The sequence below is a fragment of the Cucurbita moschata genome, unplaced genomic scaffold (genome assembly GCF_002738365.1).
Source record: "Cucurbita moschata cultivar Rifu unplaced genomic scaffold, Cmos_1.0 Cmo_Scf00026, whole genome shotgun sequence".
Classification (NCBI taxonomy): Eukaryota; Viridiplantae; Streptophyta; class Magnoliopsida; order Cucurbitales; family Cucurbitaceae; genus Cucurbita; species Cucurbita moschata.
Window position 1 is genome coordinate 1,521,689 of NW_019268542.1, and position 72,089 is coordinate 1,593,777.

Consider the following 72,089-nt stretch of genomic DNA (forward strand, 5'->3'; position numbering starts at 1 on the left):
CTCTAATGAACAATTGGTTTGTGATCCAACCACCAAACCGAATCCCTCTCGAGCCAATGAGAGGGTGGGATCCCTTGTTCAAGACCTGGAGTCAGTACTTAAGGGAACAACCTCTCTACTATCCCTAAAAGCGGGTAGGAGCGAATTCTATCTTGCACCCTATGTCCCTAGCTATTCACCCAATCTTACCCTTGAAATGGGAGGCTTATTCGGGCCACTCTCACCCATACAAATCTAAGGATAATTCTAAATAAACAAGAGTTCATAGTTAGCTCAGGATTAAGGTCGAGTTACATAGGTCATCGAGTGAAAAAATAAATCTCAACAGTAAAAGACATTATAAAGTGAGTTATTTTCTTCATGGTCCGATCTTATACAATACTCATTGCAGGACGCCCCCACTCACATGTCTCCACATGTACAATTTAGTGATCACATTGTTTATATCATATACAAAATTGAGGCGCATCCATAGTGTCTCCAAGATAAGGTACTCAGCCTTATCCCTGTACCATCGATCATTTTGACCATATACTTGAACTTGATCCATTCTTATGTCTCTACATATAGTTTAAGTAATCATACTATAGCCAGAGTATTCTTAGTTTATTGGATTTAGATTAATGATCATAAAATTCAATTGTATTACAACCTCTTTTATATGGATTTGCAGGAGTTAATTTACAAAGTTCAGGATGTTTTGGGCTACATCCAGGATTAAGGTTGCCTTTCAAATGGTCGTAACCGATGTATTGTGTTGCATTTGTTATCTCAATCATGTCAATGCTAACAAAGAGAACCACAATTAAAATAATCATGGTTCCCTTCGACATGATGATTATCGATAACAAAAACTAATACAAAAATGAATTTTGGAATGACTTGATGGGAGATATATAGAGTTGATTTATATACACACAATTAGTTATTTTTAGTTTTTTATTTTTATTCCTTCAAAATCTAACCCAACAAAAACACGTTTAAATTGTATGGTTAAACAAACTTTTAGGTTCAACAAAATGACAACATTATTTTATTTCTTCAATATCAAAACAAGAACTTATTTCCATTTTTAGTAAATTCTTTTCTAAAAAAGAAACTGAAAATAAACAGAGTCTAAAGATACCATATTGACATTAAAATGAGATTGATGTGAATAATTTTTTGATATCCATGTAGAGATCTAGTGATACAATATTTTTTAAAACAATAAAATATAGTCAAGAAATACGAGAGCAATACATGATTCAAACCTATTTCAAATCTGATACTCATCTTCTGGATGCTTTGATACTGTCTGGCTCAAAGTCATGTAAGTTTACAAACAGTAGCATGTAGAAGTATAAAAATTCTAACTAACACTCTAAAAACGCTATCGTAGTCCTTCTACAATGTTTTTCATACCTCATGAGAGTCCATGTTATCAAAGTCTGGAACTTTTTATCACGCGGGTTTTGGGCCTCGGGTCACAGATGGGGCTGAACGAAATATAACGGATCCTTTATTCTTCGCCCGATTCCTTGCGCGATTCTCTAGCGACATTTCTCTCTCCTCTGTTTGTCATTTTCGATGCCGATTTTTGTCCTTTTTTTCCTCTCTATTTGCCTTCCTTCCTTCCTTTCGCGGAGTTTTGCGGCGTAAAAGTGCCAATAATCACATATCTACGAACGTTTAGGAAACCTAAAATCTCAACTTCGTTTACTAACGACGACGCATATGAAAAGGGCACAAAACATAAGTTTGTTGAAGTCGGATACTAGCTAAATCAATCAACTTTTCATCTTACTAAGTTTAGTCTTAAATTCTTGGGCTAAATTAGTCATATGATATTCTTATAGACATTTTTCTTGGAAGTCCTAGTTTATTCCAGTATTTCTTCAAAAAATATTCAAATAGTTACTTAATTGCTCGGAGACTTAAGAAATTGGTTACCTGTGAGAATATTTGTTAAAACCGATCGTACCTAAATCGTGGTGAAAGTTCTCTATTTATAATCATTTAAATAATGAAATAAACAAATAAATTAAAAAGGATACAATATATTTGCCTACAATAAAAGGCAAATATGATAAGCGGTAATAGGAGGCAAATATGATAAGCTGTATTAGGAGGCAAATATCTAGATATTTGACTACAATAAAGGATTAAATATGGTACCTATGATAAACCATAATAGAAGGCTAAATATCCTTAAAACCCTGCAAGCTGAGCGCCGAATTTGAATGAACGTGAAACTTAGATCCAAAAAATTCAAAGAGAGATCGAGAAAAACTTTTTGTGAAGATGTTAGTAACATGGTTTGGAGAAGACGTCTGGTTGGGCAGCATAGTATTTTTTTTTTGTCATCGAAAACGGCAGAGGGTTCAACAAGGTTTAACGGGCTGCAAGGATGTTAACTTGACAGAATATGATTAACCCACCAAGTAGGAGAGAAAAACCCAAAGGAAGAAGGAGAAGAGAGAGGGGGTCGTTGGAAGGGTCTTGGTCAATTGAACGAATGAAAGAAAGATAGCCTTGCAGCTAGTACACATTCCTTGACGAACGAATATAATACATGGAGTCTTTCGTTCTTTGAGAGCACGTGATTCGATTCTAATTTAGAGTAGGATTCCTGATTCCACTCCGAAAGAGATGTGACTTCCCATCCTGCTGGGCTTTATCCGTTCGCTGAGCACAACAGAATACAGAGGAATGTCAATCATTGAAAATTTGAATGAAAGAAAGATAGCCTTGCAGCAGCCGGAGACATTTGACTACAACGAAAAATGAAAGACCAAAGGGCGTAAAGCCAAGTCTCGACTAAGACCTCGGATGGGATATTCTGAGGTTTAGTGATGGGATATTTTTTTCCAGGAGTACAAGTTGTTGATCTACCTGACTCCGCTGATCCTTGAGGGGTGGTTGGGCAAAGCCTAATGATCCGAACCCTTTCTTGAGGAATCTGGAGAAGAAGCTTTTGCGGAATATAACTAACTCTTAAGAAGGCAGTGGCAATCTCTTTTTTTAATAAATAGCTGCAGGGCTCGCCGACTGACCTTTCTTTCTTTATCGGTCCTTCTATCCTATCGAGTATGAAGAAAATGGGTACACCCCAACTTAAACCAGGCTTTCCACTAAATAGAAAAAGAAGTCATACAGAAGAACTAATGGATCGAACTCATCCTTGGTTGAAAGATATCGGCCTTAGCATTGCGAAACGAATGTTCTATTTTGAGTTGAAGCTTTTGAGTTGAAGCACCTTATTAATTCAACTAACTGTCCTTTCAAGCAAGAGTTGGTTTAGATCAATGAATGAGAAGGAAGAGAGTGAATAGGGCACGGGAAATTCAGTCATCCAGATTCGGAGCGAGAAGCAGGCATTCAGGCTGTGAGGCAATGAAATTGTTAGCTTTCATTCATTCAATCAGCTTGGTTCTTGGCTTTGCCATTTCCTCTCTCAAGCACTACTTGAAATGAAAGTGCAAGATCAAATACTGATTTAAAACCTCGCTGTCGCCGAGTCAATTCTTATCGCCAAATCCGCAGCAAGCTCATGCTTGAGTCATGGGACATTCCTTTCTTCAGTTGAAGCAAGTCATTTTGCTTTCTTTCCTTCTCTGTCAGCGGCTAACTAGAAAAGTACGCATTCAGCTGTGGTGGACTAGGACGACTCTTTTCATTGGTTTGGCATTGAGTAAGCGCGGCACTTAGAAAAGAGAATCCCGGAAGACGAAGATTTCATTCTCATAATCTGATTTTATTCTCTCTTTAGAAAGAGTGACCTGGCTTCGATTCAAAAGCTGTAGCTTGTTCGGAAAAGAAAAGAAAGAGGTTGTAGCCCACCCAATACTTGCTTACTGAGAGACCTTGTTCAAAGGATAAAAGGAAGAAGAGGTTGATCACCTCTTTAAAAGGAGATTCACTAGTAGACTCAGACTGATACAAGGAAGAGTTGTACTTAGACTCTAACTCGGTTTCAGACTCGGACTCTGGTTCTGACTCTAGATGCATGGGTCTGGACTCTTCCGCGAGGTACCAATTCTGGAGTGGAAGACCGAATCAACCCTATTGGCTCAATTTCCCATCTTCAAAGACAAACATTATCAAAGAGAGATGCATCCATGTTCTCTTCCCAATCCTTTTTCATCAGCTGGATCAGCTCACAGTCTTCTAGCTTGAGGCTGGTATCGAAGAAGATTTCAACCTCCAGCATTCATTCTCTTTTAAGTAGTAGGGGCAGGCTCTTTCGGTGTATTATATACAAAGAAAAAAAGAGAGGGGTAGAGCCAAGGCACTTGAGTTTGCCTACGCGTTCTAGTGGCTATCCAAGTTGGTTTCTTCATCAAACTTGTTGATTTGACATCCATGAAACTCTAGATTCAATCTTCATGAATTATAAGCCAATGCCAATGTATACAGAGTTTGAAGAGGAAAACTTATTTACCATTCGAATTTCAAAATATTTGAAGTTTTCTTCTCTTATTCACGACCATTTCAAAATAAAGATTTTTGTAATAGATTTGAAATTAATAACAGAAACTTAAAGTTATATAGTATGTACTAATAACAAAAAAAAAAAAAAATTGAAGTTACACTAGATGAGTTTGTAAAGAAATTTACCTTACGAATGTCATGACTTGAAATATACTATAAATTATATGGAATTAATATTAATATTCTTAAGAATTATGAACTTAATATTAATTTTCTTTAAAATAACATCTCTCTGAATAAAAATTTGAATAAAACAATAATTTAGTTTATTACACAATTCAGTTTAAACTAGGTTCTCCGTTACGATCCATTGCTGGGCTATTCGATGCATTATCGTCTACAACAACTTTTTCATCATTATCGCCGGAATCACCTCCTCTACAACGTTCAATTGTATTACAACCTCTTCCATATGGATTTGCAGGAGTTAATTTACAAAGTTCAAGATGTTTTGGGCTACATCCAGAATTAAGGTTGCCTTTCAAAGGGTCGTAACCGATGTATTGTGTTGCATTTGTTATCTCAATGATGTCAATGCTAATAAAGAGAACCACAATTAAAATAATCATGGTTCCCTTCAACATGATGATTATCGATAACAAAAACTAATACAAAAATAAATTTTGGAATGACTTGATTGGAGATATGGGAGATGTATTTATATATGCACAATTAGTTATTTTTAGTTTTTTATTTTTATCCCCTCAAAATCTAACCCAACAAATTTTTCCATTCAACTAAATAACAACCTTATTTTATTTCTTCAATATCGAACACAAGAACTTATTTCCATTTTTAGTAAATTCTTTTCTAAAAAAGAAACTCAAAATAAATGCGATCATTATCAAGAGTCTAAAGATTCCTTATTGACGTTAAAATGAGATTGATGTGAATAATTTTTTGATATCTATGTAGAGATCCAGTGATACAATATTTTTTTAAACAGTAAAATATAGTAAAAAAATTATAAGAGCCAATACATGACTCAAACCTATTTCAAATCCGATACTCATATTCTTGATTCTTTGATACTGTCTCGCTGCTAAAAGTCATGTAAGTTTAGAAACAATTGCACGAACGAGTATAAAAATTCTAATTAACACTCCAAAAAATATTAGATACAATATCTTACTAAAAACGCTATCGTAGTCATTCTACAATGTTTTTCATACATCGTAACAGTCCATGTTATTAAAAGTCTAGAACTTTTTATCACGCGGGTTTTGGACGACCCATATATGACGGATCATTTATTCTTCGCCTGATTACTTGCGCCATTCTCTTGCGACATTTCTCTCTCTTCTATATGTCATTTTCTATATATATTTTTAAGTCGAAAAAAACAGCATTTGTAACTTTTTTATTGGTTTAAGTGATACAACCGACTTACTTTAAGAGAATAAATTATTTTAAAAAAACAAAAGTTAAAATAATCTTAACATGTTACGATTTAGAAAATTTGTATATAAAACAAAAATGATCATTCTATGAACCATCTAGGAAAGCAAATTTAGTATTCATACTCATTTTCAATATTTATTTAATTAATTTAAATTTAGTTTAGTTAAATTTAATTTTGATGAAGAAAATTAGCTGGTTTGTTTGAAAAGTTTAAGGGAAGACTTAAGATTTTCTGCACAGAGGAGGCGTGTTTTGGTATGTGGAGACTGTCTAATATTTTTTCAATTTCCACGATATATAATTTCTTTCAAACAACATCTAACTATTTTTTTATTTTTTTTATATTTTATTTTAGTATATTTTTAGTTTTTAATTTATAAAAAGTATTGATAAAGAGCTAAAGAAAAGTCAATGGCCCACATCTAGTGTAGTGGTATCATAGTACCCTCCCGAAGGTATTAATCGAGGCTTTATGACATAAATCCCAACATCATAGACTCCCCCACGGTACTAATCATGGTTCGATTTTGTGAATGTGCATTTTCTTAAGCTTTCTTGTAGATCAATTGTCTAATTTCTTAGATGCAATCAAGAGATAATAGTAGTGAAGAGGCTTAGACTTATGGGCCTTATAGGGCTAGATTGACCAAGCCATAGAATTGGCTAACTTTGTGGTCTAACTAAAACACACAATACTTCCCACCTGGAAGTGCAATGTAGTGTAGTGGTATCATAGTACCCTCCTACGGTACTGACCGAGGTTCTATTCCACAGATGTTCATTTTTCAAGCTTACTTCCCACTGACTACTTTATGAGTACTGACTGGGGTTCGATCTTGTAGGTCAATCTTCTAATAGTAGTGAAGTGATAGGGCTAGATTAACCATGCCAAACTTACTTTATGGTCCAACTAAAACATACATTACTTCTGATGTGCGCATCTAGTGTGTAGTGGGTACCCTCCAATGGTACTGACCGGGGTTCGATTCCCCAGGTGTGCATTTTTCAAGCTTACTTGTAGGTCAATCGTCTAATGACTTAAGATGAAATAAAGAGATTAGAAATAAGTGGCTAAGTTAAGCCTCCTATAATAGTAGTGAAAAGGCTTAGGGCTAGATCAACAAAGCAAAGCATTGGCTAACTTTATGGTCGTGCACATTTTGTTGTTGTGAATGTATAAAAAGGAAATCATATTTAGTTTTAAATATACTTTAAGATTACCTGTTCAACCGAGCTCAATCTAAACTTCTACTCACAAATTTAAGTAACCTTGTATCGAACTATTACTGTGTAATTTATTACTAAAACTAAAAAATATACCTACAAAATGTTTGTTCTACTAGTAATACATTTGATTAATTGTTTGACTAAAACAATGCCACCATTATCCAAACCAAAGAATTTGATTCAAAGCTATCTCCTAGCAAAGGAATGTGAAATTAGTCTTTGTTGTAAAATTCGGCTATATCAATATGAATAGCGTTCAACCACAACTATAAATATCGAACTTCAACTATTCATGAACAAAGTTTGGTGAAATTATCAATCAAAGGTGTTCCTAAATGAGGTGTGAAGAACTGTTTCTTCAAATCTAGTTCCAATTAAAAATGTCAATGAAGAAGAATTGCAAAAAGTCGGAAGGTTTGCAATGAAAGTGTATAACAAGAATGGTGAACGTCTCATTAACTTGCGTGTGGTGAATGGTTTGTCTTATACGATCAATGGAGGTAGAATAAGAATTTTTATTATTGTGATAGAAGCTATAAATGACGATTATATTCCTTGGTCATATAATGCAAAGGTAGAGTACTATGTGTTTAACCCTATGATGCCCCAACTCTTATCATTTTCTAATATATTTCTCAAATATATTTCTCAAAAGCAAATTTAGTATTCATACTTATTTTCAATGTTTATTTAATTAATTTAAATTTAGTTTAGCTAAATTTAATTTTGGTAAACAGAATTAGTTGGTTTGCCCGAGAGATTAAGAGTGAAGACTTAAGATCTTCTGCACACAAGTTGCGCATGGGTTTGAACCCCATAGCCAGCATTATAGAGATATATAAGTGATTGACATCATCTACTAATATTTTTATGTTGTCTAATGACTTTTATGAACTAAAGTGATTCGAAATAAGTGGCTATAAGTGCACCTTGAAGGGACAATAGTGAAGAGACTTATATTTATGGGCTAGATTATCCAAGACATAGAATTGCTAACTTTATGGTCAAACTAAACACAACTAGTGTAGTGCTATCATGGTACCCTCCTATGGTGTTGATCGGGGTTCGATTCCCTAGATGTGCATTTTTCAAGCTTACTTGTTGGTCAATATAAAGAGATTAGAAATTAGTATAAAAGTGCACCTAGAAGAAATCCCTAGTGGGTGTCTTACCTCGTAATAATAGTAAAGAGGCGTGCTACATTGACCAAGCCATAGAATTGGCTAAAACTTTATGGTTGGTCAAGATAAAGAGATTAGAAATTAGTAGAAAAGTGCACCTAGAAGAAATCCCTGTGGGTGTCTTACCTCGTAATAGTAGTAAAGAGGCGTGCTACATTGACCAAGCCATAGAATTGGCTAAAACTTTATGGTCCAATTAAAAGACAAAGTAGGCGTGCACATTTAGTGTAGTGGTATCATAGTACCCTCCCACAGTACTGACCGGGGTTTGATTCCCCGAATGTCAATCTCCCTCCAAGATGTGCATATTTAGTGTAGTGGTATCATAGTACCCTCGGGGTTTGATTTCCTGAATGTGCATTTTTCAAGAAAAGTGCACCTACAAAACCCCTAATGGTGGGGGTGTCTCCTAGTGAAGAGGCAGGCTAGATTGACCAAGATTGGTTAACTTTATGGTCCAACTCAAAGACAGAGTACTTCCCTAGGATGTGCACATCTAGTGTAGTGGTATCATAGTTAAATTTCTCGAATGTGCTTTTTTCAAGCTTACTTGTAGGTCAACCTTCTAATCCCTTTTATGAAATAAAGAGATTAGAAATTAGTCGAAAGTGCACCTAGGAGAAGAGAACCCCTGAAGAGTGCACCTAGAAGAATCCCTAATCGGACAGTAGTGAAGAGACTTAGATTTATGGGCTAGATTAACCATACATAGCCACATACTCTTACTAGTTGAGTTATTTCAACCTTCGATTGTTAAAAAAAAAATTAATGTAACGCATGCTAATAACTTACAAAAAGAATAATGACGTTTTTCCAAATAAATCTTGCTAGACACATACAACTATTAATTACATAGATGTTAGGTAGCTAAACCTAAATTACCTTGTTTCTATAATTACAAAGAGTGATCTAGATGTTCATTTTTCTAAAGGATGTAGCTCCCAACGGAACATGTCTGGATGTAAACATATCTGACACATGTCTTTATACCAGACTCACCCTAAAATGAAGGGGTTGTGCTTGATTGTGTGTCTAAGTAGAGGTCCTACAAAATTAGGCATAAATCTAGCAGATCTACCTTAATTAAGTAACTTGGTTAGCTAGCAGGTAATGATTTCATTTTATTTTCATATCTATAAATTGATTTCTGTATTTGGAAAATATAGCCCCACCATTTAGGCTTAAAATGATTGTGAAGAGTTGGAAAATAGAGCAAAGTCATAAATACACTAGTTTGAGAGAAAGAAGAAACGAGTTTCGAAGACAAGTTCCAAGAGGGCCAAGTAGGGCCCAAGGCTATAACCTTTGAAGTAAGGATTTTGATATGATTTTTAACATGCTACTTGGTAGTTAAGTTCGTTTATATGAAAGATGAAAGCTCACCAAATTTGGTGTCAATCGGATAATCAACGAACGCTGCACGGAGACGTCTAACTGCTCGCCAAAATGACGTCTACTCGAGAAAGATTGGATATGCTCAAAATGTACTATAGGGGAAGGAATGGTACCAGTTCTCCACAACCCCTCGGCCCTGTGGCCTAAGCGAGCCACATTGTGGCACATACATGTGTCATAGTGAAGACAAGCATTGTTGAGGAATGGGCCGACAATCTCCACTCTACAATCTTCTTCTGTCATTTGACCAAGGCTAATAATATTTTTCTTTAAACTTGGGATGTAATACACATTGGTCAATAGATGTTGATTGTCGTTCTTACATTAGAACAAGTTAGATCCTTTGTTGGATTGATACAATTGGTCTGTCACAAAGCTTCACATTTTCAATGAACTTCTCATCAAGCTCCTTGAATTTTTCTCGATCTCTGGTCAAGTGGTTGCTCTCTTCGTTGTCTAGGTATCACATATTGGTCTCGACTTAGTCTTCTCCATCTATGAAGGGGTTCGCCATAACCTTCTCTTCATTGAGCATCAACAGTTTGGACATTTTCTCGGCCAACATCAATCTGGGCTTTTCATCATCTGTCAACATGTAGTTTGCCTCCACATCGTGCTTCTTGTTGTACCACTCTGTCACATAATGCCCGTATTTTCCATAGGAGTAACACTTGATCATACTCTTGTCCTTTCAGGTGTTGGCATTGTAATGGATTTGTAAGGTATTGTCACGACCTCCTCTACCACTACGTCCACGGTCATGTCTGCGACCACCTCCATAATCTCTGTTTTCCTTGGTATGGCTTCCACGTCCCCTCGTACCTAAAAAAGAAGAGTCATCTACATCTTTCTTTTTCGTTCGTGCGAATCACTCCTCATTTGTGAGTAAGTGGTATTTCTCCTCCTCTTTGTTTTTGTTGGAACAAAGTCTCCATCTGGACCTTAAGACGACCAATGACCTCTTCAACCAACATGTTCTTGAGGTCACGAAACTTCTCGATGGACTTAACAATCTACATGAATCTTGGGGGAACAGCTCGAAGGAATTTCTTGATGACGAAGATCTCCCCCACCACGTCGTCTAATGAATGGATGCCACTGACGATCGTTGTCAACTTTATGGAAAACTCGTCTATTGACTCACCGTCCTTCATGTAGATAGCCTCGAGCTCACTCTTCAAGATCTGCACCTGTGCTTCCTTGACACGTTCAACACCCACATGCATTATTTGCAGCGTCTCCCACGCTGCCTTAGTCGAGTCCTTCTCAACCAACATGAGAAGGACGTCCTTCGAGACTGCTTGGTTGATGGTAGCAAGAGTCATCCTATCCTTACATTCTTCAACATCACTATGCTCGATTACATCCCACCATGAACTTTTTTGTGGATTGATGCTCGAGTTTGTGGAAGAAACTCTGAGGTAATTCAGATACCGGAAGTTCATGAACGAAAGTCCTGAACGTCGACAACGAGGTAAGTAGCCATCTTGGACTTTTTTTAAGAAATACTTGTAGAAATCACTTGGATTTCCATATGAACCCTAAAAAAACTATGAATTAAGGATAAAAACGAAATAAAATCTCAAAGAACCGTGAGTTAAGGCCCTAAACAGATCAAATTGCTCGAGATTTAGGTAACGTCAAAATAACCCACTAGATGAACTTCGCTGCCTATGAAATATTTAATTCTAAGCATGTTTCAGCAGGTTGAGGTTGTATATGAAATTTTGATGGTCAATGGATAAGGATAAGTAGGTAAACCAAGAAATAGTACACAATGACCATAATGCCCCTAAGGATATTTACCTACCGTTCATGACTTAGATGACCTCCAAATGCTATGAAACTCTGAAGTAGATCTTATTTTATGATTTTTCATGATGTGGTGAAGTTTGGAAGCCATTGGGACACGTTAAGTAGCAAAACCAAGAATTAGAGGTAAAATGACCAAAATTCCACTAGGACTATTCATGATAATTCAAGGTCTATACGTACTCCAAATGATTTGCTACTTTTTAAAAGGTTTATGCTGAAGGACATGTAGATATGTTTGAGATTTTAAGTTGATTGGACCAAGTCTGAAACCTAAACCAAGCTATGACTCAAGAAATGCCTAAAGGAAAAAACTCAAGACTCAAGACCCTTCTAGAACACTCTAAGGATATCACTATGAATCTATGACTTTCTATAATAACTCATGCTAGTTATTATGATGGGTTCATATGATTAGGAACGCTGGTTACAACTCATACCTCAAGGAATCAAGAATCTTAGAAACCTACAAGATTGAGAACTAAGAACAATACCATACAAGCTCTACAACTATCAAAGTAAAAAGAATGCTAGGTACCACTTAAGGACAAGGAGTCAAAGTCCTAAGACTCAGAAACTCAAGACTGATAGGTAATACTCTAATCATGTCCAAAGTGAGCCATGATCTCTGACCACGGGGTGCTTTTAGAGGCCCAAGTTTTCCTCTTCTAGATGGGATGCCTTACACCATGTTTCCTTTACAGGATGTCATGTTTGGCTTAATTTCCCACGTCTAGATGAGATGTCCTGCACCATGTTATGGGTACCCAAAAATTTGCAGGATGTCATGTTCATGTATGCACCGACCACATGACCTTTATGGTCTATCATCGGGAGTAGTCTTGGGCCACGATGGAATAAGAAGAGAGTAAGTACCTTAGCCAAGAATCAAGAACCTCCTAAGACCTCACGATACAACATGCTCATGACTTAGACTACGCTGCTTGGAACGCATGAACCCTTGAGCGTAGGTATTTAGACTGTATCATAGGGCAAGCCTAGGTATTTAGACTATATCATAGGGCAAGCCCTTTATGCAGGATTAGACTACATCGCTTGGAACGTAAGAAGCCTTGGATGTAGGTTTTCAAACTATGCCGCTTGGAATGCATGAAGCCTTGGGTATAGATTTTCAGACCGTATCGAAGGGAAATCCCTAAGATGCGGGTTCAGACTACGTCGCTTGGAATGCATAAAGCCTTGGACATAGGTTAAGACTGTGTCGCCGTGAACACATGAAGCCTTGTGCACAAGTTGTCAGGTGCATGGCTTGTGTAGTAAATCCTAGGAGGAGGGTCTTGGGAAAAGAACCAATAACATAACAAGAACCTAGAAAGTACCAAGAACCAGAGAAATATGAAGGACTAGACATGGATCAAGATATTAGTTCTAAGGACAAGAACAAAAAATCATAGTACTAAGGCCCTTAAAGGATAGCCAAGGTTTCAGAATCCAACGACCAAGGTCCTCAGAATAGATCATGATAAGAACCCCAAGTCAAGAACAAGAACTAAGGGGCCTAAGTATTTATAACAAGAACAAGAACAAAAACAAGACAAGAAAGAGTGTGATACCCTAACATATCAAGGACTCGATTAAGAGCCTACAACTAGGTTGCTTACTGAGTGTGATACCCTAGCATATCAAGAAAGAGTGTGATATCCTTAATCTCCCTTTTTTTTTCAAGTAATAAGTTGCTGGTCGAGGTCGATAGGGGACTCTGGAGAAGGTGCCATAGACAAGCCTCACCCGTTATCCTCAACCCTTTTGTTTTAAATTTTTTTGTCCGTTCCTTTATTTTTTTTTAACCATTATGCCGTACTTTAAATTACTAATGTGTGCACACTATTTTATTATAATATAAATTATGGTTTAAAATTTAATTGTTTTATTTTGAGAAATATTTACCCGTCCTTTTTGGAGTCATCGAGTCAGTCCGATCCTTACAAATCTATCCCAGTTGCTGGTGTTGCTGGAGGTGGCGTAGTTGTTGGTACAACTTGAGGCGGTATAACTTGAGGCGGTGCAGTTGGTTTCGTCCTAGTGACTAAACCTTCCCGAAGTAGGCTCTCTTCACCCCTACCTCTTCCTCTTCCTCTGATAGGTGGTTGTCGTCTTCCTCTTCTACGTCCTCTAGGTGGCATGGTTCTAGAAACGAAGATAACATCATAGGCTAGTCTAAAGGATCTGTTACTTAGAGTTTTGATACTAACGGTAACGACCCTTGATTTCTAATTAATCTAAAGTTGCTACTGTATTCATATCATAAACATGTTAAGCAAAAATACTTCACTTAAAACTTTATCATAAAAACATAGTTATGGACTTGCATGTTTTTTAGGTCTTTAAATATAGTAACAAAAATTGAAATAACATAAAGTAGAAATGCTTTATACTAACGTATATGCTACAAAATTAAGCGCATATTAACTTATTCTAATCTATAGTCTATGAAATTTAAATTGCAAACTAACCTATGCATGTGTCACGGTATTTTGAGTTGCCACTATCAGCCATACACAGGAGCCTTGCCTTTACCTAGAAAAATAGCAGTAGTACATGACTTGAGTATTTTAAGCCATACACAGGAGCCTTGCCTTAACCTTGAAAAATAATGGTACCACATGACTTGAGTATTTTAAGAAATACTCAATAAGCGACGTCATTACTAGGGTTAGATGCAAACACATACCATCATAACCATCATAAGTGAGACCTATCATATCAGTTTTGGAAAACTAATACAAAAATAAGTTTTGGAATGACTTGATCGAGATGCATTTATATATACATAATTAGTTATTTTTAGTTTTTTATTTTTATACCTTCAAAATTTAACCCAACAAAAATTAGTTTTAATGGTATGGTTAAACAAGTTTTTAGGTTCAACAAAATGACAGCCTTATTTTATTTCACATCCAAGAACTTGTTTCATTTTTAGTAAATTCTTTTCAATCAAAAGAGTTTAAAGATACTATATTGACATTAAAATGAGATTGATGTGAATAATTTTTTTGATATCTATGTAGAGAATTAGTGAAACAATATTTTTTAAAACAATAAAATATAGTCAAGAATTAAGAGAGCCAATACATGACTCAAACCTATTTCAAATCCGATACTCATATTCGGGATGCTTTGATACGCTCTCGCTAAAAGTCATGTAAGTTTAGATACAATAGCATGAAGGAGTATAATAATTCTAACTAACACGTAAAAAATTATTAGATACAATAATTTACTAAAAACGCGATCGTAATCATTCTACAATGTTTTTCATACGTCGTGACCATCCATGTTTTTATCACGCGGGTTTTGGGCCTCGGGTAACAGATGGGGCCAACCCAAATATGACAGATCCTTTATTCTTCACCCGATTCCTTGCGAGATTTGTCATTTTCGATGCTGATTTTTGTCCTTTTTTTGCCTCAATGTTTGCCTTCCTTCCTTCCTTTTCCGGAGTTTTACAGCTAAAAAGTGCCTATAATCACATATCTATGAACATTTAGGAAACCTAAAATCTTGACCTCGTTTACTGACGACGACGTGTATGAAAAGGACACAAAACGTACCTTAAGTTGATGTGCAGTCGTCGAGAATCTCTTTAACAGTATAATTCAAGTGTTTTGAAGTCGGTTTGATCATCTTAAATTTGTTATCCTGATCACTTAATAACTAGGCTTTTCTTATTTTCATTTTTTTTCGTTCACGGTTGTGATTCAAAATTTAAAAATGTTCTCTTACTCACTTAAATATTTGAGTGTTACAACTTTTGTCCTAATCCTTCACACCTTCTCATTTATACTCAAAACCAAATTTTTTTTTTATTTTTTTTATTTTAATTTTTTTTTTTTGAACTAGTTCACTTTTAAGTTTATTATTTTTAAAAACAACCATTTTATCATTTAATATCACTTAAGGAACTGTATTTAACTTTTGTTAATTAAATAATTATAAATTCTTTAGAATTAATGGAGCTCGAAAAAATTGATGTGTTAGTAGTTTTTGTGTTTTCAGAAAAAAAAAAAAAAAACAGCATTCAAACATATAACTTTTCGTAGGTTTTAAGTGATACAACTAACTTAGTTTAAGAGAATAAATTATTTTCAAAAAATAAAAGTTAAAATAATCTTAACATGTTACGATTTAGAAAATTTGTGTATAAGACAAAAATTATCATTCTATGAACCTTCGAGGAAAGCAAATTTAGTATTCATACTAATTTTCAATATTTATTTAATTAATTTAAATTTAGTTTAGCTAAATTTAATTTTGATGAAGGAAATTAGCTGGTTTGCCCGAGAGGTTAAGGGGGGAGACTTAAGATCTTCTGCACAAAAGTGCGCATGGGTTCGAACCTCATAGCCAGCATTATAACAAAACAAGTTGAAAATGCGTGTTTTGGTATGTGGAGACTGTCTAATATTTTTTCAGTTTCTACGCACTATAATTGCTTTGAAAAAACATATAACTATTTATTGATTTTTTTTATTTTATTTTAGTAGTATTAATGTAATATCTTTAGTCTTTAATTTATAAAAAGTATTGATAAAGAGCCACATCTAGTGTAGTGGTATCATAGTACCCTCCTGTGGTACTTACTGGGGTTTCATTCTCCGAATGTGCATTTTTCAAGCTAACCTCTAATGACTTAGATGAAATAAATGTTAGAAATATGTGGCTAAGTGCACTGAAACGAACCCCTAATGGTTGACTTACCCTCCTATAAGAACAGTGAAGAGACTTATGGACTTGATAGGGCTAGATTGTCCAAGCCATAGAATTGGCTAACTTTATGGTCCAACTAATACACATCAAACGTCGTACCTGGATGTGCAAATCTAGTGTAGTGGTATCATAGTACCCTCCCATGGTACTGACCGGGGTCAATCTTCTAATGACTTACAGAAAAACCCCTAATGGGTGACGGGGTCAATCTTCTAATGACTTACAGAAGAACCCCTAATGGGTGACTTACTCTTGTAATAGTTGTGAAGAGGCTTAGACTTATGGGTTGTCTTCTAATGACTTACAGAAGAACCCCTAATGGGTGACGGGGTCAATCTTCTAATGACTTACAGAAGAATCCCTAATGGGTGACTTACTCTTGTAATAGTTGTGAAGGGGCTTAGACTTATGGGTTGTAATAGTTGTGAAGTAGGAGGTCAATCTTCTAATGACTTAAAGAAGACCCCCTAATCGGTGACTTACTCTTGTAATAGTTGTGAAGAAGTTTAGACTTATGGGCTTGATAGGACTAGATTGACCAAGCCATAAAATTGGCTAACTTTATGGTGCAACTTAAACACACAGTACTTCCCCACATCTAGTGTAGTCATATCATAGTACCCTCCCACAGTATTGAATCGACTAATTTTATGGTCCAACTAAAACACACCTACTTCTCGTGCAAATCTAGTCTAGTGGTATTATAGTACCCTCCCACGGTACTGAGGGGTTGGGTTCCACGGATGTGCATTTTTCAAGCTTACTTGTAGGTGAATCGTACCTCTAATAGGTGCATTTTTCAAGCCCCTAACAAGTGCAATTTTTAAGCTTACTTGTAGGTGAATTGAACCCCTAATAGGCGACTGTAATAGTAGTGAAGAGACTTAGATTTATGGGTTAAATTGGCCAAGACATAGAATTGATAACTTTATGGTCCAACTAAGCACACATACTTCCCTCCTGGATGTGCACATCTAGTGTAGTGGTATCATAGTACCCTCCCACGATACTGATCGGGCTTCGATTCCCCTAAATGGCTAAACTTATGGTCTAGATTGACATAGACATAAAATTGGCTAACTTTATGGTCAAACTGAAAGACATAGTACTTCCCTTCTAGATGTGCACATCTAGTGTAGTGGTATCATAGTACCCTCGAACGATACTGATAGGGCTTCAATTCCCCTAAATTGCTTAGTGCACCTAAAAGAACCCCTAACGAGTGACTTACTCCTTAGACTCATCGGCCTAATAGGGCTAGGTTGACCAAGCCTTGACTAACTTGGTCCAACTAAAACACACAATACTTCTCAACTGGATGTCCACATCTAGTGTAGTGGTATCATAGTACCTTCTCACGATATTGACCGAGAAATTTCCCCAGAGAACCCTTAATGGGTGACTTACTCTCCTGTAATAGTAGTGAAGAGGATAAGACTTATGGGCCTGATATGGCTAGATTGACTACCATAGAATTGACTAACTTAGTGGACCAACACACAATACTTCCCTCCTTGATGAGCACATTTAGTGTCGTGGTATCATATTACTCTCCCACAGTACTAACCGAGGTTCGATTTATTGGATGTGCATTTTTCAATCTTACTTGAAGGTCAATCGACTAATGACTTTTATAAAATAAAGAGATTACAAATAAGTGGCTAACGACACCTAGAAGAAACTATAATGGGTGACTTATGGGTCTTATAGGGAATTGGCTAACTTTATGGTCAAACTAAAACACACAGTACTTCCCTCTTAGATGTGCACATCTAGTGTAGTGGTATCGTAGTACCCTCCCACGGTATTAACCGGGATTGGATTCCCCTGTGCATTTTTCAAGCTTACTTGTAGGTAAATCTTCTAATAACTTAGATGAAATAAAGAGATCCTCTAATGACTTTGATGAAATGAAGAGATTAGAAATAAGTGGCTAAGTGCAATTAGAAGAACCCGAGTGACTTACTCTCTTGTAATAGTAGATAAGAGGCCTAGACTTATGGTACTGATAGGGCTAGATTGACCAAGCTATAGAATATTCTAACTTTATGGTCCAACTAAATCAGACACTACTTCCCACCTGGATGTGCACATCTAGTGTAGTTGCGTCATATGAAGGGAATGAATTCTTCATCCACGTAACGGAAGCATTGAAAACCGTTTTGATTTTTATTATGTATTAAAACAAAAGAATTAAATATGAGTATAAGAGACTGAGGTTTCCTTATTTAGATTTACACGTTTTAATTAGTTAATATACACAGGTTTTATGAGAGATTTTTAAATAAAAGCCTGAGGTTTCCTTATTTAGATTTACGCGTTTTAATTAGTTAATTAAATATCTTCCTTTGATGACAAACAACACGTCGAATGGATTAACAATTTAGTAGGTGGCTATTCTCAAGGAAATGGCACATATTTAGTTGGCCACTCTCCCGTTATTTAAATAGGTGAATCTATCGACAATAAAAAATGACTCATTTTAAGCAAAAGTCAAAATTGCAATTCTCTCTCTTATTTTTCGCATTTTTATTTTCTTCCAACAACTCCCGTCAAACGATTTCTTCTCATCGAAAAGGATTTGACTTGCCGATTATCCTTGCTGATTGTCGAAAAACAACATAAAATACATTTTATTGGCAATGGTGAGAGTATGAGAAAAGAAATCACAAACAGTCTCACCTTCCTTCATATGAAGGGTCTCAAAGTCCTTGCGCAGAGCCTGTAGTTGTGCTCGTTTCACTATTGTATTTCCTTGAAATTTTTCTTCACTGAATCCCAAATTCCTTTCGAAGTTTCTTTATCCAAAATAGTCTCCAAAATTTAGTGATTGATGGCATGGAAAAGGTAGTTCTTAGCTCTTAAGTCTTTCAATTTTTGATCTACTACCTCCTTCTATTTATATGAGTAATCAGCATCATCTACTACCTCCTTCTATTCATATGAGTAATCAGCATTATCTGCCATAGCAGAAATCCTAGACTCAACTACTTGCCAATATTCTATAGAGCGAAGAAAGTTCTCAATTAACATGCTCTAATGATCGTAGTGACCAACAAATTTTGGTATTGCTTGTCGAACAAAGCTACCTTCAGTAGTCATCTCTAATGATCGTAGTGACCAACAAATTTTGGTATTGCTTGTCGAACAAAGCTACCTTCAGTAGTCATCTTTAAATGCAGCTGAAAGAGTCAAGGTTCTGATACCAAATGATAAATTTAATGAAGATAAGAAAGAGACAAGGCTCTGATACCAAATGTTAAATTTAATGAAGATAAGTTTGCTGAAGGAAGAAAATTTTGTACTTTATCATGTGAAGAATGACTATCTTTATAGCCAATACAATGCTTAACAGAAGATAAAAATAAAATCCTAACAGAGAGCAGAATATCATGTCAAAACAAAGAATTTAGCTTAAGATCATATCGATGATCTAAAATAAAAAATAGCAACTTAATCCTTATCAACAAACCGCCTAAGGAATATAGACTGATATGATAGGTCCGGCTCATGATTGTATGTGCTTGCATCTAACCCTAATAACGAGGTCAATTATTGAGTATTTCTTAAAATGCTCAAGTCATGTGCTACCATTATTTTTCTAGGTAAAGGCAAGGCTCCCGTGTATGGCTGATAGTGGCAATTCGGAATACCATAACACATGCATAGGTTAGTTTGCAATTTAAGTTTCATAGACTATAGGTTAGAATAAGTTAATAGGCACTTAATTTTGTAGCATACAGGTTAGTATAAAGCATTTCTACGTTATGTTATTTCAATTTTTGTTACTATATTTAAAGACCTTCTAAAAAATATGCAAGTCCATGACTATGTTTTTATGATAAAGTTTTAAGTGAAGTATTTCTGCATAACATGTTTATGATATGAATACAGTGCCGACTTTAGATTAATTAGAAATCAAGGGTTATTACCATTGGTATCAAAACTCAAGTAACAGATCCTTTAGACTAGCCAATGATATAGGTGTGGCATGTTCCATGATCAAACCGTTAATGCCCTGTCACCGTCAATGTGTATGCCATGCATAAGAAAAAGAAATATTTTAAATGACACTTAGTGTGATTGTTTCTTAGTATTAATTGTAATATAGAATTGAATTTAATGAGTCATAATTATGTCATTGATTGTAGCATTATAGTTGACTTAATATCGCAATTATATACTTGCTATGATGTGTGATTATAATACTGTGCCATATGATGTTATCTTGATTTCTAGAACCATGCCACCTAGAGGATGCAGAAGAGGAAGATGAGGAAGACGACAACCACCTAATAGAGGAATAGGAAGAGGTTGGGGTGAAGAGAGCCTACTTCGGGATTGTCGGCCCATTCCTCAACAATACTCAACTTCACTATGACACATGTATGTCCCACAGTGTAGCTCGCTTAGGCCACAGGGCCCAGGGGTTGTGAAGAAATGGTACCATTCCTTCCCATATAGTACATTTTTAGAATATCCAATCTTTTTCGAGTAGACGTCATTTTGGCTAGCAGTTATACGTCTCCGTGAAGCGTCCGTTGATATAAAGACATGTGTCAGATATGGATACATCAAAACACATTCCTTTGGGAGCTACATCTTTTATTATAACGAACATCTAGATCACTCTTGTAATTATAGAAACAAAGTAATTTAGGTTTAGCTACCTAACATCTATATGTAATGAATAGTTGTATGTGTCTAGCAAGATCTATTTGGGAAAAAAAATTCAAGAATGTCATTATTCTTTTTGTAAGTTATTAGTATACGTTACATTAATTTTTTTTTAACAATCAAAGGCTGATATAACTCAACTAGTTAGAATATGTGGTTGTTAACCACAAGCTTGAACGTTACTTTCAACTTTTGACAATTCTAACCTCAACGTTGTAGAGGTAGAGAAAACTCGTAGAGCATGTATGGACCTCCAAGTTTATGTCAATAATAAATCTTGAAACTCAATCATAACCTCGAAAAATTACACACAACAATGAATCTACTTAATCTCGCTCTCATTTGAATCACAAAGAAACTATACATACAAAGATGCTATTATTTGAAACCTACTTGTAGAACTCTCATCAAATCTTATATCTTATTCAACCTTATCATGGTTGTGTTCTATGTGAGTCTAGAGATAGCTAGTTTCATCCTTGGGTAATCTAATCCTATTAGTTTAATTGAACCTCATCCCTCCTACTCAAATGGTGTAATTCACCCCCTCAAAGTTAGTTGGAGTTCTAGATGCACTCAGTTAATTGATCTCTAATCTTGAAACTCTAACAATAAATTCTTAGCATACAAAATAATTCAAAGGCGTGAACATGCACTCCAAAAAATAAAATTTGGAAAATTCTTCTAATAACATTCATATCTACGTGATAGAGTCATTTATATTTTACCAAAAGTCTCAACTTCAATTAGAGCAACAAGATTCAAAATCAGAGTCGCAGGAGTCCTTAGACGTGGATTATCTCATAGTCATTTTTCTTGGAAGTTTTAGTTTATTCCTACAAGTATTTCTTCAAAAAATATTCAAATAGTTACTTAATTGCTCGGACTTGTTTGGGAACTTGGTTCCCTGTGAGAATATTTGCTAAAACCACCCCACCTAAATGGCACTATGACGGAAAATTTTGAGAAAATTTTGGATTTGTTATTCGAAAAATTGTTGGTTCGTTCTTGAAATTTTGAATTTGTTATCCAAATTGCCCAAAGAAGTGGAGAACACCTAATTATACGGCTAAAAAATTAAAATTTAATATGAATTATAGAGTTACGAAAATGGAATAAAATGTAGACAGAATCTTAATTTTAGAGCTCGAGAATCTGCGATGTGTGTTACAAACGTGCTCAATCAAAGCATGCCATTCCATCATGTCACCTACAAATAGGTCTTAGGGACATGTTAGGGACAACGTTGAGCTTCCTACAATGTTCTTTGTGAGTTTTAGACTTTTGGTTACCATTTATCTTGAAATTCCATAAAATCAACCCCCTCTCAAAATTTTCAACTTTTAAAACTATCTTTTCTATTCTTTAGAACTATTTTTTCAATTATCAAACTATAAAGCTTATTTTTCTAATTTAATTTTTTAAATATTTTTTATTATTATTATTTTTTTTCTTCCCAACATTGTGATTGAAAATTTAAAAATATTCTTTTATTCACTGTTTCAACTCCATGTCCTAATCCTTCACTCCTTTCTTCTTTCTACATATCCTTCTTTCTATGCTAGCTCTTGTGACATTTTTTTCTCCTCTTTTTGTCGTTTTCGATGTCGATTTCTGTTCTTTTTCTTCCTCCCTGTTTGTCTTCCTTTCTTCCTTTTCCAGAGTTTTGTGGCTTAAATGTGTCTATAATCACAAATCTATGAACATTTCGAAAACCCAAAATCTTGACCTCGTTTACCGACGACATATGAAAAGGGCACAAAATGTACCTTAGGTTGATGTGCAGTCGTCGAGGATCTCTTTAATTGTATAACTCGGTTATTTTGACGTCGGGTTGATCGTCTTGTGTCTCTGAAAAAATTCAGATCTCTCTCTCTCCCTATGTTTCTTTTCTTTCTCTTTTCTCTTCTCTGCAGGTATTTTGGGTCGCGTGGCGATGGCTGAAGGTCAAGGGAAGCGTCACTGGTACACTAAGCTCACTTGTAGCTCGAAGTTTTCCTAGAAAGAATCCATTTAATATGACTTAAGTCGGAGTTACCTCATTCCTAACCAAGCTTAATATGACTTTAGTTCATTGCTAAAGTAAAATTTAGTTCATCTATTGTGGAGGAGGTGCTTTTCTCATTGCTAGCAAAATTAATATTATTATATTTAATAGTTAAAATTTTAAATTACACTATAATTGATGCGTTTGTAAAGAAATTTATCGTATGAATGTCATGACTTGAAATATACTATAAATTATATGGAATTAATATTAATATTCTTAAAAATATATAGATATCACCTCTCTTAATGAATAAAAATTTGAATAAAAGAATAATAATTTAGTTTATTACACAATTCAATTTAAACTAGGTTCTCCATTAGGAGCTATTGCTGGGCTACTCGATACATTATCGCCTACAATAACTTTTTCATCATTATCGCTGGAATCACCTCCTCTACAAGGTTCAATTGTATTACAACCTCTTTCATATGGATTTGCAGGAGTTAATTTACAAAGTTCAGGATGTCTTGGGCTACATCCAGACATAGAGAAGCTGTTATTTGAGCCTATATTCCCACCAATGTGATCCCTATTACTCTCTATCTATTAGTGTACTTTAGGAAGCTGGTGAGTACCCGATCAGATAGAATTGAAATGTCTACATTCCAGAATACACGACTAAATAGACACATTTAATAAACCTGAAGCATTGGGGGTGTCGAAAGACTTGTAATGGAACGAACGCAATAGCACAATTAGCATTTTTAAGAAAAGCACTCGAACAGTCTTTTTCTTGCTAGGTTGGGGGGACAGCTAGTTTGGGAACAGTGAGATTAGCTATGAGGGTAGGTGAATCAGTCACGATAGAGGGAATTTCTCTCTCATTGATGCGGCAAAGACTTTTTGTCAAGACGATAAAAGAAAGAAAGGGAGAATTAAACCAAAATGCGCATCTTTAATAGCTTTTTCTCTTTCATGCTTCTGGTTTCATAGACCGTGTAGTTCCTTGTATTATCGGATTTGATACCTAGGGTTGAGGTTTAAACACCAATTCCACAGGGAAAGAAAGGGTTTGGTATCTAAGTCAAAAGGCCTGATTTTCCTGGAATCCTACCAAGAGTCAGTTTATAATAAACCAAGGGAAGTTCCTTATATATATAGGAAGAAAAGATTGATTCAAACAAAAGAGACCCGGATCCATTACTTGAAATTACGACAAAAATGGTGACTCCAATAACGACCGGTTTGCGGTGTCCGTCCTTTCTAGTTTGACTATTAAAGATTCATTCACCATTTAGCCAAAGATGCACATCCTTAAGAGTAATTAATTGCTCAAAGCCTTACAAACTCGATTATCCCACTGTAGAGTAGAGTAGGAGGTTGTCACCGCCTTTTGCCTAATAAATAGCGGTTCAATTACACCACAACTGAAAGAGAAGGACTCGACCCTCTTCTCGTCGAGTTGCTTTGCCCCTCTCCTCCCTTTTCTTTTCTCGTCTCGCTTCTTCGCCCCATAGTACATTCCGTACAGAAGTTTCGGCTAGATTAGGCACAAAATCGGCTATGTGGACCACCAGGCCTTGCAAAAGCGAGGGTACTCTACTGGCCGGGCATGCGAGACGACGTTGCTGAGTATGTGAAGACGTGCCTGTCAACAGGACAAGGTTGAGCGGGACAGACTCCTGAGTTGGAGTCGTAGCCTGTACCACAAAGACCATGGGAAAGTGTCTCCATAGATTTTCTCGCTACTCTGCCAAACAAAGGGAGTATGGGTCTTGATCGTGGTGGACTCACAAACAAAAAGAAAGATGCAAATCTCTTGCAACGAGACCATCTATATTGCTTATAAATAGACAAGACTCGCTCAGATCTTTTTCCATAATATCCTCATTGCATGGAATGCCACACTCAATTCTCAGCGACAGGGGACCCGATCTTCATTAGCTATTTCTGGCAGGAGCTCTTTCGTTTACACAAGGGACAGAATTGAAGATGAGTACAGCTTTCTTTCCCCGAGGTGGTTCACCGGTGCTTAGAGAAAGAACTACTACCTGGGATGCTTTACAAGCGATAGACCAAGGGAAGGGAATGGGTACGTTGGTTACTATGGGCAGAATAGTGGTACAATACCACTCTTATCATTCGGCAACCAAAGAAAGACCGCGTAGTATATGGGCGCCCACGACCTCACATTTCGTCTTCGTCCTATACTCATGAGTCCAACAAAGTCAAGTCCATCAAGTTGATTGCGAGCTAGGGATTGTGTTTTGCTACTTTGAAAGGATAATTAGCATGGAGCTCAGGCCCAGACAAGAAGCAGATAAATATCGATCGAAACGAGAATTTTCTGTGGGACATGGAAGAGTGAAAGGCTGTCCGTGCCCTGAAAGAGAAAAAGATCACCATCACCAGCATATATATATCTTACCGGTGATGCGAAGGAGAAAGAACGAACCGGAGGGACGGCCGTCAATCGAAAGCTCAAACAAGGAAGTGAAGGTTCCTCCCATGCAATGGGGCATGGCTCGCTCCTGACTCATTGAAGAAGGGGCACAGTCAGAGATTCTGTGAAGGACCCTAAAGCAAGTGAATTTGTCCTAACCAAAGAAAGTAGATCTATCGATTAGGTTCATCTCATAAAGATGTTACTTTTCACTCCTAAATTCAAGCACAAAACTAAAGGACAATAACATCACTCCTAGCGCAAAAGAGTAGCCGCTGGCCTATGCTGCTATTTTCTTTCCTATAGAGCTTGGACCCACGCACAAACTCCTATCGAAAAGCTAGTAAGTAGCCTTTTTTTCTTTCTATAGCTTCAAAGCCAAAGAGGAAGTTTCTTCTGATTGGAAGGTTTCCGCTGTAGCAGTAAAGAAGAAGAAGGAAATTTATGCTGCTAAAGAGTTGTTTCAATACTAAAGGAGTGAACTATCAAGGTTATAGAAAGAAGTGCATCACAAGTTTATAGAAAATGAAAGAAATGCTAAAGGGTTTGAATAGTATATGGACCGCCTGCTTACTCCCATCTCCTCTTATGTCCAAGAAAATAATGATCTCATCTCGAGAAATTTCGCATTGATCAGGGCTGAGAATCTCCACTTTCTTCAACCGCCCCTGTTCCACTAGTAGAGATAATCAAAGTTCAGGTTCTGACTCTTCCCTTCAGCCAATTTCCGACCGCTTTCCCACCTTAATATCAAGGAAGCCAACCCAGTATCATGAACGCAGAGCGCCGACTGTAACAACCGTGATGCTGTTGCGGAACAGAAAGACAAAAAGAAATGAAGTTCAATATCTTTTTCTCAACGGTGAGGTTTGGAACCCCGTCACTTTACACCTAGTGGGAGTCATTGAATAGCATAGCTCTGATCCATTGAAGAAAAAAGAAATGAATCGAATAGGAACTCTCATTGACCTACTTCACTCAGTGGTTAGAGTCTGATATACGGCATCGGTTCATGATCCAATAGATAGTAGGGAGAGGTTCTTGCTACAAGACCAAGACTTGGAAGAACAGGCAGGCATTTCCATCCATTTCTATAGAGCAAAGGAAAGGGGAAGAGAAAGAGAAAGAATGAAGAGAGAGGATCAGAGAAAGAGAAAGAAGGAATCTTGAGGATTGACTGATAGTTAACTCTCATTGATTCTTCGATAGTCTTTCCTTCTACTGAAACATTACCTCGACCCTAAATACCTCTCTTTTATCCCAAAAAATAGGGTAAAGATAGACTTTTATACCTAAAAATACGGGAAAGATAGACTGATTTCTTGTTTTTTTCGTGTTTACAGTTGAGTTACCGAGGGAAATAGGGGTCAAGATACACTTTTATACCCTAAAATACGGGAAAGATGGAATTTCTTTTCTTTCAGCTTCAGCTATTAAGGGAAAAAGTGAAATACCCCAAAAATATGGGAAAGATAGAATTAATTAACTTTCAGCTTCAGCTATTAAGGGAAAAAGCTATGACAAGGTTTGACCCCTATGCTGGATAGAATTTATTTGATTTCCTATGCTTTCCTTAGGGAAAAAGATCTTACGAACTTTGACAGTTATATTGGATACAAAAGATTTGATTGTTGGTCTTTACAGGTTCAGGTTCATTCGCTGATCTTGATCTTCTCCTTTCTTTCACTGTAAACTCGGAGAAGGTTCCGGTTCAGGTTCCGGAGTTAAGTTCGTTCCCTCTCATTCATCGATAGTCTTTACTGTTTCAATAGGGTAAAGCATCAATTTTAATCAAAAAAATAGGGGAGAGATAGAATTAATTAATTATTGGTCCTTAAAGGATGACGAATCGGAGAATAAAGGTTCAAGTTTAGGTTCCGGTTCTGAGAGTCAAAGAGGAATAGTCCTGGTTTTCGGTTGAGTCTTTCAAGAAGGTCAGGTAATATCGGTGAAGGAAGAAGACGAGTTGGAGAGGCGAATGAGCTCAGCTGCTTTACCGACAGGGAAAGGAGTTCACTTTCATTAATCTTTCGGTTGAGTCTTTCAAAGTTGCGTCTGAATGTATGTATTCTTCCCTTTATTCTATCACTGTAAAAGATCAATACTCAACTAGGCTTCTCTCCTTCCGCTCGGCTTCTCTCCTTCGGTCTCTTTTCTGTTCTTTGCTTTCTCCTCTTTATTTCTTCTTTCACTCGGTAACTAGGCTTTGCTTTCTTTGATTACTTCATTCCCTGCCTGATGAATTCTCCTTCTGCTGGGCTTCTCTCCTTCTACTGGGCTTCTCTCCTTCGTCTCTCGTGCTCTTTCCCTTCCCTCGTTATTCCCCGTACCGTAATTAGTATTCATCTTGATTTGCTCCTGTGTGTGGGAATCCCTTGTTTTTCGTCGAGATTGGATTGGGGTTCCCTGTCTGCTAAGTCTCTAAGTGAGAGTGGGGCCAATCCTTGCTTCACTTCCCTCTGATTTTGTGGTTCTTTTCTTTTCCTCTATTGACAAGATAGCTTTACATCTTCTGACTAATTTAGTCACTTGTTCATCTGTCGTATTCAGCGTATATTCAGTCTGATTTGGCTTGGAAAGTAGTCTTTCGTTCGTAAGCGGGAGCGTACGTCTTCGCCCCCCTTCCTTGTTTGGGCAGGTTCGCGGATCAATGTTTTTTCCCGCCTCGACCGTCAGCAGCTGGGTTTCCCCCCAAATCAAAAGCAAAATGGTCTGCCTCCCGGGTCTCGTCAAGCAATTCTACGACGCGAGCAAATCCGGCGTCGCCAAACGAGTGTCAGATTTTCCCTCATCCATGTGAATGAATAAAATGTGACCCAATTCCTTTGACCGGTCGTTTTTCGGGCAGTATGTTCAGTCAAAATCAGAGAAGTGAGTCGCGAGCGAAGCGAAAAGTGCTTTCTTTCTTCCTTTTCCTCTCCCTGTCCCCAAAGGCATCGGAGTCGCAACCCAAGGGCAAATACTGAAACTCCTTTCATAGAACGCGTAGTTCCTAGGACAAAATCCTGTTCCCTAAGCTCTGACAAGAATTTCCAAGCGAGAAGAGAATAACAAGGCTGGAATTCTTCACTCTCTATGAGTCTATAGAATGAAGAACTTAGAAACTCTATACCTCCCAGAAATTCTTTCCTCAATTCCTTTCTTCCTGAGCGCTGTAACTTGAGGAGACTGCTCGTGTATAAAAGAATTTGATCAGTGATTGGCCACTAGATGAAGAATCTCTCCCAAATGTTCTCTTTAGTGATTCACCGGCCACTAGATCCAAAATAAGAAAATGCCTGATGTCCACGCTAAAATGGAAGTTTTTCGCCTTTCTTGACAGCTTGCTTGATCGATACCCCAACTACTACGTGATCGAGACCCAAATGAGCATTCTTTAGAAATTCCAGCAGGATTTTGGACTCATTCCACACTGAGCCTGCCGCTTTCTGGGTCTTCACAGAAGGCCAAGAAATTGAAATCAAATAAATGCCAATTATCTAAGAACTTAGTGACGTTTCGGGGATGAAATCTGGCCATAGGATTGATGAACAAATATTGGACCGGAAAGCATCAGTTACCTCGTTCGTGCTCCCTTCCCACTGGCATCTTCGGTGGATGTCCCTCTATCTCCAAATTGAGCTTCTCTTTCGGGTAGACCCTCTTTCTACGATTCTCATTTGATTGAAAGATTTTTTGTTTGATTGCTGGAACGTCCGGGGCCCACTTCAGAGTCTTCGGGGATTTCTCTTTCTCTTCCCAGCACAATTAGCGTTTTTTCGTAATCATTGATTCTGGTGTGCGAGTCCGTATCGCCAGTGGATGTTCTTCTTTCTTCCTTTCTCATGACGACTAGTAAGAGGCAAATAACCAATTTCACTTCGAATTCCGCACGATAGAAGTATTGGATTGATCTTCTTTCTCTTTTTTAAAGATTCTCCCGTCTCAATCATTCAAAAAGAATATCTCTGGCAAAAAGGAAATTCGTCAAAGAGAGAGTCAAAAGCAGATTCAAGCAAGCGACCAACCAATTCCAACGATTGCAGCCAAGTTATGGCAACCAACGGAGAGAAAGCCATTGCGAGAAAGCTCGTCCATCTTTTTGGGCAAAGGGGAATTCTTCAATCTGTCGTGATTCTGTACTGACCAACATCAGCTAGCCCAATCTTCGGTCAAAAAGCCTCTTGCTCAACAAAATGTCTTCTGCTACGACGTCATTCCTTGTTGCTTGAATCAGTTTCCCCTTTATTCTTTTTTCTGGGACAAAGGAAACCTCCTTTAGTCTCGGCCGAAACTATCGAGGGTTCAAAAAGCTTTTCAGCTCCCTCTCGGTCCCAGTCTTCGGAGCAAAGGCAGCCACTTCGCGGAGCTTGTTCAAAGTCTGCCACGAGCTTCACGAAATTCCCCTCTCCTCTGTCTCACTCAAGTGAATGGGTAGAGAGAATATGCAAAAAAGAAAGGCTGAGAAAGTCTGAATTTTCCACGGAAGCCGGCTCCTTCTCAGTCTCGATGCTTTGAGGTGACTACGAAAAATAACTGCTCAATCAAGACTTGAGTCAAGCACGAAAGCCAGAATCTTTCATCAAATAGATTCCTATTCTCAGACCTAAGAAAATGATGATAATTTCTCTCCTTTGTCTCGCAGCTTCGCCCCTTTCTTTCACTCTGAGCTCATTCACCTGATTGAACAAGGTCAAAGAAAAAGATCAATACTCACGATTAGATTAATTATCCTGAACCTCTACAACTCGTTCTCACTCACTGCTTGCTTCGCCGACTTTCACGCTCCACGAAACAAACTGTCAAGCATTCTTCTTTATTAACCTTTTCTTCCCTCTCTCCTATTTCTTCTTTCACTCGGTAATAGGTTATAGGGTTTTGATTGAAGGAATTGACTCTCCTTCTTTACACTCGGTAAATAGGGGAAGGGAGTCTTGTATTCCGGTCAGGTCATATCGGTTCCGGTTTTTGCTTTCTTCTTCTTTCCTTCCTACCTGTTCAGTCTCACCTTTTCTTTCATCTTTCGTCTTTCTCTCTCTTTTTCTTTTACCTCGTTGAATCCGGTTGGTCAGGTAATAAGGGTTCTGGTTCAGTAGCAAAGAGACCTACAGAAGGGAATGAGTGAGGTAATCTCACTTGACTTTACCCCGATCGAAACTGATTTCGAGCACGTCTGGTCAAAGTCTATCTTGTCTTTACCACGCCTTGGCTAACAATGAATTTGATTGAGTTTTTCTCGGTTCCTCAATTTGCTTTCTCCCTCATAGAGGAGTAAGGTGGTATACTCTATTTATCCGCTTATTGTAACTCCTTCTAATGACCTATGGATTCTGTTATCATTTCTAGTTGGACGAGATTAATCCAATTTAAGGAACTCTTTCCATTTAGGGCTTGGAGCAGATTCAGCCTTCCTTCTTTCTTCTCGGTCCGCTTCTTTGGCTCCTGATCTTGAGCTCGCTTTTCTTGTCCTCAGGGCTTTTCTTCTTCTTGGAGTCCTTGCCTTTTCGAGACTTTAGGCCCTTGCCCTTTCTTTCTTTGCCTGGTCTCGACTCCCCCTGGCTAAGTACTTTCAATCTAGCAGGCTAGCTGCCTGTTCTGCCCCTCCCCTCAGTCTTGGCCATTTTGGCATAGGTTGTAGCCTTTTTGCTTCAGGCTCATCAACATGTCGAACCACAACCGTCACCCTCCATTCTGCCTTCAACTCGTCCTCAAAATGGATCTAATTGCACTTCACGTTCCGCATTTTTTACGTCTTTTGGTCTGCCTAACCAGCGCATCTCTCTCCAGAGAAGCAACCCGCTCGCTCGAAATCTGTCCCTTCTCTTTGTTGTGTAACAAGGCGTCCACACGATTACGAGTCTGCTCCCAACCTCTTCAAGGACACTAGCCTACGGTTTTTTCCCACTAGCCATGGCTTGGCCGAACCTTTGGCTCTGATACCCCTTGTCATGGCGCTAAGTCCTTCAAGCCCCCAAACTGGGGCACCCTGCTAACCTAACGGTCCGCTGTAGCAGAGTAAGCTGAAAAAGCCCTTTCGAGATTCTAGCCTCAACGCCCTGCAATCTTTCTAAAGCGGTAACGCCTTGACTTTCTCTTTGGAAATGCAAATGAAAGAGTCAGGCTCTCTCGTGGCTTTCGCGCTGCTCAATCCCTTGCTTTGTTCTCGAGTCAGGGGCCTTTGTTTCTGCCTTCATTTTGTCGTGCTGCTATGATGTAACGTGCAGTCGTCCCGAGGCAGCAGGATGTATGGTATAGGGCTCCCTCTTTTCTCTCCCAACAAGTCCTTGATAGATTTCGAGTCAGGAATAGAGCTGTCTGTGGCTTATTCGGCGCTATATCACAATTCATTCATTTTCTCCGCTGTTCTCGAAAGGTGGCATGGGACATCTATCGGCGGCGGGAGAGTCTGACATCCGAGCGAGAGGTCAGACCAATCCAATTCATCCTGGCCCGATCCGAACGGATCTTGTTGAATGAACTGATCCATTGTAGTATGCCCAATTAGTTGATTTTTGCCTACTTGGACCCGCCTTCCTTTGACGACTCCTAAGATATAGTGGAAACATTTTGTTATGGTGTAGAGTGGGGAGTGAAAAGACGAATGCAACGGAGAACGACCGCATGAATCGGAATCCACAACGAGAAAGACAGACGACCGAGAAAGAAAGGCTCCACGTTCTCCAAGTGGTTGATCTTAGCGTGCTAGCCGCAGCTGAATTTCATACATATAGTGATAATGCTTTCTTTCTCTTTCTTAACGCTCTGCTCCCCATTGTATAGTAAGGGTCAGGGTATAGTATAGTATAAGGGAACTCAGGTTGCGCGGCTTTCTCTTATCTTATAGGGGTCTATTTTCTCTGACTTGACTCAGCTTGACCTACTTGACTCAGCGGTTAGAGTATCGCTTTCATACGGCGAGAGTCATTGGTTCAAATCCAATAGTAGGTAAAACCGGCCCAAACCCCAGCTTTTGCCAGCATGAGAGCAAGCACAGACTGCATCAAGGAAGGTGAATGACCAAAGCATCGGTTGCTTCCACGCCTTCTTCGACCGCCTTGACGCCTTAATATCAAGGAACCACCCCCCTCTTCTCTTCTTCTCTTCATGTATGTGGGCTATCCCGAATAGACGAACAGGAACAAGCAAAGGCACGAGAGAGAGAGTGGATACTCAACTCACCTCTTCCACAATTAGGTGAAGACCAGGGGAGGGGGGCCGGAAACCCCAACGTTCAACCTTTCACCGCGCCACACGATTCTTTCGCCAAGCGCTCTCTCAGACGTTTCCACTCCTGCTCCCGCAAGCAAAGAGGTTTCATTCAAGATACCAGGCGACAAAATGAAAGTGAACAGCCCCGAGCAAATCTTCGTTAGAGCGTACCCTTTGTTTCGACTCTTTCTCTCTGACAAAGGCAAAAGAATATCTGATTTGTCTTCTATGGACCCCTTGGACCTCCGACCAATTAGGTTATGATGCATGCGTGCACATTCACTTCTCAAAAGTGGGTTCCAAACCTGGGTGGCACTATCTAACTCAATCCATGAGAGGTCGTTGGGTGTCTTTTTTTGATTGAAGAATAGTCGACTTTAAGGAAGGGGATTTTGTCGAGATAAGGACTTGCGTCGAGTAGTCGGAAGGTCTCAAACTCACAGAAGACAAGTGAAAAGTATCTCGAGGTTTCGCCGCTTTGAAACATTTGATAAATCTCGCTAAAATCGTTTTCTCTCAAAACTCGGGAGGTTCTGCCAGACAGAAAGAGTTTGGGATTCAATCGTTTGGTCTTTTGAAGTTCCTTGAGAACCTGATTGAAGAAAACCCGCATTTTGTAATACACGTAGATCTGCAGATCCAGTCTTTGAAGTTATTCGTTTGTGTTTCGATTCCACAGTTCAGACGGAGGGAGACGTTGTTGAGTATGTGGCTTGACTTACTCCAAGGTGACTCAAGTCTTGATTGAGCAGTCAGTTTTGTAGTCACGGGTCCTGCTTTAGCACCATTTCCCATTATTCCCTGTAGAGGGCGGTTTGTGACCTTACAATTTTCTAGGGGGTCGTGAGAGATAGCAAAATGATGCATCCATTTCTAGGCTAATTGTCTTGTGGATGCTATCCATGAGGTAGTTAGACACGCCACGCCCCTTGCTTGGGTGATTGGGTCTTTTAAAAGGACTCCGCAGCGCACAAAGAAATTCAGGGAAAGCATGTAGTTTTTCTGAGGTTGGGTTTTGAGATGAGAGTAGGATACACACAAGAAATCCGTTGTCTAGAGAGAGTAGAGTGATCTCAAAGAGTATTTTCATATTTGACTTTAGATATTTCTATCAATATAGATACCGTTTTTCGAATCAAATCAAACTCTCTTTCTCTCTCTCTCATTTACTGCCACTCAACAACAGCAGGTCTCAGCTCTGCACATTCCTATCAATTTGTTTTGTTTGTTCTTTCTTTCAGCTAAAGATGGTTATCATCTGGTATGAGAGTCCAGGTTATGCGGATATGGTAGCGATACAATCTTCTGGATCTATAGTTGCTGATATGATTACTGCATTAACGCATACGATTGTCAAGGATCGCAAAATGGAATGGAACCTTTAAATGTATATGTTTGGAAGATGAGAATGCAGTTGCTTCTCAAAGAACAGGATCCTTTTTTTCATTCTTGAGAAAAGAGAGGCAGATCTGGCGCTAATGGCTTCTTCAATCAAGTGAGTGATGATGTTGTTGTAGCCAAACAACAAAAGAAGGCATATGAACAGCATCGATAGTTGTAGACAAGAAAGAAAAAGTTCTTCGAAGCTGTGCTAATGGTGGTCAAGGATAAGGTACTCGTTTCAGTGGGAGACATTGAGTCTGCATGAGAAAGATGGGAGATTCCCCTGTACCTCTGACGGGGAATGTATGAGTCAGTGACAATGGTCAATTCTTCGGCAACGGTTTTTTCCAAGCAAGATGCTTGAGGGGACGAGCGTGTATCAGCACTTAGACAAGATGAAGAAGATTCTCAAAGAATTTCTCGGAGAGTCTACCCTATACAAAAGAGTGATCAGTGACCGGGAAGTCCGCTTCAGTCATTTGAGTCTTTGACAACCACTCTCTCCTGTGAAACTCCTCCTTGTTCTATTTCTATGATTGATCCTCCCATTTTCTTTAGGCTCCGGCTGAAAAGAGATTTGAACAGCAGTTTGAAAAGACTAATGCTGCGCAAAAGAATATGTTTCAAAACAAAGAATAAGCACAAAGTGAGAAGACATGAAAAACATGGATAGAGTGTTGGTCTTGCAAGAAGAAAGGTCACTTGAGTTTTGAGTGCCGGGCAAAGGGAAACAAAAAGAAAGCCATGATGATCAGAACAAAGGGAGTCTTGGTCACTACGTTGGCCCTGTTTGCCAACATTTCTAGATAGTTGGTGGATCGGGTCCTCGCATCAGATTTTCTTCCGAACGGCAGAATATGAGCAATGGCACTTCGACTGTAATCAGAGGCTGAGGGAATGTGTAATTGCTGTTGGAAAACTGAAAGTCAGAAAGAAGACATTGATATTTTCTTTTTTGGATCTGAAAAGAACCTACTCTCGATGATCAGAGCCTTGACTTTGTTATTAGTAAAGCGCGGGATCTAGCAGCTAAAAAGCTTGACTTGACTTTCTTATTATTCAATCAAAGGGGAAAGGCTTTTTTATAGATGTTGGTTGAAGAGGTAAGGCAGGGGCTGCTTCTTAGCGCTCTAGGAAATGAGATTCCGACCAAGAACAAAAGCCCGAGGTAGAGTGTCGGTCATCATGGCAGCCTACCAAGAGTAGGGGCAGCTTGGCACCGGGAGATATAGGCGTAGCGCAGGGCAGTCTCGACGAGATAAGAATTCCTTTTTTGAGTATACTTTGTTTGGGTTAGGCGAAGTTCAGAGGTAGAGCGAGATACCTCCATGCCGAGAAAGTAATACAGCGGATGAAAGAGAGAGACAAATTGGTTGTCAAGCTCCTTGATGAAATCGAATCAAAGAGAAGAATCAATCATTCCCGGTTAGAATGTGTAACGTATAAAAGAAGGATGAGGCAACGACCATGACGTCGACAAAGAAAATCTCAGAATCCCCACGGTTCCACTGTAGCCGGAACCCTTTATCCAAAATCAAGCAGTGAGAAACAAGCTAAATTTCTTCAATCAGGGCCCCCTTCTTAGCTCTTGGTGCCTGCTTTAGCCAATCGAAGCATATAGATCCGTAAATAGCTTTCTTGAGCTTGCATACCTAAGAGTGAGTTAGTTATAGGATTCCTAGGAGAAGGCCTGTAGTTAGAGGAGGCTAAATAGAAAGAGATTCTTGCGGATCCCCGCTTCCCCTATGTTGTTGAAAGGCATTCTTCACATCAAGTTGATTGAAATCAGGCAGGGCATTTTGATTGCAGCCAAGGCAAGGATAACACGAATGGTGTTTTAGCGGGCAAATCTTTCCCCTATCTTTTCAGGGGGTCGACTCAAGGGAAGGAATCCTTTAGCTAGCTTTGTATCTCTAACGCGAGCCATATGCTTTATGCTTGATCTTGTAAATCTACTTGCAGCCAATGGCTTGTTTCCGGCAATAAGACTCAGTCTTCTTTTTTTCCTTCTTCCTGCATAGCATCTCTCCAGCAAGAATGATTTCAGGCTGAAGCAAATGATTCAGGTGAATGAGAAGATTGAACTGAGATGAGGTAAGCTCTCTTGGGAAAAACTCTTTCTAAAGACTAACTGCAACGGGAAAGGTCGAGAGGATCAACGAACCAGAGAGAGGGATTCAGAATCTGAGGAAGCGACTGGAAGGGAAGCAACTGGTCACGACTGCTGATCTTCTAGAGTAGTCCTAGCCTGGGCAACATAATGGTTTCGCAGTCGAGAAGAAAGATGTTGTGCCGGGTGACTGGAATCCTCTGAGGTCAACAGAACAGGCTGACAATCGGCAGAAGATGCTGAGCAAAGCTGCTGGCCTGAAGTTCAGAGTGGATCCGTAACATCAACTGCAGAATAATGAGGTGAGAGTTGATGAACAGGAGAAGGCCGCAATACATCTCCATCACCATTCTCCCACGGGGCTGGCTGATTAATTAGGTTAAAGAAAATATGAGGCGACCTCATTAAAGAGAACATGAAAGGATAATCAGAGAATCTCTTGGATTTCACGTCATAGCATCTATACCCGGACTGAGCATATCCAAGAAAGAAAGAAGCGGTGGCCTTGGGGACAATTTGGCTCTTAACTGCGCAGGAATATGAACAAAAGAAAAGACGTGTGTGTATGCATCCACTCGAAAATGCTTGCAGGATGGTACTGCCTCAGTCAGAAGTTCGTGAGGTGCCGCTGCTGCCTACCTATTACCTCTCGATTCACCCCCCAAAAAAAGTAGAGAGATGTCCCGTCCCTTCTTTATGCACATCCATATAAATAGCCAGACACAAAGGTGTACAATCTGGTAGGTAATAATGGGTGGGTGGGTTCTTCTTGTTTATTCACTGATTGTTCTCTTACTTGCTCTAGTGGCTGGCAAACGCCAACCGAGAGGGGAGAACAAATGGCTCAGGAATCGACTGGTTACGAGCGGACTCATGGAGCTGCTGCTTGGATTATCGTATCAGTAGAAGAAGAGGATTTAGCTTTCTTAGCTTAGGAAATGACTGAACTTTAAAGACCGACGCTGGGAGGAAGTCACTTGTTTGGTCTTGCGGTGCACTCACTCCCGTTACGAGAATGAAATGAGGCCCCAACTCGACTCGAGACCAAGACTCCTTACAACTCGCACCAGGTTGGTCTAGTAATTAGGGGTCGGCCTGAGATTGATTGAAAAGGCAGCCCAGCCGCCCTCGCCTACCTACTCGTGCTCGTAGCTCGATCGGAGACGAGTGTGGTCCGGCGGAAAAACATAAGTCGTCCCTCTCTGATACGTGAATTGCTCAGTAGTGCTTCGCCACTACCGTAGCTGGCGGAAATAGCTTAATGGTAGAGCATAGCCTTGCCAAGGTTGAGGTTGAGGGTTCAAGTCCCTCCTTCCGCTCAAGGCTTCGTCGTTTAGTGGTAACGAGTAGAGTGCATAAGCACCCTTAGAATTAGATAGAAAGAGGGGCGAGACCCCTTGGTTGGATAGGGTTACAATCAACCTAATAAGAAGAAAGGGGCTTCCCTTTTGTTTTAGCGCGCAGTGTACTAGTGAATAGGAAAAGCAGATTGAGATTACTAATGACGGATAGAGGTTGAGTCTCGAACATCTTCGGTGCCTCGCCCTTGTCTCCTTCGCCTACGACTGCGAGGAATGCTCATCCTATCGATTCAGAGGCATAGGTACTCCCTCTCTCCCACAACACACTCGTCGAGATGAAAGAAACCTCCCGCCATAGAGAAGAGATATCGACGTCTGGCTCGATCACCCTTCCCTTTCACCTGAAGTAACTAGTCGAGAGAGATTAACTCGCACCACATACATTTTCTAACCTTCGAACCGAAACCCCCTCGGAATTCCAGAACCTAAACAACTCCGTTGAGAGCTCCGTGACCGGGTAAAGGGAAGGTCTACCAATGATTGATAGATAGGCCAGCCATTCCCACCCTATCCGTCTCTTTATACCTCATTACACTAATTAGTTGTTACTGATTCATTCAAGGAAGGCATAGAACCCCACCCACTTCTTTGTCTTATTAGCGCAGGTGTTCGTCAACGATGAAAGCCGCTGAACTTCAGACTCGAGTTGAGAAAGAGAAGAGGGATAGGCCTTGGAGAGATAGGAGAGCTTGATGGGACTAGGGAAGATGGCTGGATTATATATAGAATAGAGCTGGGGTCGGATCGAAGGGTTGTCCATTGGGATTGGGCATGGACGAGCACTGGGCCAGCATTGATGACAAAATGACAAAGAGAGAAACTTCTCCCCATCATTAACCGGTCTAGGATTAAAGTCAAGATCAGGTCCAAGATTCGAGTCAAATCGACCTTACCTCTCATCTCAGGGTGAGGCAAGGAATTCCATCAAATGTTCGTTGTTCAATATCTCGCTCAAGAAGTTGGACTAGCAGTAGCAGTAGCAGCTCCGCCGACCCAGAGTGGATTCTAGGAGAAGGGAAGGGCGGGCAGAGCCTTGCAGTAGCAGGGGTTTCGTTGCTGCAACAGGTTCAAACAGGACTGAAGCGAGGAGGAATTCCAGACTCCGATCTGACTGACTGGGGATTCAGGCAGGCTAGGGCTTGAGAATCAAAGCAAAGCATGGGCATCCGCAACTAAGAGAGAGGGAGCAGTACATCGTCGATTGAAGAGAGAGGGAGCAGTAGATCGTCGATTGAAGACCCAGGGCAGTCAGTAAACTTCTATTGATGAGAGATTCTACGTCAGGGACAGGGACTCCTAGCAACAAACTTGTATGAAGGGCCCCCATGGAGACGCAGGAGAGGAGATGCAGGAACCCCGGATCGACCCAACAATGATATGATAGGTCAGAGGGAGGGGTTCAAGAGCGAGATATTTATGTAGAGGTTCAATTATTTGAGCCCAAGACAAATATTTATGGCGGCTTTCAAGTAACAGAACAAACAAGAACGAAATTGTATTTATTAAAGATGTTTATCCCTCTGTTGCTGTCAGATTTTGTCCTAATCCTTCCCACCTTTTCACTTAAAGTACATTTCAATTCGTTCGTTCCAATCAGCTTATCTCAATCATGTCAATGCTAACAAAGATAACCACAATTAAAATAATCATGATTCCCTTCGACATGATGATTATCGATAACAAATGCTAATACAAAAATAAATTTTGGAATGACTTGATCGGAGATATATAGAGTTGTATTTATATATACAAAATTAGTTACTTTTAGTTTTTTATTTTTATCCCTTCAAAATCTAACCCAACAAAAACACGTTGAATTGGAATGGTTAAACAAGTTTTTAAGGTTATTTTATTTTTTCAATATCGGAACACAAGAACTCATTTCCATTTTTAAGTAAATTATTTTCTAAAAAAGAAACTCAAAATAAATACGATCGATCAAAGAAGTTTAAAGATACCATATTGATAATAAAATGAGAATGATGTGAATAATTTATTGATATCCAGGTAGAGATCTAGTGATATAATATTTTTTAAAATAATAAAATATAGTCAAGAATTACGAGAGCCAATACATGATTCAAACCTATTTCAAATCGGATACTCATATTCCGGATGCTTTGATACTCTCTTGCTAAAAGTCATTAGAAACATAAGGTCAAAAAATTCTAACTAACTCTAAAAAATATTTGTTACAATAGCATACTAAAAACACTATCGTAGTCATTCTAGGAGGTTTTTCATACGTCATGACAGTCCATATTATTAAAAGTCTAGAACTTTTTATCACATGGGTTTTGGGCCTCAGGTCACGGATGGGGTTGACCCAAATATGACGGATCCTTTATTCTTGGCCCCATTCCTTGCTACATTTCTCTCTCCCCTATTTGTCATTTTGGATGCAGATTTTTGTCCTCTTTTTTTTTTTTTTTTTTTCCNNNTTTTTTTTTTTTTTTTTTTTTTTGCCTCTCTATTTGCCTTCCTTTCTTCCTTTCGTGGAGTTTGGCAGCTTAAAAGTACCTATAATCACATATCTATGAGCGTTTTGGAAACCTAAAATCTCGATCTCGTTTACTGATAACGACTCGTATGAAAAGGGCACAAAACGTATCTTAAGTTGATGTGCGATCGTCGAGAATCTCTTTAGCAATATATCTTAGGTGTTTTGACGTCGGTTTGAACATCTTGAATTTGTTATCATGATCACTTAATAACTGCTTTTCTTATTTTCATTTTTTTCCCTTAATAGTGATTTAAAATTTAAAAATATTATTGTACTTACTCAATATTTGAGTGTTACAACTGGTACTATATTATTTTGTCCTAATCCTTCCCACCTTTTCAATTATACTAAAATAAATAAATAAATAAATAAATAAATATATTTTTTTTTAACTACACTTTTAAGTTTATTAGGTTTAAAAAACAACCACTTTTATCATTTAATATCATTTAAGGAACTGTATTTAACATTTATTAATTAAATAATTATAAATTCTATAGAATTCTTGGAGCTCACAAAAAAAATTGATGTGTTAGGAGTTTTAAGGTTTGTTTTAATTAAGCCGAAAAAAAAAACAGCATCCAAACATGTAACTTTGTTTTAAAAATTTAAAATAATCTTAACATGTTAGGATTTAGAAAATTTGTGTATAAGACAAATATTATCATTCTATGAACCTTCTAGGAAAGCAAAATTTAATTTCGATGAAGAAAATTAGATGGTTTGTCCGAGAGATTTTGGGGGAAGACTTAAGATCTTTTGCACAGAATTACGCATGGGTTCGAACCCCATAGCTAGCATCAGAAATATGTGGAGACCGTCTAATATTTTTTCAATTTCCACAATATATAATTGCTTTATGTTTAATGTTAGAAATATGTGGCTAAGTGCACTGAGAAGAACCCATAATGGGTGACTTACCCTCCTATAAGAGCAGTGAAGAGGCTTAGATTTATGGACCTGATAGGGCTAGATTGACCAAGCCATAAAATTGGCTAACTTTATGGTCCAACTAATACACATTGTACGTCCCACCTGGATGTGCACATCTAGTGTAGTGGTATCATAGTACCCTCCCACGGTACTGACCGAGATTTGATTCCTCGGATGTGCAATTTTGAGTAGGTCAATCTTTTAATGACTTAAAGAAGAACTCCTAAGCCTACTTGTAGGTCAATCTTCTAATGACTTAAAGAACCCATAATGGGTGACAGGTCAATCTTCTACTGACTAAAGAACCCATAATGGGTGACTTACTCTTGTTCTTGTAATAGTTGTGAAGAGCCTTGGGTGACTTACTCTTGTTCTTGTAATAGTTGTGAAGAGCCTACCAGCCTACTTGCAGGTCAATCTTCTAATGACTTAAAGAATCTATAATGGGTGACTTACTCTTGTAACAGTTGTGAAAAGGCTTAGACTTACGGGCTTGATAGGACTAGATTGACCAAGCCATAGAATTGACTAACTTTATGGTCCAACTAAAACACACAGTACTTCCCACTTAGATGTGCACATTTTTCAAGCTTACTTGTTGGTCAATCGCCTAATGACTTACAACTCACTCTGAAGAGGCTTAGACTTATGGGCTTGATAGGGCTAGATTGACCAAGCCATTGGATTGTCTAACTTTATGGTCAACTAAAACACACCTACTTCCCGTGCAAATCTAGTGTAGTGGTATCATAGTACCCTCCCATGGTACTGAGGGGTTTGATTTCACAGATGTGCATTTTTCAAGCTTACTTGTAGGTGAATTGTACTCCTAGTAGGTGACTGTAATAGTAGTGAAGAGGCTTAGATTTATGGGCTAAATTGATCCAGACATAGAATTGCTAACTTAATGGTCCAACTAAAACATACTTCCCTCCTGGATGTCACATCGAGTGTAGTAGTATCATACTACCCTCCCATGGTCCAGACTGAGGTTCGATCCCGGATATGCATTTTCCAAAGTTACTTGTAGGTCAACTAAGTACACTTAAAACAACCCCGAATGTGTGACCTACTCTCCTGTAATAGTAGTTTGGAGGCTTAGACTTAAGGGCTAGATTGGCCAAGACATAGAATTGGTTAACTTTATGGTCAAACTAAAACACATAGTACTCCCTTCCTGGATGTAGTTGTATCATAGTACCCTCCCATTGTACTGATCGGGCTTCAATTCCCCTAAATCGCTAAGTGCACCTAAAAGAACCCCTAACGAGTGACTTACTACTTAGACTTATGGGCCTGATAGGGCTAGGTTGACCAAGCCAACTAACGGGTGACTTACTCTCCTGTAATAATAGTGAAGAGGCTAAAACTTATGTGCCTAATATAGTTTATGGACCAACACTCAGTACTTCCCTCCTGGATTACCACATCTAGTGTAGTGGTATCTTTCCCTCCTGGATGAGCACATCTAGTGTAGTGGTATCGTAGTACCCTCCCACGATACTAACCGAGGTTCGAGTTATTGGATGTGCATTTATCAAGCTACTTGAAGGTCAATCATCTAATGACTTTTATTAAATAAAGAGAATAGAAATAAGTGGCTATCATCTAATGACTTTTATTAAATAAAGAGAGTAGAAATAAGTGGCTAAGGGCACCTAGAAGAAACCATAATGGGTGACTTATGGGTCATATAGGGAATTGGCTAACCACCCATTATGGTTCATATAGGGAATTGGCTAACTTTATGGTAAACTTAAACACAGAGTACTTCCCTCTTGGATGTGCATATCTAGTGTAGTGGTATCATACTACCCTCCCACGGTACTGGCCGGGATTGGATTTCCCAGATGTGCATTTTTCAAGCTTACTTGTAGGAAAATCTTCTAATAACTTAGATGAAATAAAGAGAAGAACCCGAAGGACTTACTCTCTTGTAATAGTAGATAAGAGGCCTAGACTTATGGGCCTGATAGGGCTAGATTGACCCAGCCATAGAATATGCTAACTTTATGGTCCAACCAAAACACACACTACTTCCCACTTGAATGTGCACATCTAGTGTAGTGGTATCATATGAAGGGAATGAATTCTTTATCCACGTAGTGGAAGCATTGAGAACCGTTTTAATTTTTATTATGAATTAAAACAAAAGAAATAAATATGAGTATAAGAATTCTATTTTGTAGAAACCCTAGCTTGCAAGACTTTTTGAAGTAATCAAACCATGCAAACATTCTTCCACATTCCACAAGATCTTCCTTGCTATGATTCGAACACAAAGCCAAGGCTTGTGGGAGCCTCTTGAAAGAAAATCCCAAAGGGATTGGAGAAGAAAAAGAGTTTCGAGAATTCTCTAGAGATGTAATTACATTCTCGAGAGAAAGTGGGAGAGATTGATGTGTCTTTTGCTCAACCCAAGGGTCCTATTTACCGGGACTCTGAGAATATTTGTCAAATAATATATTAGGATATAATTCCTTATACAAATCATATTTAGATATTATATGATATCGTAATATATATTTAATTATTCGAATCTCATTCAAATTTAAAAAATATTTTTATTTAATATATCAAAATATATTAATTGGTTTAATATTTAATTGTATCAAATACAATAAATATATTTTTCCTTTAAAATATATAATATATTAAATATTAATTTAAACCCTTCAAATTAATATATTTTTCTTTATTTATATTTAACCTATCTAATATATTAAATATTAATTTCAACTCTTCAAATTAAAAATATTTTCTCTATTTTTTTAATATTTTTAATATATCTCATATATTAAATATTAATTTGAGGTTTCAAATTAATTTTATTTTCTCTATTTATTTAATATATCTCATATATTAAATATTAATTTGACATTTCAAATTAAATTTATTTTTTCCTTTATATTTAATATATCTAATATATTAAATATCAATTTGAACACTTTCAAATAAATTAAACCTTTAAGCGTTACTATCAGCTAACAAAGGGGACGTTATGGACCTACAGATTGTAAGCTCCAATGATACAAAATTAATTAATTAAAATCTTTAATTAATCGATCTTTATTCATTAACTATTAGGTCACTTCACTATAGACCTAGAGTTGCACTCTTATGCACCGTAGGACAAGTTATGTCCATTGATATAACTATTACAAGCAAGTCGATTCTTCACGAGTTGTTCATAATTACAGCTGGGTCAAACGTGCGTTTTACCCCTGTAGTTACATCTTTCACCTTAAGTACCATGGATAACAATTAATTACAAATAAAATAATAAAAATTATTGTTATAAACTAAATAATTAATTACGAGGCTTTAGAGCATAAATCCCAACATCATAGACTCTCCCACGGTACTTATCGTGGTTTGATTCCCCGAATGTGCATTTTTTTAAGCTTTCTTGTAGCTAACTTTATGGTCTAACTAAAACACACCGTGCTTCCCACCTGGAAGTGCAACCGAGGTTCTATTTCGCGGATGTGCATTTTTCAAGCTTTCTTATGGGCCTGATAGGGCTAGATTGACCAAGCAATAGAATTGACTAACTTTATCGGCCATTTTGTTGTCGTGAATGTATAAAAAGTGTATCAAACTATTAATGTATAATTTATTACTAAAACTAAAAAATATACCTACAAAATGTTTGTTCTACAAGTAATACATTTGTATTAATTGTTTGACTAAAACAATGCCACTGGGAATACATTTGTATTAATTGTTTGACTAAAACAATGCCACTACTAATACATTTGTATTAATTGTTTGACTAAAACAATGCCACCATTATCCAAACCAAAGAATATGCTTCAAAGCTATCTCCTAACAGAGGAATGCGATAGTCTTTGTTGTAAGATTCGATTATATCAATTTGAATAGCGTTCAACCACAACTATAAATATCGAACTCCAACTATTCATGAACAAAGTAAGTTTGTTGAAATTATCTGTCAAAGGTGTTCCAAAATTTGGTGTGGAGAAGTGTTTCCTTCAAATCTAGTTCTAATTAAGAATGCCAATGAAGAAGAATTGCAAAAGGTTGAAAGATTTACAATGGAAGTGTATAACAAGAATAGTGAACGTCTCATTTACTTGCGTGTGGTGAATGGTCTGACTTATATGATCAATGGAGGTAGAATAATTTTTTTTTATTATTGTGATAGAAGCTATAAATGACGATGGTATTCCTTGGTCATATATTGCAAAGGTAGAGTACTATGTGTTTAACCCTATGATGCCCCAACTCTTATCATTTTCTAATATATTTCTCTGAATACAAATTTAGTATTCATACTTATTTTCGATATTTATTTAATTAATTTAAATTTAGTTTAGCTAAATTTAATTTTGAGGAACAAAATTAGCTGGTTTGCCCGAGAGGTTAAGGGGGAAGACTTAAGATCTTCTGCACACAAGTGCGCATGGGTTCGAACCCCATAGCCAGCATTATAGATATATAAGTGATTTACAAGAAATATGTGGCTAAGTGCACCCAGAAGAACCCCTAAGAAACCCTAATAGGTGACTTCCCACTGAAATCCTAATAGGTGACTTCCCACTTGGATGTGCACATCTAGTGTAGTGGTATCATCATGTTCGTACCCTCCCACGATATCCACAATATTTATTAGGGTTCGATTCCCTCGATGTGCATTTTTCAAGCTTATTTGTAGGTCAATCGTCTAATGACTTAGATGAAATAAAGAGATTAGAAATAAGTAAGTGGCTATAAGTGCACCTAGAAGAACCCCTACTGGGACAGTAGTGAAGAGACTTAGATTTATGGGCTAGATTAACCAAGACATAGAATTGTTAACTTTATGGTCCAACTAAAACACACACTACTTCTCACTTCGATGACACAGCTAGTATCTGCTACCATAGTACCCTCCCATGGTTGATCGGAGTTCGATTCCCTAGATGTGCTTTTTTTCAAGCTAAGTGCACCTAGAAGAAACCCCTAATGGCTGTCTTACTTAGAGGCGGGCTACATTGGCCAAGCCATAGAATTGACTAACTTTATTGTCCAACTAAAAGACACAGTACTTCCCTCTAGGATGTGCACATCTAGTGTAGTGGTATCATAGTACCCTCCCACGGTACTGATCAGGGTTCGATTCCTTGGATGGTAGGTTGATCTTTCCCGATACTTTATGGTCCAACTAAAAGACACACTACACACTACTCCCTCCAACTTAATGATATGATCCAACTAAAAGGTTAACTTTATGGTCCACTACTCCCTCCAACTTAATGATCCAACTAAAAGACACAGCACTTCCTTCCAAGATGTGCACATGTCATAGTACCCTCTCATGATACTAATTGGGGTTCGATTTCTCGGATGTGCATTTTTCAAGCTTACTTGTAGGTCAATCTTCTAATGACTTTTATAAAATAAAGAAATCGGGGTTGGATTTCTCGGATGTGCATTTTTCAAGCTTACTTGTAGGTCAATCTTCTAATGACTTTTATGAAATAAAGAAATTAGAAATTGGTGGAAAAGTACACGTACGAGAACCCCCCGGGGTGTCTTACTCTCCTATAATAGTAGTGAAGAGGCGGGCTAGATTGACCAAGCCATAGAATTGGTTAACTTTATGGTCCAACTCTCTCGTAGTGAAGAGGCTTGCTAGATTGACCAAGCCATAGAATTGGTTAACTTTATGGTCCAACTCTCTCCTAGTAAAGAGGCTGGCTAGATTGACCAAGCCATAGAATTGGTTAAACTTTATGGTCCAACTCTCTCCTAGTGAAGAGGCGGGCTAGATTGACCAAGCCATAGAATTGGTTAACTTTATGCTCCAACTCAAAGACCGAGTACTTCCCTCCAAGATATGCACATCTAGTGTAGTAGTATCATAATACCCTCCTACGGTACTGACCGGGGTTAAATTTCTCGAATTTGCACTTTTCAAGCTTACTTGTTGGTCAATCTTTAATCTCTTTTATGAAATAAAGAGATAAGAAATTAGTCGTTAGTGCACCTAGGAGAAGAGATTAGAAATTAGTGAAGAGGCGGGCTAGATTGACCAAGCCATAGAATTGGTTAACTTTATGGTCCAACTCTCTCCTAGTGAAGAGGCGGGCTAGATTGACCAAGCCATAGAATTGGTTAACTTTATGGTCCAACTCTCTCCTAGTGAAGAGGCTGGCTAGATTGACCAAGCCATAGAATTGGTTAACTTTATGGTCCAACTCTCTCCTAGTGAAGAGGCGGGCTAGATTGACCAAGCCATAGAATTGGTTAACTTTATGCTCCAACTCAAAGACCGAGTACTTCCCTCCAAGATATGCACATCTAGTGTAGTAGTATCATAATACCCTCCTACGGTACTGACCGGGGTTAAATTTCTCGAATTTGCACTTTTCAAGCTTACTTGTTGGTCAATCTTTAATCTCTTTTATGAAATAAAGAGATAAGAAATTAGTCGTTAGTGCACCTAGGAGAAGAGATTAGAAATTAGTGAAGAGGCGGGCTAGATTGACCAAGCCATAGAATTGGTTAACTTTATGCTCCAACTCAAAGACCGAGTACTTCCCTCCAAGATATGCACATCTAGTGTAGTAGTATCATAATACCCTCCTACGGTACTGACCGGGGTTAAATTTCTCGAATTTGCACTTTTCAAGCTTACTTGTTGGTCAATCTTTAATCTCTTTTATGAAATAAAGAGATAAGAAATTAGTCGTTAGTGCACCTAGGAGAAGAGATTAGAAATTAGTGAAGAGGCGGGCTAGATTGACCAAGCCATAGAATTGGTTAACTTTATGCTCCAACTCAAAGACCGAGTACTTCCCTCCAAGATATGCACATCTAGTGTAGTAGTATCATAATCCCCTCCTACGGTACTGACCGGGGTTAAATTTCTCGAATGTGCACTTTTCAAGCTTACTTGTTGGTCAATCTTTAATCTCTTTTATGAAATAAAGAGATAAGAAATTAGTCGTTAGTGCACCTAGGAGAAGAGATTAGAAATTAGTGAAGAGGCGGGCTAGATTGCCCAAGCCATAGAATTGGTTAACTTTATGCTCCAACTCAAAGACCGAGTACTTCCCTCCAAGATATGCACATCTAGTGTAGTAGTATCATAATCCCCTCCTACGGTACTGACCGGGGTTAAATTTCTCGAATGTGCACTTTTCAAGCTTACTTGTTGGTCAATCTTTAATCTCTTTTATGAAATAAAGAGATAAGAAATTAGTCGTTAGTGCACCTAGGAGAAGAGATTAGAAATTAGTGAAGAGGCGGGCTAGATTGCCCAAGCCATAGAATTGGTTAACTTTATGCTCCAACTCAAAGACCGAGTACTTCCCTCCAAGATATGCACATCTAGTGTAGTAGTATCATAATCCCCTCCTACGGTACTGACCGGGGTTAAATTTCTCGAATTTGCACTTTTCAAGCTTACTTGTTGGTCAATCTTTAATCTCTTTTATGAAATAAAGAGATAAGAAATTAGTCGTTAGTGCACCTAGGAGAAGAGATTAGAAATTAGTGAAGAGGCGGGCTAGATTGACCAAGCCATAGAATTGGTTAACTTTATGCTCCAACTCAAAGACCGAGTACTTCCCTCCAAGATATGCACATCTAGTGTAGTAGTATCATAATACCCTCCTACGGTACTGACCGGGGTTAAATTTCTCGAATTTGCACTTTTCAAGCTTACTTGTTGGTCAATCTTTAATCTCTTTTATGAAATAAAGAGATAAGAAATTAGTCGTTAGTGCACCTAGGAGAAGAGATTAGAAATTAGTGAAGAGGCGGGCTAGATTGACCAAGCCATAGAATTGGTTAACTTTATGGTCCAACTCTCTCCTAGTGAAGAGGCGGGCTAGATTGCCCAAGCCATAGAATTGGTTAACTTTATGGTCCAACTCTCTCCTAGTGAAGAGGCGGGCTAGATTGCCCAAGCCATAGAATTGGTTAACTTTATGGTCCAACTCTCTCCTAGTGAAGAGGCGGGCTAGATTGACCAAGCCATAGAATTGGTTAACTTTATGGTCCAACTCTCTCCTAGTGAAGAGGCGGGCTAGATTGACCAAGCCATAGAATTGGTTAACTTTATGGCCCAACTCTCTCCTAGTGAAGAGGCTGGCTAGATTGACCAAGCCATAGAATTGGTTAACTTTATGGTCCAACTCTCTCCTAGTGAAGAGGCGGGCTAGATTGACCAAGCCATAGATTTGGTTAACTTTATGGTCAACTCTTTCCTAGTGAAGAGGCGGGCTAGATTGACCAAGCCATAGAATTGGTTAACTTTATGCTCCAACTCAAAGATCGAGTACTTCCCTCCAAGATATGCACATCTAGTGTAGTAGTATCATAATACCCTCCTACGGTACTGACCGGGGTTAAATTTCTCGAATGTGCATTTTTCAAGCTAACTTGTAGGTCAATCTTCTAATCACTTTTATGAAATAAAGAGATTAGAAATTAGTCGAAAGTGCACCTAGGAGAAGAGAACTCCTAATGGGGTGTCTTACTCTCCTATAATAGTAGTGAAGAGGCGGGCTAGATTGACCAAGCCAGAATTGGCTAACTTTATGGTCCAACTCAAAGACATCCAGGATGTGCACATCTAGTGTAGTGGTATCATGTACCCTCCTACGGTACTGAGCATTTTATGGTCCAACTAAAAGACACAGTACTTCTCCTGGACGTGCACATCTAGTGTAGTGGTATCATAGTACCCTTCCACGAACCCCAGAGAAGAATCCCTAACGAGTGACTTACTCTGTAATAATAATGAATAAGGCTTGGCTTAGACTTATAGCCCTGATGGCTAGATCTCTATAATAATAGTGAAGAAGGCTTGGGTTAGACTTAGACTTATAGCCCTGATGGCTAGATCTCTGTAATAATAGTGAAGAAGGCTTGGCTTAGACTTGTAGTCCTGATGGCTAGATCTCTATAATAATAGTGAAGAAGGCTTAGACACACTACTTCCCACCTGGATATTCACATCTATGGGCATTAATTGGCTTACTTAATGGTCCAACTGGTCTAACTTAAAACACACAGTACTTCCTTCCTACACGTGCACATCTAGTGCAGTGGTATCATAGTACCCTCTAGAAATATGTTTACGTTCAATTTATCATAATTCTACTTAAATCCGCCATCTTAATAATTTTCTACTTAAATATTCGCTAGCAAGTTTTACATGTGAATCTAGGAAGATTTACCTCTCTAATAGTCTCAATATAATAGAGAGCGACCTTCTTCCTTGCGAACTACTAAAATACTATTTATCGTATGATATTGTGCGAACCACTAAAATATTATTCTAACATAGTATTTTAGTAGTCCGCAAAATACTATGTTAGAATAGTATCCCTAATAGTATTCTAACATAGTATTTTGCGTTCTAACATAGTATTTTGCGAACTACTAAAATACTATTCTAACATAATTCTAACATAGTATTTTATTTGACTACAATAAAGAATCAAATATGGTACCTATGATAAACTGTAATAGAAGGCTAAATCTTCTCAATCATACTTGTCTGTAATAAAGGGTCAACTATGATATATATGGCAAACCATAATTCATAACTAAATATCCTTAAAACCTTGCAAGCTGAGCGTCGGATTTGAATGAACGTGAGACTTGGATCTGAAAAATTCAAAGAGAGGTCGAAAAACACTTTTTGTGAAGATGTTAGTAACCTAGTTTGGAGAAGATGTCTTGCTGAGCAGCATAGTATTTTCTTGGTCATCGAAAACTGTAAAGGGTTCATCGGGCACTAGTGATGTTGACATGACAGAATATGATTAACCCATTTAGTAGAGAGAAAAACCCAAAGGAAGAAGGATAAGAGAGAGAGGGTCATTTGAAAGGCCTTGGTCCAAGAAAGGAGAGAGAATGAAAAATTTCCATAAGAATTTGGGCAAATCAAACATTTGAAGATATAGAAATTGCAATTAAAAATGGAACAGGAATGAAACAAGGGAGAGAGAATGGAAATGGAGAATGAAGAACCAAGCAATCAGGTGTTCGAGAAACAACCATCGGGTGTGGACTATTGAGACGTAAGGTACAGGCTTTAGAATTAAGTCCATGACTCTATTGTGAGAAAAGGGCAAGAGAGAGAGGGTTCAATGGTAACTATGGAGAGATGAACAGTAGAGGAAGAAGATGTCGAAACAAAGAATGCAAGTTTCTTTATACCAAGAAAAAAAAAGGAGCAGAGCCAAGACACTTGAGTTTGCCTATGTGTTCTAGTACCATTCGAATATTTTGAAATTCGAATGGGAAATAAGTTTCAAGAGACTACAAATATTTTGAAATTCGAATGGTAAATAAGTTGGCCTCCTGAACGGATAACTCTATGTACATTGGCTTATAATTCATGAAGATTGAATCTAGAGTTTCATGGATGTCAAATCAACAACTTTGATAAAGAAACCAGCTTGGATAGTCACTATAATTCATGAAGATTGAATCTAGAGGACAACACCTTTGGGTCGAGCAAAAGACACATCAATCTCTCCCATTTTCTCCGGAGAATGTAATTACATCTCTAAAGAATTCTTGAAACTCTTTCTTCTTCTCTAAACCCTTTGGAATTTCCTTTCAAGAGGCTCCCACAAGCCTTAGCTTTGTGTTCGAGTCATAGCAAGGAAGATCTTGTGGAATGTGGAAGAATGTCTTGCAAACTAGGATTTCTAGAAAGGTAGAATTCTTAAACTCATATTTATTTCTTTTGTTTTAATTCAAAATAAAAATTAAAACGGTTCTCAATGCTTCCTTACGTGGATGAAGAATTCATTCCCTTTATATGATACCACCACACTAGATGTGCACATCCAGGTGGGAAGTAGTGTGTGTTTTAGTTGGACCATTAAGTTAGCATATTCTATGGCTTGGTCAATCTAGCCCTATCACGCCCATAAGTTTAGGACTCTTATCTACTATTACAAGAGAGTAAGTCACTCGGGTTCTTCTAAGTGCACATAGACACTTATTTCTAATCTCTTCATTTCATCTAATCATTATAAGATCTCTTTATTTCATCTAAGTTATTAGAAGAATTACCTACAAGTAAGCTTGAAAAATGCACATCTGGGAATCCAATCCCGGTCAGTACTGTGGGAGGGTACTGTGATACCACTACACTAGATGTTCACATCCAGGAGGGAAGTACGGTGTGTTTTAGTTTGACCATAAAGTTAGCCAATTCCCTATCAGACCCGTAAGTCACCAATTATGGTTTCTTTTAGGTGCCCTTAGCCACTTATTTCTAATCTCTTTATTTCATAAAAGTCGTTAGACGATTGACCTTCAAGTAAGCTTGAAAAATTCACATCCAATAAATCGAACCTCGGTTAGTACCATGGGAGGGTACTATGATACCACTACACTAGATGTGCTCATCCAGGAGGGAAGTACTGTGTGTTGGTCCATAAATTAACCAATTCTATGGCGGTCAATCTAGCCATATCAGGCCCGTAAGTTTTAACCTCTTCACTACTATTACAAGAGAGTAAGTCACACATTAGGGGTTCTCCAAGGAAATTTCCCGGACAGTACCGTGAGAGGGTACTATGATACCACTACACTAGATGTGGACATCCAGTTGAGAAGTGTTGTGTGTTTTAGTTGGACGAAGTTAGCCAAGGCTTGGTCAACCTAGCCCTATCAGGCCCATAAGTCTAAGTAGAAAGTCACTCGTTAGGGGTTATTTTAGGTGTACTTAGCCATTCAGGGGAATCGAAGCCCAATTAGTATCGTGGGAGGAAACTATGATACCACTACACTAGATGTGCACATCCAGGAGGGAAGTATGTGTGTTTTAGTTGGACCATAAAGTTAGCAATTCTATGTCTTGGTCAATTTAGCCCATAAATCTAAGCCTCTTCACTACTATTACAGTCACCTATTTGGGTTATTTGGGGTACAATTCACCTACAAGTAAGCTTGAAAAATGCACATCCGTGGAATCGAACCCCTCAGTACCATGGGCGGGTACTAGGATACAACTATACTAGATTTGCACTGGAAGTAGGTGTGTTTTAGTTGGACCATAAAATTCTAATTTTATGGCTTGGCCAATCTAGTCCTATCAAGCCCATAAGTTGAAGCCTCTTCACAGCTATTACTTGGCTTCAGAAAAGCCGCCTTTTCAACTTTTTTTGTTCTAATGCTGTATGGGGTTCGAACCCCTGCGCACTTTCGTGCAGAAGATTTTAAGTCTTCCGCCTTAATCTCTCGGGCAAACCTCCTTAACCTCTCGAGCAAACCAGCTAATGGGCGCAGAAGATCTAAATTTAAATTAATTAAATAAATATTGAATATTAGTATCAATACTAAATTTACTTTCCTAGAAGGTTCATTCAATGATAATTTTTGTTTTACCAATTTTCTAAATCGTAACATGTTAAGATTATTTTAACTTTTGTTTTTTGAAAATAATTTATTATCTTAAACTAAGTCAGTTGTATCACTTAAAACCTACGAAAAGTTACATGTTTGAATGCTGTTTTTTTTTTTCGGCTTAATTAAAACAAACATTAAAACTACTAACACATCAATTTTTTTGTGCGCTCCATTAATTATGTAGAATTTATAATTATTTAATTAATAAATGTTAAATACAGTTGCTTAAGTGATATTAAATGATAAAAGTGGTTGTTTTTTGTAACGACCCAAAATTTTCTACTTAATTTAGGTCCCTGTATACGTACTATAAACATTGAATGCGGAAGACTTCATTTAAATTCCATAAAACATAACCTTTAACTTAAAACACAGCCATGGACTTACGTGTTTCGAAAACATCTTTAAAACGACACAACAAAAGATTCGAAATAAAATAAATAAGCGTTTAAGTTTAAAACATCATATTCTATCCTAAGTCTAAGAATATAAATGCCACTATCCTATGCATGTGCCATGATCTTGAGTTGCAATGCCGTCGTCAGCCGTACAGAAATGTCTTGCCTTAACCTGAAAAATTAGTAGCATATGGCTTGAGTATTTAAAGAAATACTCAATAAGTGACCCCACTATTGGGGTTAAATGCAACAATCACATGCAATGAAATGATGGGACCTATCTTTCATTTCGTTTCGTTTCGTTTCGTTTCGTTTCATTTTTCCTATGGTGCAATCCTAACGGGTAATCGTGGACGTGTACCATATACTCTACACGCAGCCCATACGTGCGAATATGGGCTCACCAGCTAGTTCGCACACCGTTGGGCCACTATCCCTAGCTGGTGGGCATGCTCTGGGGGCCCACCGGGACTCGTTAAAACTAAAACCGTCACGGCAGCGCTATGCAGGGCATAACGATCGTTGTCCTGCCATTTGGATGTACGCGTCCGTACCCTCGTGATGGGATAGGGGTATCCTCCAAATGCATGATCACACAATATGCATGAGATCCCACTAGTCCTACAGTCATCATTTAATGAACATAACCCCGTGTCACGTTTTCATGCTTACATGCCATTCTCATTCTCATTCCGTTACACATCATTCATATTCCTAGCGGGGTTATGTATCATGCAATTTACCGTATTTCATGTCATACAATTCATTCAGTTACATTCCAATACTCATACAACAAGCCATAATCGTACAAAGGCCACACATCGTCACATGCATTCATATCACATCAACTAGGCAGCATAAATAACATACATTCACGTTCACATGATTTCGTACTTAAGCACAATAATCTAGCATACAATGTATCATATCATAACCAAGTCATAACGTAAACACTTCATAATCATATCGTTCTCTAACTTACCATAGCCTTAACGTTCTTATACCTATCACAGACATATCATTACGTGACGTACATTAGTCATATCGTCATAAGAACGTACCCTAACGCTATCGTTCTATCAATCTATCACAAATCTACCTTTCTACCCATAATCTGATCGTATTCTTTCATCAATCTCTCCTATCCATAGCACTCCGGTGTGTAACCTAACTCTAACGTTTCATAAATGTTTCTTACTCCTATCGTTACATTTCATTTTGTGCATCCTTCTCGTACCTTATCTCAAACATAACCTTGAGCACATCGTACCATAATTATTATCATACAAACCACATATTATAACATAACATAACATATAGGAAGCATATCGATTCACAGACAGTTCACACATATCAATATATATGACACGTACAGAACCATAGGGCACGTGTCAACATCAAATATAACCATGCCGATAGTAAGGCCACTTACCTGGCTAACTTAAGTCGTTGTCACGTATATATCCTTACTGAAAGTTTGATTCTGTCCCTTGAAATCCAAGTCAACCTATGTGAGCCCATGACATCAGTTTCAAGTTTGAACTCTATATAATTATTTCTCTAATTTACCTTGTTAAAATTCTGATATTTACCGTTAGACAGAATTTAATGGAGTTTCATGCCCGCGATATCTCGTGTTATATTTTTAAATTCTGTTTAACAAATCTTCCCTCAATTTTCCCTCCTCCCTCTTTGTAATTATTTTCATTCCCATCCTGTAAATAGATTCTCAGTTCTGTAAACATATGTAAATAAGATATTACTCTAACTCTATATTTATTTTCATTCTGTAAACAGATATTATTGGCCAATTTTAATTTGGCTACAGATGGATAGATCTGCCAACTAGAAAATCTAATTAATTGAATATGAGATCTGATTATTACAAGATCTGGTAAAATATGTAAGAAGATTTGACCTAAATTAATTTCTTATAATTGACAAAAATCTCTAAATCTGCCATCTGCTCAAGCCATTTTGCTTCTTCTCAAATCTGACGTTGTTTTTCTGTTTCTTTCTTTGCAATGGGCATAAGATGGGTGAGATAATTGTGGGAAGGGATGAGAGGTTAGTGGAGAGAGGTTGGGAAAGATTTTTTTTTAATAATAATAATAATTAATTATTATTATTATTATTATTATTATTATTATTTTAACTATTTTTTTATTTGTTTATTTATTTTTGGGCTATTACATTTTTCTTAAAACTTAATAAAATTAAAAGTGAAGTAGTTAAAAAAAAAAAAAAATTGGGAATATAAATGAGAAGCTGTGAAGGATTAGGACTCAAGTGAGTAAAAGAATATTTTTAAATTTTGAATCACATATGTTAAGGGGAAAAAATGAAAATAAGAAAAGCCGAGTTATTAAGTGATCATGATAACAAATTCAAGATGATCAAATCGACGTCAAAACACACGAGTTATACTGGTAAAGAGATTCTCGACGATCGCACATCAACCTAAGGTACATTTTGTGCCCTTTTCATACGCATCGTCGTCAGTAAACGAGGTCGAAATTTTAGGTTTCCTAAATGTTCATAGATATGTGACTATAGGAACTTTTAAGCCGCGAAACTACTGGAAAGGAAGGAAGGCAAACAAAGAGGCAAAAAAGGACAAAAATCCGCATTGAAAATGACAAATAGAGGAGAGAGAAATGTCGCAAGAGAATCGCGCAAGGAATCGGGTGAAGAATAAAGGACCCGTCATATTTAGGTCGGCCCCATCTTTGACCCAAGGCCCAAAATCCGCGTGATAAAAAATTCTAGACTTTTAATAACATGAACTGTCATCACGTATGAAAAACATTGTAGAATGACTAGGTTGGCATTTTTAGTAAGCTATTGTATCTAACGTTCTTTCAGAGTGTTAGTTAGAGTTTTTATACTTCTTCATGCTATTGTTTCTAATAATTTTTGGCATGTTAGTTAGAATTTTGAAGGGATAAAAATAAAATCTAAAAATAACTAATTGTGTATATATAAATGCATCTCCACCATTTTGATCAAGTCATTCTAAAATTAATTTTTGTATTAGTTTTTGTTATCGATAATCATCATGTCGAAGGGAACCATGATTATTTTAATTGTGGTTCTCTTTGTTAGCATTGACATGATTGAGATAACAAATGCAACACAATACATCGGTTACGACCCTTTGAAAGGCGACCTTAATCCTGGATGTAGCCCAAAACATCCGTAAATTAACTCTTGCCAAATCCATATAAAAGAGGTTGTAATACAATTGAACGTTGTAGAGGAGGTGATTCCAGCGATAATGATGAAAAAGTTGTTGTAGACGATAATGCATTGAGTAGGCCAGCAATGCCAGCAATGGGTCGTGACGGAAAACCTAGTTTAAATTGAATTGTGTAATAAACTAAATTATTGTTCTTTTATTCAAATTTTTATTCATTAAAAGATGTGATATCTATATTTGGAAGAATATTAATATTAAATTTATATATTTTTAAGAATATTAATATTAATTCCATATAATTTATAGTATATTTCAAGTAATGACATTCACACGGTAAATTTCTTTACAAACTCATCCATCCTAATGTAACTTAAAATTTTAACCATTAAATATAATAATATTAATTTTGCTAGCCTCAAATTAATAAATAATCCAAGGATTTATTTTGTGGACATATAAATACTCTTCAATGAGAGAAGCACCTCCTCGATAACAGATGAATAAAATTTTACTTTAGCAATTAATAAGGTCGATATCAGCTTGGTTAGGAATGAGGTGACTCCGACTTAAGTCATATATTAAATAGATTCTTTCTAGGAAAACTTCGAGCTACAAGTGAGCTTAGTGTACCACACAAATATTTGATTGACACACCACTAGATGCATACAAGAAACATGAATTCAGGTATTGAATGGTTAGGTCAATCTCTTCCATTTATGACCGTATCTCAAAGATACCTGTTTCCATTACCGATTCCTTTTATGGAGTATATTACATAAATTTTGTTGTCAAAGTCGCAATTATATATGGAAAAATCAAAACAATTATACATAGAAAAATCAAGTATGTTTGGATTTTCTTCTACTTATATTTATTCGACCATTTGCCCAATTTAAAAATGATTTTTAGTGGCTAACTAAGATGAATCAAGGCCAAAATTGTCCGTTTATATCTAAAATTGGAGAAATTATTTCTGAAAGCTACCACAAGGCTATAGACACCTCAAATTGTTGTACCATGAGATGTATGAGAGAAAAATAATAAAAGTATTTTAATGATTTCTTAGGCCTCTCATTTTTAAAATATAATGACATTGTGGTGTAGTAGTTTCACAATTAATTTATTTTAAAATTGACACAAATGTACATGTATACATACATATATAACTTTCAGTTTATGTTGCTACAAAATCTTTATTTTTGGTGCATTATTTCATGCATTTTTCATACTAGATTTGAGTATGTGGATCAGTATTAATATATTTACATCGATAATTTAGGTATGGAGTACGGCAACCATTAGAACGAAAGGATCTCTCGCATATCGGCGAGTATTACCTTAGGGCCCTTCTCATGTATCATAGTGACTTGAGACGCCCCTCATGCAAGATCGATGAAGGATCGAGACATACATGAAACCTAGAGCCAAGAAAAAAAAAAGTCCTTAAGTTTTGAACCTAAGAGGGATTGAGTACTCCTTAAAAGAAGTATACTGAGAGTAGTCGAACAGTGACTTACCAAGTTGGTATAACCGTTTAGCCATGAGTGATCGTTAAAAATAGTTATGAGCACATAGACTAAGTTTTTGTTCATAGGATTAAGTCGTACAAGACCTACAAGTAGATTGTTTGCTGAGTGATTCAGTGACTTACCAAGTTGGTATAGGTGTTTAGCCATGGGTGATCGTTAAAAATAGTTATGAGCACATAACCTAAGTTTTTGTTCATAGGATTAAGTCTGACGAGTCCTGCAAGTAGGTTGTTTGCTGAGTGATTTATACTTATCCCATGTTATTCTTCTTTTTCTGAGATAGAGTATAGACCACTGTCCACGGTGGGAGCGTGCAGAGCCCGACAGCTGCAAGGGTACTCTTTAGATCTAGCCATCTTCCTACTTGTCATTTTATTATTATTTTGAATATTACTTTTTGAAACTTATGTATTTTTAGAAAACTGTTTTTATTTGACTTTGCTTTGAGTATATTACCTTTGAACTATTTTTATGTCCCTTCTTAAACTATTTTTATGACCATTTTTTAATGCATATTTAAATTTTAAATTCTTTGTCTCTTATCTTACCAAAGAAAATTGTACAGTCCTTTTTACCATGGAGTATACGTGGCTACCTGTAATTCGAGGTATTGAAAATCGGGCCTAGATAGTCAGTGTGTAGCCAGTGTGTAGTCAATGTGTCGCCTGCAATTTGGCTCATAGTGTACCGTCAATGTTTTTCGGTGATCGTCGAAGTTTTCCCCACACAAAAACACGCTCCACGGCACGCCAAAATTGCCAGAGACGCTTCACTTGACCTTCAGCCATCGCCACATGACCCAAAATACCTGCAGATAAGAGAAAAGAGAAAGGAAAGAAATAGAGGGAGAGAGAGAGATTCGAACTTTTTCATCGAGACACAAGACGATCAACACGATGTCAAAATAACCGAGTTATACACCTAAAGAGATCCCCGACGACCGCACATAAACCTAAGGTACATTTTGTGCCCTTTTCATACGCATCGTCGTCGGTAAACGAGGTCGAGATTTTGGGTTTCCTAAACGTTCATAAATCTATCTCCTAATGGAGGAATGCTCAATTATTCTTTGTTGTAAGATTCGGCTATATCAATTTGAACAGCATCAGCCACAGCTATAAATATTGAACACCACTTATTCATGAACAAAGTAAGTTTGATGAAACTATGTATCAAAGGTGTTTTGGAATGAGGTGTGGAGAAGTGTTTCCTTCAAATATAGTTCCAATTAAGAATGTCAATGAAGAAGAATTGCAAAAGTTTGGAAGGTTTGCTGTGGAAGTGTATAACAAGAATGATGAACGTCTCATTTACTTGCGTGTGGTGAATGGTCTGTCTTATACGATTAATGGAGGTAGAATAAGAATTTTTATTATTGTGATAGAAGCTATAAATGAAGATGGTATTCCTTGGTCATATATTGCAAAGGTGGAGTACTGTGTGTTTAATCCTATGATGCCTCAACTATCATTATTTGAAGATGTCCTCAAGGAGTTCAACAAGCATTAGACTACTCTCCCTGCTTACACTAAGCCCTCTCTCTCTATGTATGAAGGTGTTAGTGTCTCTTAACTATGAAAATGGCATAGACCACAATAAAATAATCACATAGTTTTATATATACACTTACCATTTTTTTTTCCTCAAATTTTGTCAAACTCAATTATGCATATTAAGGTGTTAGTGTCATACACTTACCTTACCTCAAAATAATCACATAGTTCTCCAATAATCACATAGTTCTCTATGTATGGAGGTGTTAGTGTCATACACTTACCTTATCTTATGGCTAAGTGAATAGATCTACAACCGCGACCAACCTGCAAGCCAAGATCCACTACACAAAATAACCGAAATCTGCAACCTGCAAGCCAGCCCAAATTTGCAACCTGTAACCAACACGCCTGTAGCAAGCAACCCGTAATCAGCGCCTCATTGTGCCACATGTGGCGCTTGTAGCAAGAAACTCCAGTTTACGCGGCTCAGTTAGCTCGCTTGGCTTTTACTTGGCTCTGCAACTAAGAAATCAGTCCCTCAGCTTGATAGAGGGAATTTTGCTCAATTTTCATAGTTCCGACCATCTTCAAGTTAAAATTGACCTTGTTTAAGAAAATGAAGGTAAATATGAGGTTCAATTTCACGATTCAAGTTAAATTGAGTTAAGGAATTTTAGTTACTAACGAAACAAGATAACATTATAATAGAAAATGACAACCGACAATACTTGGAGAAATTTCAAGGGACGAAAAGCAAACGTACTTGAATATTAGGGAAATGTCGGTTAAGACCAACCAAGTAGGTGACACTTCTATTGATTTGGTTATAAATTGTATGTTTTATGATGACATGTGGTCGTGGCTTCGCATGTGTCGTATACTCATATATTTGGATGATAATGAAATGATGTGTACGATATGATATGTGAATGTTATGTTATACGTGATCAAATGATATGTTTACAATATGATGTGTTAAGATATTATATGCTTGACGACATGCTCGTGATGTGATTTTTGAATGTTATAATATATGATGTGATATAATATGTACATAATATGATATGATATGTTAGAAGACATGATAGTTTATGATATGTTTGAAGACATGATAATACATAACTTCGATAAATGCATGAGAAATTATGATAAAATGATATAATATAAAGAAAAATGTTAGAGGAGTTGTTATACATGTAATGAAAGCTACAGATATAATATAAAGCCATGGATACCCCTTCTTCTTTTATGATGGTACAGACGCGTACACTACGAGGCAAGGAAACAATCATTATATTTATTATAATGCTACAATGGTTGCTATTCCTAACAGGTGTCCGACATTAACAACTCTTAAGGAATGCTCACCCGACAAGAAAGAGGCCCAAGAGGCGTGGGAACCAACTGGTGGGTCCATACTCACATGTGTTGACCGTGTGTAGAACAGTAAATACACACCCAGTTGAATTGCTTAGGATAGCCGTGATAAATTTAATGAAGATAAGTTTGTAGAAGGAAGGAAACTTAGTAATTTATTAGGTGAAGAATGACTATATTTATCGCCAGTACAATGTTTAACCAAAGATAAAAATAAAATTCTGACGGAAACCAGAATATCATACCAAAACGAAGAATCTGACCTAAGATCATATCTATTATCTGCATAAGATGGTATCAGTAATCTAATATTAAGAAACTAAAACATAAAAATAGCAACTAAATCTTTTTCAACATTCCTTCCTAGACTGATGATGCACTCTTTAGATCAAACTTCAGGATCTTGATAGACACCAAGCAACATGTGTAGCATCTCAAACACAACTCGAGTCAAAGGTTTTGTCATGATATCAAACTCTTGCTCTTTAGTATGACAATTTTGTAACATCACAGTTCCACCTTTACTAAATCACGGAGGAAATGGAAATGATCATCAATGTGTTTGCTTCAATCGTGGAAGACTAAATTTTCGGTCAGCTTAATAGTGGAACTATTATCACAGTACACCATCGTAGCTCCAATTGGGATATGATAGAGCTTTTCCAGCATCCTTCTTGACCATATGGTTTGGCAAGCACAAGCTGCAGCAGCAATGATTTCAACTTCAGTAGTGAAGAGTGTGACTACGAGTTGCTTCTATGAGGACCATGAAACAGCTCTTGAACTTAGCAAAAATGAATAACCTGACACACACTCATCTCGGATCTTTTCTCTATTGACATGCTCTAGTCCAGCATCTGATACAACTTAAAAGCAAAATTCACTACTAGTGATTCATCTCCATCGCACCCGAGTGACTCGCACATCATCTCCGCTGGTTCCATTTTCACCATGTTGAATTTGAACCCAACATCGTGTTCTTTTGCCAGCTGACTCTGTGACTCGCCGACCTTTTTTAACCTCTCATCTCCACCGTTGTCCGCCACAACCGCCGTCAATTTCATGACAACCTTCTCTTCCTGATGACCTAAGAGAAGGGGGATTAGATTCATATGCTGACCTCCCTTCCTGATATTAAAATCCACACCGTGTAGTTTTCGATCATCTTTCTCTATAGCCTCAAGAATCGCGAGATTCGTAGCCATGAAAGCAAGCTTAAAGCAACCAGAAACATCGTAAAGCGACTGAGTAGCTGCCGAATGTTCATTGCCGAAAATCTACACCATAGGTGGCAAAAATTCCGTTAGATTTATCCACGATTTTAGAGCGAAAACCATATACTATGCTAATCTCTACACAGAACTATCTCTCGCATTCGAAATCTTAACAACTGGCGCAAGAATCTCACCGCAACCTTCAATTTCCCCTTAGAAATGGTCGTCGCAACCTCGATTACAGACTATTTTCAAGAATTGGAAGACGGAGAAGCCACATAGGACGACATAACGAAGAACAAGAAGATGAAGCAGAGGTAGTTGGTGAAGACGAAACTGGCTTTTGATTTGGCGGCGCCGTCAAACTAATTAGCTTATACATTGTCTCACACCAAGCACTAGTCGAACTCGTAATCACAGACGCAGCATCACTTCCATTATCGTCGTCGTTATCATCAAGAAGCTATTTCTCCAACTCCTAAGGGAGATGATTCATCATCTTCTTCTTCGAGTCCAGATTCTACAAATCCGAAGGTCCACCGCCAGTGAAACCTAACTACATCTCTGCTAATCCTCTGTCTGATGTACTTTTTCTATCCTCCAAATCTCCCTTGATCACATAGGCAGAAGGTTGTGCCACATAAACCTCCTCATCCAAGTGGTTTTCTCTTTCTGCCACTTCGTTTTGCTGTGGTCTGCAGGTTTTAGTGAATTGTCGATGTATTCCATGATTTGAGCACAACTCAATAAACTCAGTAGATGTGAACTCTCGACCTCTATCAATTCTCAAACCTAAAATATTTGTCCCAGTTTCTTTGTCCACATTTCTTTTGAAAAGTTGGAACATTCTGAAGGCTTCTATATCAAACAAACAATCTATTGAGTCCTCCTTTTGTTCTATCATCTCTTCAACATATGACAACATATGACAGGAGAAGCAATGGTCATGAAAATTAAAACACTCAACATGAGTTTTGTTAAAACCTGGTCTCCCATGTCCTCGTCCTCTACCTCGAATTGTGCCACCTCCACGATTTGTTCTCCCTGTATTGCTGTCAACAGTGATCTTCAATGTCTGCTCTTCCACATTATGTCTTTGCAATTCATTAATTTGTCATGATGTCTAAATCATTGGATTCTCTATTGCAGCAAGCCATGTAATCAAACTTTGAAGTCATGGAGCGTAGGATTTTCTCAATAATGCTAATATCAATCATCTTTTCACCATGAAAACGCATTTTGTTGGCAATGGTGAGAGTATGAGAAAAGAAATCAGAAACAGTCTCACCTTCCTTCATATGAAGGGCCTCAAAGTCCTTGCGCAAAGCCTGTAGTTGTGCTCATTTCACCATTGTATTTCCTTGAAATTTTTCTTCATTGAATCCTAAATTCCTTTCGAAGTTTCTTTATCTAAAATAGTCTCCAGAATTTAACGATTGATGGCATGGAAAAGGTAGTTCTTAGCTCTAAAGTCTTTAAATTTCTGATCTACTACCTCCATCTATTCATATGAGTATTCAGCATCATCTGCTACGGTAGAAATCCTAGACTCAACCACTTGCCAATATTCTATGGAGCGAAGAAAGTTCTGAATTAACGTACTCCAATGATCGTAGTGACCAACAAATTTTGGTATTGCTGGTCGAACAAAGATGCCTTCAGTAGTCATCTATAGCTGCGGCTGAAAGAGTCAAGGCTCTGATACCAAATGATAAATTTAATGAAGATAAGAAAGAGACAAGACTCTATACCAAATGATAAATTTAATGAAGATAAGTTTGCAGAAGGAAGGAAATTCGATACTTTATCATGTGAAGAATGACTATATTTATAGTCAGTACAATGCTTAACCGAAGATAAAAATAAAATCTTAACAAAGAGCAGAATGTCATGCCAAAACAAAGAATTTAGCTTAAGATCATATCTATGATCTGATATGGACATAAGATCATATCAGTGATGTAATATTTAGTAACTAAGATACCTACAAGTACCGTGGGAGGGTACTATGATACCACTACACTAGATGTGCACATCCTGGAGGGAAGTACTGTCTTTTAGTTGGACCATAAAGTTAGCCAATTCTATGGCTTGGTCAATCTAGCCCGCCTCTTTACTACTATTATAGAGAGTAAGACACTCATTAGGGGTTTCTTCTAGGTGCACAGAGAGTAAGACACTTATCACCGATCAACACCGTGGGAGGGTACTATGATACCACTACACTAGTTGTGTCATCCAAGTGAGAAGTAGTGTGTGTTTTAGTTGTACCATAAAGTTAGCAATTCTATGTCTTGGTTAATCTAGCCCATAAATCTAAGTCTCTTCACTACTGTCCGATTAGGGATTCTTCTAGGTGCACTCTATTCTTCTAGGTGCACTCTTTAGGGGTTCTCTTCTCCTAGGTGCACTTTCGACTAATTTCTAATCTCTTTATTTCATAAAAGGGATTAGAAGGTTGACCTACAAGTAAGCTTGAAAAAAGCACATTCGAGAAATTTAACCCTAGTTAGTACCGTGGGAGGGTACTATGATACCACTACACTAAATGTGCACGTCCTTCTCTTTATTTCATAAAAGGGATTAGAAGGTTGACCTACAAGTAAGCTTGAAAAAAGCACATTCGAGAAATTTAACCCTAGTCAGTACCGTGGGAGGGTACTATGATACCACTACACTAAATGTGCACGTCCTACTTTGTCTTTTAATTGGACCATTAAGTTTTAGCCAATCTATGGCTTGGTCAATGTAGCACGCCTCTTCACTACTATTATGAGTTAAGACACCCACTAGGGATTTCTTCTAGGTGCACTTTTCTACTAATTTCTAATCTCTTTATATTGACCAACAAGTAAGCTTGAAAAATGCACATCTAGGGAATCGAACCCCGATCAACACCTTGGGAGGGTACTTTGATAGCACTACACTAGTTGTGTTTAGTTTGACCATAAAGTTAGCAAGTCTATGTCTTGGATAATCTAGCCCATAAATCTAAGTCTCTTCACTATTGTCCCTTCTAGGTGCACTTATAGCCACTTATTTCTAATCTCTTTATTTCAAAAAAGTCATTAGACAACATAAAAATATTAGTAGATCCCTTCTAGGTGCACTTATTTCGAATCACTTTAGTTCATAAAAGTCATTAGACAACATAAAAATATTAGTAGATGATGTCAATCACTTATATATCTCTATAATACTGGCTATGGGGTTCAAACCCATGCACACTTGTGTGCAGAAGATCTTAAGTCTTCCCCCTTAACCTCTCGGGCAAACCATCTAATTTTGTTTACCAAAATTAAATTTAGCTAAACTAAATTTAAATTAATTAAATAAATATTGAAAATAAGTATGAATACTAAATTTGCTTTTGAGAAATATATTAGAAAATGATAAGAGTTGGGGCATCATAGGGTTAAACACATAGTACTCTACCTTTGCATTATATGACCAAGGAATACAATCGTCATTTATAGCTTCTATCACAATAATAAAAATTCTTATTCTACCTCCATTGATCGTATAAAACAAACCATTCACCACACGCAAGTCAATGAGACGTTCACCATTCTTGTTATACACTTTCATTGCAAACCTTCCGACTTTTTGCAATTCTTCTTCATTGACATTTTTAATTGGAACTAGATTTGAAGAAACAGTTCTTCATTGACATTTTCATTGCAAACCTTTGATTGATAATTTCAACAAACTTTGTTCATGAATAGTTGAAGTTTGATATTTATAGTAGTGGTTGAACGCTATTCATATTGATATAGCCGAATCTTACAACAAAGACTAATTTCACATTCCTTCGCTAGGAGATAAGCTTTGAATCAAATTCTTTGGTTTGGATAATGGTGGCATTGTTTTAGTCAAACAATTAATCAAATGTATTACTAGTAGAACAAACATTTTGTAGGTATATTTTTAGTTTTAGTAATAAATTAAACATTAATAGTTCGATACAAGGTTACTTAAATTTGTGAGTAGAAGTTTAGATTGAGCTCGATTGAACAGGTAATCTTAAAGTATATTTAAAACTAAATATGATTTTCTTTTTATACATTCACAACAACAAAATGTGCATTTCACTACTATTATAGGAGGCTTAACTTAGCCACTTATTTCTAATCTCTTTATTTCATCTTAAGTCATTAGACGATTGACCTACAAGTAAGCTTGAAAAATGCACACCCGGTGAATCGAACCCCGGTCAGTATCATTGGAGGGTACCCACTACACACTAGATGCGCACATCGGAAGTAATGTATGTTTTAGTTGGACCATAAAGTAAGTTTGGCATGTTTTAGTTGGACCACTAGCCCTATCACTTCACTACTATTAGAAGATTGACCTACAAGATCGAACCCCAGTCAGTACTCATAAAGTAGTCTATGATGTTGGGATTTATGCCATAAAGCCTCGATTAATACCACGGTAGGGTACTATGATACCACTACACTAGATGTGGGCCATTGACTTTTCCTTAGCTCTTTATCAATACTTTTTATAAATTAAAAACTAAAAATATACTAAAATAAAATTTAAAAAAAAAATCAATAAATAGTTAGATGTTGTTTCAAAGCAATTATATATGGTGGAAATTGAAAAAATATTAGACCGTCTCCACATCCCAAAACACCCCTCCTCTGTGCAGAAAATCTTAAGTCTTCCCTTTTAACTTCTCAAACAAACCAGCTAATTTTCTTCATCAAAATTAAATTTAACTAAACTAAATTTAAATTAATTAAATAAATATTGAAAATGAGTATGAATACTAAATTTGCTTTCCTAGATGGTTCATAGAATGATCATTTTTGTTTTATATACAAATTTTCTAAATCGTAACATGTTAAGATTATTTTAACTTTTGTTTTTTTAAAATAATTTATTCTCTTAAAGTAAGTCGGTTGTATCACTTAAACCAATAAAAAAGTTACATGTTTGAATGTTGTTTTTTTCTGACTTAAAAATATATATAGAAAATGACATATAGAAGAGAGAGAAATGTCGCAAGAGAATGGCGCAAGTAATCAGGCGAAGAATAAATGATCCGTCATATATGGGTCGTCCAAAACCCGCGTGATAAAAAGTTCTAGACTTTAAATAACATGGACTGTTACGATGTATGAAAAACATTGTAGAATGACTACGATAGCGTTTTTAGTAAGATATTGTATCTAATATTTTTTGGAGTGTTAATTAGAATTTTTATACTCGTTCGTGCTATTGTTTCTAAACTTACATGACTTTTAGCAGTGAGACAGTATCAAAGAATCAAGAATATGAGTATCGGATTTGAAATAGGTTTGAGTCATGTATTGGCTCTTGTAATTTTTTTATTATATTTTATTGTTTTAAAAAATATTGTATCACTAGATCTCTACATAAATATCAAAAAATTATTCACATCAATCTCATTTTAATGTCAATAAGGAATCTTTAGACTCTTGATAATGATAGCATTTATTTTGAGTTTCTTTTTTAGAAAAGAATTTACTAAAAATGGAAATAAGTTCTTGTGTTCGATATTGAAGAAATAAAGTAAGGTTGTCATTTTGTTGAACCGAAAAACTTGTTTAACCATACAATTTAAACAGTTTGATGAAAAACTTTATTTTTGGTGTATTATTTCATGCATTTTCGTATTAGATTTGAGCATGTGAGTCAATATTAATATATTTACATTGATAATTTAGGTATGGAGTACGGTCACCATTAGAACGAAAGGATCTTTTGCATACTGGCGAGGATTACCTTAGGTTCCTTCTCATGTATCATAGTGACTTAAGGCGCCCCTTGCGCAAGACTGAGGAAGGATCTAGACATACATGAAACCATACATGTAACCTAGAGCCAAGAAAGAAGAAAAAACAAACCTTAAGTTGTGAACCTCATATGGATTGAGTACTCCTTCAAAGAAGTATACTGAGGGTAGTTGAACAGTGACTTACCAAGTTGGTATAACCTTTTAGCCATGGGTGATCGTTAAAAATAGTATTGAGCACATAACCTAAGTTTTTGTTCATAGGATTAAGTCCGACGAGACCTATAAGTAGGTATACTCATCCCATGTTATTCTTCTTTTTTTTAGATCGAGTGTAGACCACTGTTGAGGGTGGGAGCATGGAAAGTCGTGCAACTTCATCTAGCCATCTTCCTTCTTGTCATTTTATTATTATGTTTTGATTTGACTTTGCATATATTGCCTTTGAACTATTTTTGTGTCTGTTTTTTAACTATTTTTATGTCCATTTTGAATGCGTATTTAAATTTTAAATTTCTTGTCTGTCCTTTTACAAAAGAAAATTTTACCGTCATTTTTTTCCCTCGAGTATATATAACTACTTATGATTCGAGGTATCAAGAATTGGGTCGTTACAATTTGATATCTCAGTTCTAAGTTGATTAGGTCCAATAGATAATTTTCTTTAGATAGAGAGTTAGTGTGTCCCTTGGGGCTTGACTCATAGTGTAACCATCAGTTAAAAAAATAAAAAAATTTAGTAGCCGTAAAACTCTAGTTTTCCAGCGACCGTCGAAGTTTTTGTGACCCACGCAGACGGTATTGAAAATCAAGTCATTACAAAAAATCAGGTGGTTACAATTTGATATCACAATTCTAGGTTGATTAGGACCTATAGATAATTTTCTTTAGATATAGATAATTTGCTTGGCTCATAGTGTAACAATTAATTGAAAAAGAAAAAAAATTTAGTGACCGGAAAGTTTTCTAACGACCGTCGAAGAAACACGCTCCACGACAGGCCAAAATTACCACAGACGCTTCCCTCAACCTTCAACTATTGCCACACGATCCAAAATACCTATAGAGAAGAGAAGAGAAACGAAAGAAATATAGGGAGAGGGAGAGAGAGAGAGATCCAAACTTTCTCAGCGGATACAAGACGATCAACCCAACGTCAAAACAACTGAGTTATTCCGCTAACGAGATCTCGGACGACCACACATCAACCTAAGGTACATTTTGTGCCCTTTTCATACGTGTCGTCGTCGGTAAATGAGGTCGAGATTTTGAATTTCCTAAACATTCATAGATCTGTGCACATCCAAGGATGTAGATGTGTATTAGTTGTATTAGTTGGACCATAAAGTTAGCCAATTTTACGGCACTGTCAATCAAGCCCTATCAGGTCCATAGGTCTAAGCCTCCTCACAAGTCAATTATATAGAAAAATATTAAATGGTCTCCACATACCAAACCACGCCTTTTCAACTTGTTTTGTTGAAGTGCTGGCTATGGGGTTCGAATCCATGTGCACTTATGTGCAGAAGATCTTAAGTCTTCCCCCTTAACCTCTCGGGCAAACCAACTAATTGGTGCACTTTTGTGCAGAAGATCTAAATTTAAATTAATTAAACAAATATTGAAAGTTAGTATGAATACTAAATTTGCTTTCCTAGAAGGTTCATAGTATGATAATTTAGCCTTCTATTACGGTTTATCATAGATACTGTAACGCCCCACTAGGTTTAATATATATGTATTAGAATAAAAATAACAAAATAGAGAAGATGGTTAACATATATATATATATATTAAAATAAAAATATCAAAATAAGGAAAAAAAAAATTGCCCACCTCTCCTTCAATCTCTCATCCCTAAAATACCTCTCTCATCGTGTATCAATATTTCATCAAACAAAACAGAAACAGAAAGAAAATATTGTCCAGAGGAAACAAATGCATATGATGGATAGATGGTTAGACAATAATGGAGAGATCAGAAGAAGGCAGATAATGGAGAGATGATAGGTAGATAATGGAGAGATGATAGGCAGATAAACGAAGATATAGATGTCATTTCAGGTTAGTAGTTTTACTTTTTCCTTTTATGAAGGATATTAGCAATTATTTAGATGTGCGTTAGAAATTTAGAAATTAACTATTGGAATGATCTGAATTAGAAATTATCTATCTATGAAGAGTCCTGGTCACGAAAAAAAATAGATAGATAAGAAAAAAGAGATAAAGATAGGGAAAAGGAAGATCTGGAAAACATATCCTCACGAAAAAATAGATAGATAAGAAAAAGAGATGAAGATAGGGAAAAGGAAGATCTGGAAAACATATCCAAATAAAAAAAATGAAGATTTGGAAAACAGGATTAAAAAAAAAAAAAAAGAAAGAGAGAGGGGAAGATCAGGAAAACAGATCAAATAATAATAATAATAATAAAACAATACATGAGAAGAGAAAAGATAAAAACAATACATGGAAGGAGGAGAAGATTAGATTTGGAAATAAATAGTAAAGCCAAAAAAAATATATATATGTAAGAATAGAATAAACTGCTGAACAGAATTGAATTAAACGATTTAGAGAATTGAACTATTTAGATATGGGAGTAGACTATTTAGATAATTAAACGATTTAGATGATTTAGATATGGGAGTAGAGTTAAACTTCTAGGAAGAAACTAATAAAAGAATTATAGAATTAAACTCATTGAAGAAATTGATTAAAAGAGTTAGATTTAAATTGCTTAAAATAACGATTAGAGTTAAAAGAAAAAAAAAACAAAAGAGAAATTTTAGGAAAGAAAAGAAAATTAGAACTGTTTGAAAATGGCAAGTACTGTTCCGGTGTCACTGTAAACAGAATTAAAATATAACATAAAGTTGGAGAATGAGAATGGAAGATATGAGAACGTACTATTCAGGTGGCACTGTAAACAGAATTAAGATATAACATAAAGTTAGAGAATGAGAATGGAAGATATGAGAAATTGTTATATTTGTATCTATATGATATAAAATTAAATGTTGAACTATCCAAGCCGCTTAAAATATTAATAATCTTGACATATCTTTACTTTAAGTTTTAAGTTTTATTATTCTATATAATTTAGAAACAATGAAAACATGGAACTCGATTTTTATTGAGGCCATTTAGGTAATTTATACGGTTAGTTGGATTATTAATTAAAATGTGAAATACTAACAAAAGGTGACGAACGATGCGATAAGAATCAAACCTTAGCAACCTTTGGAGCAGCTCTCGAGGAACGGGAGCTTATGTTAATTAAATTAGGGAATACTTCGGCTAAGGCCAACCAGGTAAGTGGCCTTACTATAGGATAGGCTAAAAATTGTATGAGTTATGATGATGTATGATGTATGAGTTATGATGACGTGTGGGTTATGATACCTGATGATATGCTCAGTATGTATATATATGTTGATGAATTTCGTACTTGATATGTTTGATGCACTTTGTGGCAATATGATGAGTATGATGATTGCATGATTTTTACCTTAATATGATGATGTTTTCCATATTGAGCATGCTAGATGATGATGAGTGCCATATTGCATCATGTCGTTAGATCGACGTAGGACACAACCCTAAGAGCATGAAAATGATATTTATATAAATATCCACGAGTATGCGTTACCTAGAGTAACAAAGAGATGAGACTAGAGGGTTGTGTTAGAAGAGACATTACGATGGATTTAGAGGAACCTCATGCATTTTGTATGTTCATAAGCATAGGGCTACTTCCCCTAGAGATGATGAGTGCGGACGCACACCTTATGATGAGCGCGAATGCGCACAGGTGCGAAAGCACACAGATGAGGGTGTTCATGAGGCGCATGACACTATGGGGTTCCGCTGACCTCCGGACGTCGCTACAGATTAGCTTGACCAAAGGGTC

At 37.2% G+C, this 72,089-nt stretch overlaps 2 non-coding genes across 2 annotated transcripts; both read left to right on the forward strand.

The window, feature by feature from the left end:
- Window positions 1–32,181: 32,181 nt before the first annotated feature.
- On the forward strand, window positions 32,182–32,254 carry TRNAM-CAU. Its single transcript has one exon. It is a non-coding gene; the product is annotated as a tRNA-Met (tRNA).
- Window positions 32,255–45,173: 12,919 nt separating this feature from the next.
- On the forward strand, window positions 45,174–45,256 carry TRNAL-UAA. The gene has a single exon. It is a non-coding gene; the product is annotated as a tRNA-Leu (tRNA).
- The last annotated feature ends 26,833 nt before the right edge of the window (window positions 45,257–72,089 follow it).